This window comes from Phalacrocorax aristotelis, chromosome 1 (assembly GCF_949628215.1).
Source record: "Phalacrocorax aristotelis chromosome 1, bGulAri2.1, whole genome shotgun sequence".
NCBI lineage: Eukaryota > Metazoa > Chordata > Aves > Suliformes > Phalacrocoracidae > Phalacrocorax > Phalacrocorax aristotelis.
Window position 1 is genome coordinate 203,526,183 of NC_134276.1, and position 72,089 is coordinate 203,598,271.

Genomic DNA, 72,089 nt, shown 5'->3' on the forward strand with positions numbered 1-72,089 from the left:
CAAGCTGCTGAGTGAAGGGCTTCTTTGAGTTATAATACAGGTCATGGATGAACATAAAGTGGTCAGAGAATGAGGTACACACAATGACCAAAGCACCACAAAAAATGCTAACCCTTCCTCATGGCTACATGGAATGGAAAATTCAAGGGCTAAACATAATGAATGCTGTTCTGGAAACTGTTCTGAACCCAGAGCCTGGCACAAAATCTTTGTCCAAGAACACCCCAGTGGACATATAAAAAAATGGTTACAAATTTGTATGCCTTAATTTTCCCATTTATTAAATGAAAATAATGTTACCTACCTGGTGTATTTTATAGCCTTCATTCCTTTGATGTTCTAAGGGCTCTAAGATCTTAGGAGGGTAGACTGATATAGAAGTACAAAACATATTCTTTTTGATTACCATCTGATTGATCAAAATCTCTCATATATTTGTCTCCCTGAAATGAAGTGACTTTTCAAAACCACACAGCAGTGTTTGACTACCTGTGAAAAATAACCTGAAGACCCTTGTCCCAATTAAGCTGAAGACATGGGAAATTTATTCAGAATGCTGGTTAATATTTTACTTTAAAAAAAAATCTGTAAGGTTCTGTAAGATAATAAGCCCACAAAAAACCACAGAGTATAAATTCTTCAAATCTTTTTGGGCTTCTGCAGCAGGAGACAGAAAAATGTAAATTTCAGTTCTTGGGGAAATAACCCAATAAAAAAATCAGTGTGATGTCCATAAAAAGTCATTTACTACAGAACGTGTATGTAATCAACCTTCCACTAAAGAAAGATATGTTTTCAAAATCTAGCTGCATTGATGGCATTAGCAAAACCTTCCAACAATTTAGTGATAGGGACACTTTTCATTTCATTCTATAATGCAAGACTTCAGCTAATGGCATAACAGTGACTGATACTTGTAAAGCAAAAATGCAGTCCACTTTAATAAGAGAATATACCTTTCATCTTGTTCACTGGCTAGTCCATAGAAGGTAAGAATCAACTACTGCTCGTAGTGGTGCTTTTAATACTGAGAAACCCAGCCCTTGTGAACTTGATCAGATTAAATTTAACAGGCTTGATACTGATAGGATATAGAGTCACACTAATGTGACATACAGCAGTTTTATTCATTATTTGAAAATCTGTTATATCCGATATGTTAAAAAAATATGCTAATGGTACAGGTCTTTATTGATCTTGGTTTAATTGTTACAATTTAACCAAACTGGACATGGATCAGAAAAAAAGACATTTTGAAGTGCTGCCATAATGAAGACTTTTGCCTTTGTTGAATCAGAGCTCACATCTGATAATCCATTTTACTTAAACCAGAAGAGGGGAAAAATTCAGCTTAAATTTGCCTAATTCTGTAATCATTACATCTGTTTTATATAGCAATAACTACTACTTGTTTCAATATGTTTATGCCTATTTTATATCAATGTGACAGAGAATTAAACAAGGCTGATGTATTTTAGTTTGACTCTTCTTAACCTTCCCTATTCACACAGCTAAGTTGTATGTAATTAGTATGTATGAAAGGAATAAAAGTTTATGCTGCAGCAGTGCCCTTCAAAACTGGAGTATCTGTAACTTGTATGATTGCCACTAAGTGCCAGGTAGACTCGCACAGACCTGAGCTGTAGAAGACCAAAGCATTTCAATCTCACCGCTTCTGTTAAGTTCTAGCTGTTTTTCAGAAAATGTTATAGGAAGTCCAGGTTTTCCCTAGGCACATATAATCAAGAGCATTAAATCTATGCAGGAATTCACTATGATCTTCTAGATAACTCAACTGAAGATCAGAAATTTCATAGAAGATAAAATACAACATAGTCTTTTATACATTAATAAATTAGTAGTATTCACAGAAGTATTCGCAGGAGTATTGGAAGGTATTGGCTCCTTATGATGAATTTACAGACTCTAAAAACTTTCTCAAAAGATATACAGAAATATCTATATGGAGAAAGATTTCAGTGTGTATTACTTATACAGACTTGTCCCACCATCATGAGCTCCCCTTCTGAACCATAACCATTCTGAATCACTTCCACCTTAAGTCAACAATCAGAGGAAATAGTGACTACAGCAATTGCTCAAAGGTATTTACATTGTTTGTAGTGTCCTTCAAGGGGGCACTTCTGTTGCATGCTGCATTCTCTAGTCTGATGGGTCTTCCAGTCAGCTCACTTGAAGAAAAGTGTCATCAAAAAAAGTAAGCTATCTTCATTAAGAGGTTACTGCCTGTGCACAGTAAAAGGGGAACAGCTTATTCATGTACCACACTGTAGCCACCTTCCTTCACTGTTGGCATAACATTCAGGGTCTTCCGTAATCTCTGGTTATGATGATGGACCAACGTTTCTTGCGTTCTCAATAGCCTGCATTACCAGAGCACCAGTGCTGCATTATCTGAGCAAGCAGGTGGGGAAGCTTCTAACTTAACAGGTAGGAAATACTGAGTAGCTAGAACTAACACATCTCATGAATACATATAGGCTTTAAAGAGTTTCTTATTTAAAAAGAGAAGTTCAAATAAAATCTTATCTTGGTTGTTTCCAACCCTTTTATTAGGTTAGAGCATGCTCGGGCTTCCAGGAAACCCCAAATGTATGGCTGACCCTGCTTTATTTAGCACTTGACAGAGAGTGAGGAGAGAAACCCTGCAACCATTGGGTCCAAAGCTTCCAGGTTCCTTCACTCTTCCCATGGCTTCCAGTCTCCCAGTTCCCTTCATCCTGCTGGGGCCCCAAGCAGAGAATCCAAGTTGTGCACAGCAGCAGGTGTCTTGAAGCTGAGCTCCCTGCCTCAGTTTCACCATTTTCCAAGATTGTTTTTAACAAAACATTTGTATTTATCTTAAAACAATTATTAATAAATCCTTCCACATCAAATATTTACATTTCTACCTTTGTTTCTAACATAAAGAATTTTCCTCACACCCAAAAGTTTAGCACAAGGCAGATATTTCTGCTTTCAACCAGCTCTGTTTGTGATTTTGTAATATATTTATCGTTATAATATGCTGGTGAGACAGAAAAGTACAACCATCCTCATGTTACAAGGAAGGAATAGGCTTGCCAACTGGTAAAGAGGACTTCAAACAAGACACATTAAGGAACCGTGATAATAGCTTGCAGGTATGCAAGGGAGGTCAGGGTGGTTAAGTAGGTGAGACAAGGTGACAGGAGCGAGACCCCTTAGAAAGGATAAAATAAGTGTAAAGGGGCCTCCTCAAATGCCCATACATAGCCAGAGAAACAGGAGCAGCTAGAGCTCTGCATCTGGATACAGAGCTATGACATCACTGGAGTCACTGAGACATTATGAGATCAGTCATACCAGCTGAGATCTGGGATGCTTGGATGGATGGACAAACAGATCGGACAGAAAAAGGATCTCAAAGGAAATATTAAAACACTGCCCAGGCACTCAGGTAATGTCAGGAAAGCCAAAGCTCAGCTAGCTTGAAACTTGCAAAGGGCATCGGGGACAATAAGAGCTTCTACTGCTCCATTAGCATTAAAAGAATAAACAAAAATGGGCCTGCTGCTGAATGGGATGGGTGATTAGTGACAGTGGACAAAGATAAGGCTGAGGTACTCTATGCTTCCTTCAGCCTCAGACCTGACCAGCAAGGTCTCCTGAGCTGTTGTGCCGCAGAGGGGGGTAAAGGAGAACTATCTTCTCCTTGGAAGAGGACTCAGGCAAGTATCTCTTGAGAAATCTTGACTCATCCAATGTGATCAGATCACACATGCCCTATGAGGTGAGGCTGAGCTGATCATAATTAAGCATTGGAACAAATTGTCCAGAGATCCTGAAGAACCTCTGTCCTTGGAAATTTTCAAGATTTAACACAAAGCCCTGAGCGAAATGGTCTGAATTTCCTTATTGACCTGCTTTGAGCAGCAGGCCAGACTAGAGATCTTACAAGGTCTCTTCCAACCCAGACGGTTCTAGGAATTATCAGAGAGAGTTTAAGTGACTTGCCTAAGATCCAACAAGAAATGGTGGGAAAAGAAATGGGCTCAGGACTTGCCAAGACTTCAGCTCACCTATTTCCCTCCTGACGCATCTCCTTTCTCACCAGCTCAAAATAACATAATGTTTTTAGAGACTACACATACACCGTTGCTTCCAGGAATGTCCTCTAATTGCCAGGTCTGAATTTGGAACCATACCACATCCTGACTGCATCTGGAGTTCTCACATCACCTTTGTGAGACTGGAACTTCATCGCCATCCTCCTTGCTCTGACCCTGCCTTGTGCACCATATGAAATAATCTCGGGTACATCTCTTGGAAAGCTGATATGCTAGAAAAGATGCTTAACTGTATAACCAGCAGCCAGAACACCAGAGTACCACAGTGCGACTCAACACATAAATCAGGACACAACTCCTCTGTTGATTTCCTGATCTAGTGGAACTCCTGAGAACCTCCCCATAGCCATGACTCATAGGGAGGGTGAGGAAGATTACTCCAGCACCGTTTGCATAAACAAGGATGATTGACCATTTCTTCTACATATATATTTTCACTGTTGTCTTCTGGACCATTTATTTTCAATTTTTAGTTTCACTCCCACTCTTTTCCATTGCTCCATGCTAGTTAATTGACCCACCTTGTCCTCGGAATATTTCCCTTTGGGAGGAAAAGTTTGGACTTGTTGGTATTTCAGCATTAACTAGAACACTGTTTCTTGAGAGTCACAGAATCACAGGTTGGAAGGGACCTCAGGGATCATCTAGTCCAACCTTTCTAGGTTGAGCTACACAATCAGACATTCTCCCCTCAAATTTCCAGTGTTGCATTTGCATTCTCTCTGTAAAAGAAACCTTTGGGATTAACAAATATTGCACATTTATCAGTTAATTGTTATTTAAATCTTAAAAGTCTTCTAAATTTAAAACTTTTAATTAGAATCAAGTTGTCATCAAATGGCAGACCTTTGTGACAGTGTAAGTTAGGTGACTGGATAATACATAAACAGTAAAAAATACAAAGTGACAAATAAACACTCTTAACAGGAATATAGATTAATTTCCACTACTATCATCAGTTTATAAAAGAGAGAAAACATTACTATGTGAACCATAGGAGGAGGTATCTCCAGAAACAAATACATCATATATCTGCTGCTTCCCCAGCAAGAAGAAACTGCTGCCAGAAGCAGTAAAATGCGTGCTTTAGATAGAAAGACAAAATGAATGAGAAAATGAAAACATAACAAAGATATTGGTTCAATATCATAAAATTAACAGAGGCTATGGAAAGGTTCACATTTCATTTAACACCAAGGATTGTCACAAGCTAGCTATTCACCTCACTGGGTTCATTGGACAAGAAATTTCCCAAAACAGTTGTGGAATGTTTATTATTTGCTACCTGATCAGCTAAATGCTGGATTTCTTCCCCTGCCCCCCCCCCCAATTATCTCATTTCCATATTTAAAAAGTAATATTGCCAGAAAGTTGACTATTGTTAAATCCTAAGCAATAACTTCAGTGCTGTTTTGACACATAAATCCTACCTATAAAAATTAGCAATCTAAAAATCTCACTCCTGTTTCCACTAACTTTGAGATCTCAGGATCAGATTTACGGAGAGAGAAAAACGGCACCTTGCTAATGATCCCAGAGTAAGGACTAGCTATAAACAAGTGTGGATTTCAGGGGTATGTTTTAATTATTTGGTTCATTTCTTGAGACCACTGAGGAAGAAATGACACCATAAGCAGGAACTGAATTCAGGGAGCTTGGCAAACCAGGGGCAGAAGAGAAACTGGCAAGAAAACACCATGTGCAGGGTGCTAAGCTATAATTCGGTTCGCTGCAATTCATCAGATTGACAAACTCTCCAAATGTCACCAGAGTGAAAGAGGAAAGCCAGACCCGATAGGTATCTGTTGGGTAGGCACAATCCAAATCAAATAGCTCAAACTGGGATCCCACACTGATTCCTGATGCAGCACAAGCTGTTACATAGTATGCCTGCCATCTCTTTTCCTACTAGGCTCAGGCAGCTCTTCCTTCTACTTCTCAGCACCTCTTGTAGCACCTCATAATTTGAGGTGTTTTTTTAATTTATGCATCAGTCTGATCTGTATAGAAATTGATGCATAAAGTTCATCTCTGTCTCCTCTTCTGCCACAGTAGGCTCCAATCTCCAGTTTTCATTTATGTTTAATTACAAAGCACTAAATTAAAATTAGGACAAAGGTGAGTAAAGTATAATTTAATAGAAAAAAAAGACCTAAATCAAAAAATACCACTAATAGAAAACTCTGTATAATGGAGTAGGTGCCTATTTGTATGGCCCAAAGACTTTCTTGGTGCCTTTCCCTTTGCTTCTGTGCATGCCCACAGCCTGACTGCTTCGGTGCCTGCCTCTCTTCAGCCCATCAGCATCCACAGACAACATCCCTCTGCTTACATCCAGCAGGCATTTCTAGGCCATGCTTTGTGCACTCTAATGGGATTAAGCTCTTTGCAAAATGCAGCTGCAATCTTTTTCCACGTGGAGACTGAGAGCAGAAAACTGCCCACTCATTTAAACAGCAGCACCGCAGAAAGGGGCCGCGTGGATTCTCCCAGCCTGTGCCCTCCAGCAGAGCTCCCTGACCAGCTGGCCATGGGCAAGCCTAGGCTACATGCCAGCCTACTCAGGGTTGTCTATCATGGAGAGAACTGAAGACGGATTGGGTCTGAAAGAAAGTAGAAGAAACCTACGCCTCATCTGTAACCATAGGAATTGTGGGGCACTGCTCTAGGAGGGTGTCTGCTCCTCCAATGACTCTGCATTTCACATAAATCAGTCCACAGAGGTCTTGGGAAACAAAATGCCCTACGCACAGTGCAAATCTTGTGTAAGACCACTGTTAAAAAAAACAAAACAAAACTTTTTTTCAGAGATCATTTCTGTTTGAGACATCCAAAAGAACGATCTCCAGCTCCACAAGTGAGTGCATGCACACTTACTACTTCATCCCTTGCACAAGTATTCACCAAACATGCTGACTTTAATCCTGTTCAAGTCAATAAACTGCTAACATCCTGAATTTAAGGACCTGAGGTAGTTTTTGCTGGCTATGGGCTTAGGCTAATATTCTAAATCCATCTTTTTTTGCCTTCATTATTACATTTAGAAGCAACAAAATACAACTCCACACATAAATTTCCATGAGGATTTGCCCAGTTTCAAAGGTGTTGTCCTAGACAATTCTGGTTTACACCTCTGCGCAGGAGAAGCACAAGCCATGGTACAGTCCAGCAGCAGTTTGCATGCACCAGCACTGAGCGAGCAGAAATGATTCTGCATCTGTATGCAGGGTTTTCTCACCTACAGCTAGGATGACTTAGCAGAACAGCCCTGCATTCTTATGCAGTATCACAGCTTTGGCCACAGTTACAAATACCCTTGCTGACTTACTGAAACAGTCTTAATTTGTCCCCTAGTCAAACTATAATCTGTGATGAACCGTTATGAAAATGGACAATGCTTGGGGCTCTGTCCTAATCCCTTTATAATCTAAATATTCACACTCCTCAGGAACAGCAGGAGCAAGGTCTTTGCCTGATAAACCTTGCAGTTCTCTTTTAGAAAGGGTGCAAGTGAAAAATCACACATTTCTTTAAATGTGTAGTGTGATAAATTTTGTAGCCTTGTGATTTTTTTTTTGCCAGAAAACTCTGTTCAGTACAGTTTGCCCTTCATACCATTCTTTCAGAAAGCATAAATAAATTATTCCTTTTTTTCTCTCTTTAAAGAAACAGTATACAAGATCTTGTGCAAACTTAAGTCAGTGGCAGCTCAGAGTGCTCACTGGAGAAGCACTGCACATTACAGGATCACACCTAAGTAAAAAGTGTCTGAGCGTGTTAACACAACCCCAGAGAAAAGACAGTTCAAGGCTGAAGTTCATGTGAGGAGACTGGCTGATGTCATAAACTGTGAAATTGCAACTTCTCTAACTGATGGGTGTAGCAAAATGTTTACTGTCTGGCCCTCTACTGCTTTTTACGAATGTGTCGATTTACCTTGTTTTGCTTCAGGTATCCTGCAAAACCAGCATGAATTTACAAAAACTGAACAATCACTAAATACCCATAATCTTTTATGTTGTCTACATAGTGTAAACAGAAATTCTGGGCAATCAGTGTTTCTAGTAGGTTCCATGTTTTTTCTTTTCTTCCCAGGTAGGTAGAAATCAAATGAAGAGAAATATCACCTTCAGCTTGCTAGAATGAACATGGAGACCTGGATCATGAGAAAGTAATTTCCTGTCTTTCCAAACTGGACAACTGTCATTTTGTCCTCAGACATAACTGTGGCAGCATGGTTGAACTTTGCATGTTCTGCTAACTCAGTGGTGTAAAGGGTGTTGTCAACCTTGTATTTTCACCTGGACACATAACTGTACATCTCTTGTATTCAGATACATACTGTGTATTGTAAAATACAAAACAAAAATCGATCAGTTCAGCTTCAGGCCTCTCACGCCTCCACCATACAAAGCTCACTCATGCCCCACAGACACTGTGGTTGCTGTTGTTACTGTGTTAGTGCAGAGGCTCTGGTTTGAATCAGTCCTCACCACACCAGGTGATAAACACAGAACTAGAAATGATCTCAGCTCCAGAGGACTCACTATTTACTGTTTCACTCCAGAGCAGTAAAAACTGATTAAATACAAATGATATTCTAGACAAACAGCAGTAAAATCTTCATACCATGTCATAACATCGCAAATTCTCCATAGGCCAAACACTGCTGCAGAAACTATTTAGAAGTACTCCTGAATCCTGAAATATATTTATTGGAAATATTTCACTCTTCCTGTAAAAGCCAGATGCACTCATTATAGTAATCTCTACTTTATTTGCCCAAGCTGAGCCTCAGGGCACTGTAATGAAGTGGAGGAAATTTGGTTTGGAAGGCAAAGATAATACCTCACGTTTACTTGATTTAAAAGAAGAAACCCAGCTGTTTGGATGTCTGTGAACCTTGATGTGTGGGCAAAGAACAGGTGATTAAGTCCAATATTCATGTCAACTCCCTTCTTGCTCTGCATCCCAAACTCCACAGCCATCACTTAATCGGCTGTACAGGGTTCTTCCAGTTTCACATGAATTGTGCCCTGGACACACTCTGTATAGCTCAGACGTTATTAATACAAAGTTTATCGGCTCAGGTGCAGCGTTGCACAAACAAGGTTAAACAGCTTTCAGTGTCACTTCAGATCTGGAAGCATTTTAGCCATTTTTATATGATCTGGAACATGAAGAATAAGCTCTGCTGACCCAAGCCAGCTCCATTCACTGTATATCTGGACCATAGTACAAAACCAGGAAAATGCAGAAGTGGAACACCAGCACCTTTAACTTCATGGAGCCATGTTAGACTGAGCAAGCTCCTGTTCTGGAAAGTCTTTCTTGATCCAGGCTGGTGCTAGACAGATGCACTCAAATATCCATGCACAACACTTAGTTGCCATCCAGCTTATAAGGAATCTTAAGCATTGAAAAAATGCAGAGCAGATCCACCTGGATCCCTCTTTGCAGAGGGAGCCTCAGGACTCAGCCAAAGCAAGTGAACTGTGCTGGATCCACCGTGACCATGCAGAACCAGTCAGGCATCTCCGTAACACAGGAAACTTCAGGGTGTCCTGTGGCATTCATCCACCTGTGTAACAGCATTTTCAGGTTATTTCAGCTTCACATTACTCTGAACAATGAAGTGATTGAACTTTTGTTACTTTTTAAAGAACCTCAATACTGGTTATGCAATGCACGCGAAGAAATAAAAATTTACCTGCTGTGAAACAAAGCCACAATCATAATCTGAAATTCACCTCTTCCAAAAAATCAAGGCAAGAAGTCTCATAGCATGTCTAAAAAGCTAGTAATCCACCTCCCAGCAGATATGCATGCACTGATTTCCAAAGATAAGACCTCATGGCGAGACACAGCTCTTAAGAAGGTATAAAGAAAAACTGACTTGCTGTGACTCATGCTCAGAAGTACAGAGCCTGGCAAACATTTGAAGGTTAGCTGTGCTGAGCTGTGAATCTTCTGACCCAGGTCCTGCAGTCATATAGACACCTCTTGGTAGCTGGAGTTCAGAAAAGAGATGCTATGCCATGGACTGAACACGAACTTCTGTTGGCAGACCTTCGCGCCATATTTCTACAGAATATTAGGGGTTTTTACATATATAGACACCCACAGACAAAAGATCTAAGTATCAAATTACACATAATCTAGCGTAACTGCTCACCAGAAGAATCTGCCATCTCCTATAAACAGAATCTTGCAGTGGATTTAACCTTGCCCTGTATACTGCATAAATAAAGCAATTCCTCTTATTTTTCATACATATTAATTTCAGTTATTTATAGAGTCTGCATAACACATATTTTTAAAGAGTATTTTGAGTTATGATTTAATCAGACTTCTACACAAGCCTTTGGATAAACTACAGGGGAGAAATCCTAGGTTCGCTTCATTTACTGTATATGATTTAAAATGATGTGCCAGGGTTTTTTTGTTCACTTCTATACAAAATAATCTACCTCTCCATGATTCCTTGTGATTAAGATACTATTTAACAAGACTATTGATGGAAACTGTTTAGCAATGAGAATTAAATTATTGAGCCCACTAAAATCTACTTATATGATCTTAACCAATTATGCACTGATTAACTCTGGAGTCCCTGCCAGGTATCCAAGGTGAAAGAACAGTACAAGAACACAGAGGAAACACCGATGCTGCAGAATCGTGTAGGATGGGAAGCTTTAGGAAGGATAAAAGGAGATTTAGGAGACTTAGCCTTGAAAAAAAGTCTACAGGCTCCACTCTGTTTTCCTCAAAGCCTCACAGCGAAGAATTTTATGCACCAAGGTGGAAAGTGACAGATGTCTGATAAACTCCAGCAATACCAGCCTGGCTGTCAGGCACCAGGGGACTTGTTGCCAATCATTATAAGCTTAAACACCACCATAAGCTCCCGTTGCACCAAACCTAAAGCACAAAGGAATACAGCTAAAATTCTGGGGTTTTGGCAGCATATTTGAACAGAAAAACAGTATTCAGAGGTAATGCTGACATTTAATCTGTCAGTATGCCTTGGAATTATCACCAAGATAAAGGGAGCATGGGGGATTGGTTTGGGTTCAGAATTACTGACCAAAAGAATTGGAAACCCTTTAGGAGGAAAAATTCACCCTCTGTGCATAACCATGGCATGTGCAGAAATTTCAGTCACATAGATCATCAATGCAACTGTGATGGGACACTCATGGCTAGATGAAATAAATACCAAGTTTTGCAATAGCAATTGAAAAAGGGATGTAATGTAATATCCATCTTAACTTGGCTGTCCTTGCATACTTCCTAAGAGATCAACGTGAGGACACCTTTGCAGAATAGCTTTCCTCCAAATACAGCAGCAGACTACATTATACATTTTATATACATAAAAAGCTGACTGGACACTTCCGTTACGCAGAGTATCATTTATTCTCAGAAATCCCTGGGGAACAAAACATGCCCCCAGATTAATGTGACTTTATCAAAGCTACCATTAAAGCTTCGTTTATTAAACATATATAAAATAAATACCTCTAAAAATCCCTCATACACCAAAGGAAAACATTAGAAGGTAATTATTGAAGAACTCTGACTATATCAGTAGGCTAAATTGTTTCAGATATCATTTAGCTGAACTCACATTTAAACTTATTAACATTTCTTGGTGTGGTTCCATCTGAAGAGAGAAGTTAAGCCCCACGTATATTACAAATCCCAATCTCAATAAGGCAGATGAACAGTCTAAAGTCTCTTTCACAGATAACAGATGACACATACAGCACAGGAATCAAGTGTTCAAGGTTCCTAGGATTATTTCTCTTTTGCCATTTTAACTATACTCCCACCATCTACCGCTGCAAGAATTGTATTTAAATTTTTCCAAACTTAAAATATGTTATTTTCACCAGCAAACTGTGATTTAATATAGTTCTGTTTAGCATAATACCATTTTCTATTAATATTCTGAAGTGTCCTAACTTTACAATATTTCATTACAGATACAGCTTTAGATATCTTCATATGAGCTAAATTAAACCATTATTCAAGTTCTGGCACATCATAAGATACAAGAAAGAGCCAGCAGGAGGCAGAGAAAGATGCTGACAAAAATTCTGTTTGAGCAAATCATCATTAATTATTCTATTGAAGACCTGAAGATATATCAGCAGAGTTCTGTAGCGAAAATGTCTTTTTTTTAAAAAAAAAAAAACACCAGCAAAAGCCCTGTAGTATTTGTCCAACTTTTCTAATTTCTTGCAACAGTTAAGATAAAAGACTGATCTGATTGAATTATTTTATTTCTACTAATCTGCCTTATATTACAATAGACTTTCCAAATAAAAATTAGCATTTGTCGTTTGCGGCAGAGAAATTTCACCATGAAAAATACACAGATAAAGGATGTGGTAAGGGGGAAAAATTCAGATGTAAATGACAAAAGTTTTGGGACAAAACAAGGGAGATTCATATATGAAGAGAATTACAAATTATCACATAATCATGTTGTTGCATTGAATGGGACACTCCTTGAAATGAATCCTCAGAGGGAATTAAGGAAGAGTCAAATTCAGACAACTTCAGAAAAATAATTTTATATTTAAGGAGGATGTGGAAAAAAGTAGAGCAGCTTTCTAGACTAGCAGGTAAACAGCACTTTAAGATAAGTTTTGCTAATGGAAGAGAGCAGACTGAGTTGGCTATGCAGCAACAAACAGGACAAAGAGATAAGAAGGCAAAGAGCTACAGAGAGCCCGGAAAAAGAAAATGGAAATTTCAACTCTTTCTGCTGTGATGGGGAAGTAACGGCAAGAAGATAACTTCGTGTCCATGGGACTGAACAAGAGCAAGCGGAAAAATCTAAGACGAGGAAAGTTAGTTGCAATAACAGCAGTTACCATTGCTACTCCCAGATTTTGTTGCAAAAGGGCACAAAATCAGAGCTGGCAGAGGGAAGCATACAGGGAACTCCTGATAGACACATTCTCTTAATGTTTCCAACCACTTCACTGACTTCTTCCTGCTCCATGGGAGCCCTTTCCCTCCTGAGAAAAACTGATGGGAGTAGTTTCATATAGCTTGGTTAGCAGCTGTCACTGGAATCCTAGGGGTTTTTAGCACTAAGGAAATGGTTTAAGAGTAAGTTGTCACAATTAAACAAAAGACCTCGTGCTTCTCTCACATGAAATGCATAAAGCAAGAAGCATGCTGAAATCAACAGGGGCATGCAAGGGTAATTGAAAGAATGTGGCTCACCACGCAACTATGGATCAACCAGGACTGATATAGAATCAGGTCCAAAATATCTGGATCCTCATCTTCTTTGCAATTTTCTTAGATATTCATATTTCTATGAAAATCTGGCTGGTGAAGACTATCTTTTCTGAATCATCTTAATAGAGAATAATGAGTTCTACAATTTTGGGTTTAGATTTGTATATTATCAAATGTCAACCTAAGTGTTGATTCACCAATGGTTTTACAGAAAAGGCTAATTAAGCAGCTTTTTTAATGCAGTACCAATTGGTAGTATGGTCAATATTGTTATTAATAATGTTATATACACATGTTATTTAAAATATTATTTTCCGTACATCTAATTAGTAGGGAGCAAGAAAACCACCTTCCCCTCATGAAAGAGCCACGATTGTGCCAGAAACCGTATTTGCCACTTGCTCCAGAAGAAGTAGCGTTTCCTATCGTCATGGAACAATTCAAATAATAGCTAAATATGATTCAAAAACACCAAGTATTCCGACAGATTAGAAGGCCAATTACAATGAATACAAGAGAAAGCTTTCGGACGGCATACGTCTCTTCACATGTCATTTCAGATGGACGCCTAATTAAAAGAGGGCTAGAAGTACTGTCCTGTAGGAAAGCATCTCATTCCCCCACCGGGCCGGCTGGCTCCGAGCGGCGGCGGCGGCGGCTGCGGCACCCCGGAAGGCCGGGCCCGGTGACGGGACGCCCGACCGCCGCTCTCCGTGCGGCAGCTGTAGCTCCTTTCCACGCGCCCACCGGCGCTTTCTACTTTCCCCGAGCTCTCCGCCTCCTTCCCCTGCACGGGTGCCCGTCTCCTTCCTCCTCCTCACCGGGCAGCCCGAGCGCCCTGGCCCAAGCTCGGTACCGCGCGCTCAGCAGCGGCCGCCGCCGTCCTCTCCCGCATGGTGCGGCGGCGGGAGCGCTGCCGGCAGTACCCGCGTCCCCTGGGGGCTGGTCCCCTCAGCCGGCCCTTTCTCGCGGCTGGGCCCTCCCCGAGAGGCCCCTTCGCCCCGCGGGGCACGCAAGGCCACGGGCTGCGCGCCCGCCGGCCACCCGCCCCCCGCAGCCGTCCGCCATGAGCGCGGGCTCCTTCATCGCCTGAGGGCGCAGGGGCCTCCCCCCGCAGCCACCCTGCTCCCGGCAGCAGGCTGGGAGCGCTGGGCCGGCCCCCGCCGGGACTGAATCCGCCGCCCACCCTTTTCCGCAACCGCCTCCGACGGCCGCTGAGAATCGAAACCGGACGCTCCCCCCTCCCCAACCCCCGCATGCGCACACCACTCCGGCCACTCCCTCTCCGCGCGCCGTAACGCGCCACCAGCCAGTAGCGAGAGCGCGCGCACCGGCCGCGCGGTGACGTCACCGAGCCGGCCCCGCCCGGAATCCAATGAAAGAGAACGTGCAGAACGGGACTCTTCACCGCCCCCCGTGATGTTACAGCCACCTCCTCCCTTCTCCTGCACCGACCAGGCGGCAGGTCCAATCAGAGCCTGCGTGGCGCCTCGGCCCCGCCCACTGACCTCAGGGCGCCTCCTTCGGCGGCGGGGAGGTGCGGTCTATCAGCGCTGCAGGGAGCCGCGCGACGTCCCCGCCCGCCCGCCGGCCGTAATCCCCTTCGCCCCGCCCCCGGCCCCCCATTCTCTTCTCTCCCCCCCGCACGGAGCGCCTGGCGGCGGCGGCGCAGCCCAGACCTGTCCCTGCCGGTACGGCGGCGCCTCGGGCTCGGCGGCGACATGGAGTGCGCTGCGGCGGGGGCTGAGTTCAACATCCTCCTCGCCACCGACTCCTACAAGGTGGGCGCGGGTGCGGCGGGGGGGAGGGGGGGGTTCACCTCTGCGGGCGCCCTGGCGCCGCCGTCGCACCGGACCCGGCGGGCCGGGCCGTCCCCGCCGCCACCGGCTCCCTCTGCCCGCCCGCCCGCCCGGGGCTGGGAGCTCCCCCGCCCCCCCCCCCCACCCCCCGAGGCGTGAGGCGAGGTGCCCGGCCTCGGGGCGGCGCGAGCAGGGCCGGCGGAGGCCTGGCCGGGGGCTGCCCCCCTCAGCCACGGTGCGGTTGAAGGGCCGAGGGGCCGAACCCGCTCCCCCCGCGGCGCGCCCAGGGCCGCGCTGCCGGGGGAGGCGCCGGCGGCTGGGCGAGAAAAGAAAGTGAAAGCGGGTGGGGTGGGCGCCGGCGCCGTCCCGCCGGCCTGCGGGCGCGGATCGGGGCGGGCAGGGCGCGGGGGGCGGCCATGGCGGGCTCGTTGCGGCGGGGGCCGACTGCCGCCGCCGAGCATCCTCCGGCCCGCGGCCCCCGCCGGGCTGCCCGCCCTCCCGGCAGCCCTCCTGCCCTCGGCGGGGACGGGAGCGGGCGCACATGTTGCCTCGGTAGGAGGGTGGAAAGCGAGCACAGCAGTTCCTCTGGTTTTTTCCCCCGTGTCTCGTTTCTCCCGCTTCGCTCAACTCGGGCGGCGAAAGTGTGCCGGTTGCTGGCTGCCTGCAGTTTTGCATCTGGCTGTGGTGCAGAGCGCTCTGGGGAACCGGCTGACTCAAAACACGTATTTTCCAGTCTTCAGCTTAGTTTCTGGTCATCACGGTGTCAATGTGCTATAGGCAACGTGTTCATTCAGAGTGGGGAACACACTTCACAATCCTCCCTCCATTCCCTGAAATTACTTGAAAATAGTGTTGCTTGATAGCAATGGCTACGTACAGGCGCACAGTCCACACTCTGATCCGGTGATTTCTGATCCAGAAGCTCTTGACGTGCCTCACGATGTGAATATGCCCAGGCCGGAGTCCTACTTCTGTGCAGTGTTGCATTAATGTAAGCACGCCGTTTCTAGGCGCTGGGCAGACCCAGCGTGTGACTCCCCAAGTTTGGTTGTACAGATGTGCCCTGTGTCTCCTAGACTGCAAAACTAACTTCTTTCCTTCAGGAGCTGCTTTGCAATGTCAAAGAGGTTGTTGGTGCCCTAAACAAAATTACAGTAACAGTCCTGATTGTCATTATAAAGCATTTGTTATGTTACAGCTCTTTAAAAATTTTACTGCTGGGACGGGTTTGGGGGGGAGGGGAGGGTACTTCTAGACAGAAGAGTTGGAAAAGCAAATACAGTGTTAAGGCCAGGTCTTGTTACTGGCTAACCACCAAAGTACAAGCCTCAGTATGTGCTCCGATTGTGACTTGTGCTGTTGTACCTTTCCCAACTCCTCTGTAATATTATTATTATGTGATGATACACAAAGATGCTGCTCTTGTAAAGGAATTCTCAACATTTATTGTTGCTTTTTGTGGGAGGGTATGTTGGAAGACTGGAAGATGCTGACAAGCCTGAGAGCAGCTCAGTCAGAGCATCCTACCACTGCTGTTGAGGGCTCGCAAAACTGCTTTCATTAAGGGCTTAATCTAGCTGCAGCACTCTTTAACAGCTATGTGTGTTTGTTATCAAACTTACTCAGCTATGGAAGATTCACTTTTCTTCCATGTCTGAAACTAATCACATTAAGTATTGTAGGCCTGGGTTTAAATGGTATTTATTTTAAATCTAAGTTGCACTCTACTTTTCCTAAATTCGCTGAATCTGCTCTAAGATCAGTGGTAGTGAGGAGTACTGGGATGGCAGATGACCAGTTTGCTTCTCTTTTGTTTGCTGTTTAATAGGAAGGATGATTCGGTAGCATTCCAGGAGTGGTAGAAATCTTAAAGAGGTCAAGTAAAGGCCTGAGGGTTTTTTTTCCAGTTTAAAACTGAATTTGGATGAAGTTTTCTGTGGCAGCATTTTGTATTATATTAAAAACAGTTGAAATTGTCGTATTTGCTTTATTAGGCCTACTGAATTTGTCTGTCCTACTGTATGCTTTTTTCCACATCTTGGGAATTCCCAGTGTCTTTGAACAATCCTTAAACAAGTAGCTTCTTTATCTTGTTAGGTAATATGAGCAAACATCACTTATCTGTTCCCTGGATGATACTGTCCTTTCCTAATCAATGAAACACACTTAGTGAGAGCACTTTCGGTAACAATTACACTAAAATATCTGGTAGGTTGCAACATCAAGCTTTTTACAGGAGTTACCAAACACTCTTACTAGCAATTAAAACAAAAATGAGAATTGATCTTGTATGTTTTCCTGCTTTGTGGTTTGTTATGTTGTGGGTTTGGGATTTTTTTAGATATTTCTGCTGTACCCACAATTGTAGCACCTGTTTGTGTGCAGTACTGTATGTAACATTCAGACTCTGAGGAAAAACATCTATCAGTTCAGAAGCTTACTTGGTGATCCTATTGCAGTAGGTGCTGGTCCATGCAAACTAATGTTGGTGATGAAAGTCGTGTGGAAATAAACAGCTCAGGGGAAAAGAAATGTGCAGACCGTCCTAAACAGTACAACCCTAGCTTAGGCAGCTGTCCATGAGTAAAAAGTTCCGGTATCTCAGGGTCATATCTGTCACAACTCATTAGTTTGAGTGTTCCCTCCAGTGTCCCAGTTATGTGTTGCTACAGTTGCAATTTTGGGGTGGAGAGAAAACTGATTACTAGTTTAGTGCCTATAAAAATTCAGAAACAAAGTAATTTGGTAGGCAAAGACTTGTCTGTTGACAGTTAATCTAGCCTCCCCTCCCTCCAAACTATTTTCATGTCTCTCCGTGCATCATAGTACATTTCTTCTTAACTCATAGAAGCTTATCAAATACTCAGTTTCAAAATCTTAAAAGCACTTTTTGAAAAAAAAAAACACCAAAACCAAACAACTCAGTATCATGCTGATTTCCAGTATACTCAATATTTCTAAATAGGAGTAGTTCCCGATGGGTGAATTTCAGAGACTTGCCACACACTGGACCCAGTACTGAGCTTCAATTATGAACTGGGACTTACTGAGTTGTACAAGTGCTCCAGGATTTTGAGGCTGATCTTCAATTGTCCAGTTTATCTCTAACCCCTATAATAAGATAAATGTTTTTATATCAGTTAGGTTTTTTCTTCCTGTGTGCTTTGCATATTCTTAAGCTTCTCTAAATTCCGCAGCAGTAGAATTCCCCGCATGCTGGGTATTATATGCCATCACCTCAGAGTCTGGGTGTGAGCATACAGTATGGCATGTGTACATCTTGCTAATAAATAACAGCAGTATTTTTAATTCTTTGGATCGTAAGACTTTCAAGAAATTCATCAATGTGGTGTTATCTGCGGAACCTCTTTGTGTGAATGTCCAGTAAGGAAATGATGCTTTCAATAGTAAAGTTTTCTGCCAGTTACTCACTATTACTGAAAAAAGGGAAGCATTTGAAGTCAAAATCCTTCTTGCTAGAAAGCTGCAAGTGAGGGGATATCAGCAGGCTCCTTAAAGCTCACTCTTCATACTGCATGATGTCTTACTCTGGTGTCTATACCAAGGAGTTCTGGCAATGTTGCCCCAGTGCAACCGTGAGGGTTCTGTTCACTCATTGCACTTCCCAAGCGGAAGGGTCCATGCCCTTTAGCTCCTCCTTTGGCTGACATTGTTGGCACACCATGTTTCCATTTTCTTTCCCTTTGATTCCCAATGCTCTGTTTATCCTATGTTTGTTTGTTTCTGCACAGGCAGGAAACTTTCTGTGGTATATGTAGTCTGAAACTGTTGGGACAATGAGCTTGGCAGAGCTGTGCTGTTCATTTGGAAGAGACCAGTGACTGGCATATACCAGGCCAGGGTTGGATGGACCCTGAGCGGCAAGTGGTGAAAGGCTATCAAAACAAGGACTGAACCTTGTTCACTGAAGTAATAATAGCTTATTTTGCTTTTACCAATGAAATGTATTACTGTTGCTTGGAATGTTTCATAATTAAGCTGATAGCTATAATAAGCTGCCATGCAATTACCCCATAGGAGGAGCTGACTTGCTATCTAGACTGTAAATGAGGTCTGTTTCAGAATTCGGTTCCTTCTGGACGCTTCAAGGAAGCGTAAAAGATATGTTTCAACTTTGCTTGCCTTACATATTGAATTTTAAGTATTTGTCACTTTGAATGACATCCGAGTTTGAATGACTCTGCGTGGATGTAGGAGAGCACTTACTTCTGAAGCACTGCATATGACCGTGTGTTCATTCCAGGCTCTGACAGCCTTTATTTAGAAGGCTAGAGGTATGCAAGGAAGAAACATGAGTACTCTTTAGCTTATTGGTTTTGACTAGTACTTAATGACGACAAAATATTCTTTTCAGCAGCCCATGTATCTATATATATTTATTTAATTAAAATCTTGTGGTGGGAGTATGAATGTGTTCCCTTACCTCTTGTAATTCTGTCAGTGGAAAAGCGTTGGAAACTCCTGGCTCGGCACTCCTGGCTCGGCACTCCTTGTAAGAAGCAATCTTCACTCTGTCTAGTTTCGTTATCTTCCAAGTTCTGATTTGCAGTCAAATGGTCCTGTTACAAACCCCAAGTCATCATTGCTCTAAAGGAGCACTGCAACTGTACAGAATTCATCCAATTTTTAAATTAAAGTAACCCCTTCCACAATAATTGCAACTTTCATTGTTGAAAAGGTAAATGGGTTTTTTTGTTCATTAAGGAACAGGAAACTTGTAGTAGTACAGCTGACTATTCACAAACATCTAAACAGTAAACATAAGGCATTTTGTCATCTTTTTTTATTATAATCTTGGATGCAAACACATGCATGTTTTTAGTGGTAAAGAAATTTGCTTACCTTTTTTTAAACATTTTATTTTCTCCGAGCAATTTAGAATACATCTGGTTCTAGTGCGTATGCTTGACCTTGTTTTTAAAAAGAATGTGGATGTGGTCACTTACAGCACCTCTGCTGATAACGTGCAGCTTCTGTAGGAGAGCACATGCAAGAAGCTGAATTCCTTAGTTTTCTTAGTACTGACTGATCTCTTAAATTTTTTTGCTCACCTCTGGTCCTCTTATTTTTCCATACACATATAAGAGATGATGGATGAACGCGAATACAGAGACATGGAAAGCGGTACAAGATCAGTTTTCAGTCATAACCTGCAATAACTTATCCCTCTTACCTCATAAAAGCAGGTATCTTCCAGTAGTCTCACTTTAGTTCTAAAACACTATCTTAATCTGTATTTGTTTCAGTTATGCATTTTTAGTACAGGGTCTGGAGTCTCTCTAAGGCTACTTTCCTGTGGTATTTTGAAGTGCATGTAGACCCTAAATAGTAAGCTTGTAGTTTACTCTTAAATTGATTTTATTTTTTTTTAAACTCACTTCAAGTGTATTGCATTTTACCTGCTATTGTTGGATACCCTTTTTGTTGAATTCTTAAAGATTGATTCTTCAGAGGTTTTCTCTTTTGTTCAAATAAACTTATCATTTAACCACGCTGACTTTTATTTTGGTTTATAGTTCCACTTTTGTGTTGTGTATTCTTTTTGTGATTGCTTTGAAAGCTATAAAAGCATCCTTGTTGAATATAACCCACAAAGAACGACAACTGTGACTAGCAGTTGTTTTTTTCCTGAAGGGGGTCAGCACTACCGCATAACTGCTGTTAATTATGCCTCATCCCAGTGAGGTATATCTGATAAAGCATTCCCTTTGTTCCAAAGTACTGGTTCATCTCATTGTTCGTAACGGTGTTGTTTTCCATATAGGTTATTGGCAACCGTTGCTTTTAACTGCTCCATTGGCTAAACCTCATGAAGGTTTAGGTAAAGCAGTCTTTCAAATCATGGCCTCTTTCACAATGTTTTCAAGTACTATGTAATACTGTACCTAATGGGGAGCTTTGCAGAAGTCTCCCCAGTGTAAATGCAAGAAGCACCACTGCAGTAGAATCGTCTAACTCGGAAGTTGTGTATGGAGGTGAGGATTCCCCAGATAAATCTCTTCCAGTGTCAAGAAGTCATTCTGACGCTGCACCCCACAACCATAGCTCTCATTTTAACTCATCACATAAACCAGGCTATGGTCAATTTTCCCCTACAATGGAAACGGTACAGCTGACTTCGGTATACGAACAAGGCTTGCAGAGCAGTGACCAACCCATACCTTGGGCCCTCATTACTTGCTGCAGACCTGAGGTGCCCTAGCTGAGTGGCCCAGCTACTAGCTTCCAGGGCCATGTTTCTTCTGGTTTATCTTCCACCGACCCTCTGGTTCTTCACATTTGTGACTGTACAGTGCCATGGGTTCAGTAGCTGGGTTGTTCTGTACCCATTTGCACTAAAGATTTTTCAGAATAACCCCAGGAAATTCACATACCATCTTAGTTGAACTGGTATCATCACTTGTAGAGTTAGGGTACGAGCAAGATCCTGCTGGCTAGATATTTGGGGTTTTGTTTTCCTCGCTGTAGGCAGGGCTTAGAAGCGTCTTTCTGATGGCTTATGTTAGCACCCATCCAACCTTAGGTGAGCATGAGGAGAATTTGGCCACACTGACTTCTCTACTCATGTCAGACCTGGTTTTCTCATGTTTTCAAATGGTTGAGTTACATAGACTTAAAAAAAACCTTTTAAAATAATTTTATTGCAATCCCTTGTCCAACAAAGCTTGTAGATTATAAGATTATTTGGCTTTTATGCCAAAGGTTTTGTTATTTAGCCTGTAAAAATGCAGCCTTTACCTCAGTTATCCCTGTCTTGTGATGAATACCTGTTAATTCCTTTTTCTTAAATTTTAACTCTTAATGTTTGGTATGTCTTTTTGGATGGCTAATCTAAATGCATTTTGTGCTTCATGGTTTTTCTCAAGGGGTTGATTTGATTTAGTTAAGTAGATGTAGTCCTTGTGGAGGTATTCTTTGTTCAAAATATAGCTTGCTTTGGATTAAATTGAAAAAGGAGCTACTACAACTGGAATAAGTATGTTCTATTTCAGTCATAGTGCATAACCTTGTAGGTGGTTGTTCCAAGGCTACTTGTTATACTTTTTGTAGACAAAACCTACACTACAGCCTTTGAACTAGATATCAAAAGGCCTTTGAAGATATTTTGGGGGTTTGCTTTCTTGTAAGATCTGGGACTCTTAATCCCAGTAGGGGCGTTTCTTTGGGTTTTGGTGGGGTTTCTTTCTGTAGAGAAGGGATTTCCGATTGACTTTGTAGTCACTCCTACTTATCAGGAGCCCCTCTGTACAAGTCCTGCTTCTGCCATCCCCTGACTGAAAGCATAGATTTATCAATAGTGTCTTGATCCGTAAGTCGTATAAAATACATTTCAAATATTGTACATTGCCACCGGTTGTTCTTTCTACTCTTCTTTAGATTACAGAAAGATGCAAAACTTCATCTGACAGCAAGGAAAGTTGAGGCATTTTTTGAAGCATAGTTGTCATTGTCCAGGTGCCTTGCAGTGTTGTGGGGTGTGGGGTTTTTTTTGTTTGATTGGTAGGTTTGTTTGTTTTCAGTGGCATTCTTTGTCTCCTCTGCGAACTGTTCCTGTTCCCTAGAGCTTGATCCTTTTTCAGACTGCTTTTTATCACCAGGCATTTCACTACATGCCAAACCTTCTGACCATCACTATGGCGGATGGGTATTATTTCCCCATGTCCTAGTAGTCCAGAAATGCCAGCTGATGGTCAGAGCTGTCGCGCTGTTTTGTGGGCAAGTGCTCCTGCTAGGTGTGGTGCCCTGCCTGAGACCTGGGAAACAAAACAGGCGGCCAGATGAGGATGTAGGTCTTGTGCTTAACTTCTCATGTACGAATACACCATGCCTGGAGTAAGCAGTCCTTGGAAAGTGTCGTTCTTTAAGATTGCAATTGTGTCTTTAAATACTGAGTAGTCTGTGGGATGCCTTGCAGTCACCCAAAGGGTGTTTCAGCTTTATAGATAAAGCTAACAGCATTGTGGAATGTCAAAAGAAGCACAAGTTATTTAAAATCACAGATGTAAAGTTTATTTAGACGTAAATATCTTAATTGCAAGGGATGTGTATTTTTCACTGTTTAAATAGATTCTAATGCGTGAAGAATATAATTGACTTTTACGCATATAATTCGTGTAAAATTAGTTCATTACCTCTTTGAAGTACTTGAAGCAATTTAATTGATAAAATGACATTTCTAGCGTACACAATTTTTTTTATTTAGGTTTGAATCCCTAGAAATAACTATTTTCTGGACACTAGTCAGTATATATTTTCAGGTTAAGATCTAATCTAGTGTCAGAAAAATTAGCTAAAATGTGATTTAATGTTTGAGGAACTTGAGTGGATTGTTTTTTGGGTTGTTTTTTTTCTTCTTTAAAGTTGAAACTGCCAGCAAGGTAGTCTGGAGGAGATGTTTCCCTAGGTATGCTACATAAAGGATAATTCTGGCTGTTAACATTCCAGCTAATTTCAGCCCTCGAGTTCTGATTTGCAGCCAGAGCACCATGTTTTGTGATCATGTTTCAAAGCAGAGCTAGAATGGGAGGTCCCTAAAAAACGCCTGTATTTAAATGCAGTAGGAAAAGGTGGCACCAACTCAATGTGTGCACTGTACAGCTTAAGCTGCTTTGGGCCTGTATCCCATTTGATGGAGAGAAGCATTTAGCTGGAGGAGATGCCTTTGAACTGCAAAAGTCAAATATTCTTTCAAAGGTGCTAGCAGAAGATCACACAAATTTTCATTACAATATAGGTGTTGGTTTCAGCAACCTGCCTATAGTTAGTAAGTTGGAGAATTAGACTTTTTAAAGAAACCTGAGTAGGCAGTCTCACGCAGATGTAGTTTTCTTTGTTTTGCTTGAACTGTTGTGGTGAAAACAGCAGCTTAGGTTGGTTTGCTCTAGAGCTTGTCACAAGAAATTCAGATACTGGTTTGGGGAATTGTTCCTGGGATGTCTGCTAAGTACACTTGAAGCTGGTGGGCCCTGTGTTGAGTGTTTACCCTGAAATCATGAAGCTGTAGCATGCCAGTAGGATGAAGAACGGAAACAAACTTAAACAGAGTTCCCAGGTAATACAATCAAATCATAAAGAAGCACCAACTTAAAGTCCAGTCCTAGTCATAAAAAAAGGCAAATTTTTTTTGTACAGTTGTAACTTACATAAGTGGCAACAGGGTCAAGCAAATAGTTTCTCCCCTCTGTGCCCTACAGTGAACAACCATTTTAATTTTACGTGCTCATTTTCTTGGAGTCTGTTTAATACAATTTTTTGTAAGGGGGTGGTGTGTGTATGTGTTCGTATTCCCATTAGTTAGAAAGACATGTCAGAGCATATTTACTGCTCCACAGTAAAGTGGGGGAGGTTTAGGGGATTGTGTTGTGGTTTTTTAATTTTTGTTTGTGGGGTGGGTTTTTTGGGGGTTTTTTTTGGTTTTTTTTTTTTTCTTTAAACATGATGATACCCTGAAGAGAGTTTTCTGTGAGCTGGCAGTGTGATTTACTTTTTTGGAAGTTCTGCGTAGAACTGGGAAAGGACATGTTATAACTCGTGGAGGGAGACATTTATTAATAGCTAGAACTAAATCCAAAATCCAGGTTTTGTCTTTGGGTGTAACGTTGCTACTCTTAAGCATTCTGCTTCTGAGTGGCTGTGGAACTGGAACAGAATAGGTTTGTGCTCCATTAAATGCATGCATTGTAGTGCTTGAAGTAAAGGCAGAAAACTTGCTATGACAAGCTTGGGTTTTATTCGATTGGTCTTGAAAACTTCATACAAGTAAAGATAACGGAAAGATTTGACAAGTGACCTTTTTGTTATTTGAATGTTTCTTTGAAGCATTGGAATAACAACCATAACAGTGTTGTGCTGGTACAGGAGAACCAAACATTACAGTTGAGCAGTCCAGTTCATTGTCCAAACTGAGTGAAATACTAAATATAAATGGCATTTGAGAGGAAAAAGAAAATTGTATTTTTAAAATCCTTTAATATACAGTTTTAGCATTACAGGTAAGGGAAACCTTCAAATGTTTTATTTTGAAAGTGTCAGAGGTACATTTAAAGAACAGGACAATAAGGAAGAAGTGGTAAAACTATCCGTTTTCCAATTCCTTGTGATATTAGAAACAAAATTTTTAAGGTGACTTGGAGTAAGAAGTAACGGCAAGAAACTTATAATGAACTTGTGCTGTAACCTATAAATCTGGGGTTTTGAGAAAAATTGAGACATGATTTTCACACCTTTTTGAGTCTTCTGATATATGATCAGAACATACTTTACGTAGGAATAGTTTTTCCCTATGGAATGTATAGACTTGTTCACAGACTCTTCATCATAGTAAGAAAACTTTTGATAGCTTCACCTTTGGGAATGCCTTAAAATGATTTACGTATTCTGTAATTTAAACACTGACAGTATGAAAATTATGTCATTGTGTATTCTTTTTTGTCTAATATGGAATTCCAGATTTTGCATGGAGTTTGCTTTTTACACATTAGGAGATAAAATTTTGCAGGTTTAAGTGTTAATGTTTAGTGTGTTTTAAATGATACATAGTCAAAGTGAATTTCTGGGTGGATTTACCATCAGTAGCTAAAAAAAGCTGTTATGGTTGAATCCAGCATCACATTGTATATTCGTATGACCGGTTTCCATGCAATACACACAGGGTGCAACTTTTCATGCTTCCTTTATGCTGAATGTGAACTTTTTCAAAGATCAGAAGAAAGTCCACCTAGCAAACTTTGTGGGGAGGTACAAACCTCAGGTAGATTTTTAACAGCACTACTGACAGTAACAGGTTTGTAATCTGACGAGACACTTGGGTAAAGGCCATTGTCAGTGCCTTTTTGAGTCTGGATGGTTTTTATTTCAGCTATGAGATTACAGCCTTCAAAACTTCAAATACGAGCAGGTACCTCCACTTTGGTAGTGGTAGGCAACTTCGTGCTTCCTGTAGTTATTAGGCTTGGCCAGAGTGCACGAGGGTGAAAACTCACCCAGCATGCTGCTGCATGCTGCTCCTAAAATCCTAGCCAGTCTCTCCAAGTTAAGGCAAAGTCAGGGGAGTGCAAGACCTTACCATGAAGATTACTCTAGGGGGAAAAGGCTTGACACAGAAGCAAAGAATAAGGTAGGGAAAACAGTCTTTTGAGCTGAAAATTGAAGGTGGTTAAAAAGGGGAAATCCCCATAATACTGTGTAGAATGTGAATGGATAAATAATAATAGTCCAGAAGAGTTTGAAGTTATTCTAAGCTTTAACGTACAAATATGATTTCTCTTGTGCTTTGTAGTGATGTTTTAAGCTCTTACTGAAGTTTTTCTTAATGTAGGTTACACACTACAAGCAATATCCACCTAATACAAGCAAAGTATATTCCTACTTTGAATGTCGTGAAAAGAAGACCGAAAATTCCAAATTAAGGAAAGTGAAATATGAAGAAACTGTTTTTTATGGTTTGCAGTACATTCTGAATAAATACTTAAAAGGTAACTGTCTCAAGTTCCAGTAAAACTTTACCTGTAAATAAATGTCTTAATTTTTCTCAAGACTGGAGTCTTATAGTTGAAACAATTCCAGGTTATCTTGGTACAGTGTAGGTAGTGACATGCATAAGATCTTATTTATGTGATTCTGAAAATGAGATGTCCACCCTCGTAAAATGCTATTGACTTCTTAATTCAGACACCTGTCTATTATGTTTATTTATGCCAGTGTTTTATTAAAAATGAAGAGGTGTTCATATCGCAACTTCAGTGGGCAAAATTGAAATTAATGGAAATAGAGCAAGGCTGTGCATAGAATCATACGAAGACAGAAGATTCGAGGGAAAATACATTTTGCATTTTGAACATAAAGTTTAGTCTGTGTTTACTGGTTTATTTACTGTGTAAACTGATAGAGGTTTTAATTTCCCTAAAATTTTGGTTGCCACTTAGCTTAGATCATTGAATATGGCAGCTATGTATGAAAGTGTTTTCAATATTGACAATTTTAAGAGTAACATCTGAAAATTCCTTGGCGCTGTTTAAGATTTTGTTCGCTTTTTGCATTATGTGCAAATATCACCTGTTCTGACCTGAATGCAAATTGCCTTCTGCCAAGCTTTAGAAGGAAAAGTTTAGTCATATGGCTTTGTCTTTGTCTTGATCCAGAATCCATAAATATCTCTGCCAAAGATTGGAATTTCACTATAATAAAAATACTTAATAATCTTGTTTGTTTCCTCTTTAGCAATCCGAGGATTGTTATCTAATGTTTCCAGTAGACACTTGGTTCTACAGCAGTAGCAATGCTTATACAAATAATGTGGTTAGTCTGTCAGTTCCTATCACAAGGTGGTCAATCAAAGACTGGTTGTAAGGCCTATCCACAGAGATTTTCCCTGGAGCAGTGTATCTTAACCCTTGTCTTGTTGCACATGCCAGTTTGCACAATCATCACCTTCCTCTGGGAAAAGCACTGCTACTAAAACTCTTGATAGGTTTTTGACCATCGTAAGAGTAATAATCTCAAATTGTTCCTGAGTCATCTGCAAACCACAAGTGTATTTTATCTTGTTGGTTTCTTGAGCATCCTAATCTATATAATAAATGAAAGTAAAATTTGGTTTTAACATAGCTAGTATATTGCATTTGACACACTCTCCATGTCTTTGTTGGAGGCAAAGTGACTTTTCTCTGTCTGAACCTTTTTGTTATTTATTTTATAAACTGATGAATGTCATACGTTTCTAAGCTTTCATCTGTTTCTGAAACCACAGGTAAAGTGGTGACCAAAGAGAAAATCAAGGAAGCCAAAGAAGTATATAGGGAGCATTTTCAAGATGATGTCTTCAACGAAAAGGGATGGAACTATATTCTGGAGGTAAAAAATTTATGAAAATAGTATGAGATCATCATGAAGGATTTATGAATCAACTGTAGAATAAATACAGCAGTCTCTCCTTTTAACCATGGTAGTAAAGACTGGGTAAATTTAGCTTTTTATGTGTAGTGTACAGAAAGTAGCAGCTGTCAAAGAATAATCGTATAATTGTAATTCCTTAGAGAAAAGTAATTTTCATTCTTTCAGATGCCAAATACAGCTTTGAAGGTAATAGGGATTTATGGTTGCTGTCAGCCAGCTAAATAAGTGGGGCTTGTTGGGAAGTCTTCATATGTAATATAATGTTTAGTGGTTGCTTGCATCATTTACATTGCTTTCTGTAACTAATCATAACCATTTTCATTCTAATGCAGAAAGCATTGTACTTCTTGCATGTGTAAATAGTTCCAGAAAATACATGTTTTGTTCAATTGTTTCCTAAATTTTTCAGAGAGACAAGTTGAACTTTAGTATGAAATACAAAGCTTGAGCGCTTCTGACCAACAAACCCTTCCAAATTAAGTCTTTCCACAATTATCCTCTTTCCCTTTTGTTTAAAAAGGTGTCAGTCTTCAAGTAATTGCAAACATCTCTTAACTGTAAAAGCAGCAGATTCAGACTAATAGCATTCATCAGAGCTGTTCCAATCTCTGCAGATTAATTAAATGCTAAGTTTCATTGTGGGTTCTAATGAGTGGATATTTTTGACATTTGAAAACACAGTTTTTAGTTCTTTGCATTTATTTTTTCCCTGGATACCCTGACTGTATATATTTTACGGTGGCATCTATATGTGACTATATCTGGATGTCATCTTGCAACCAGGGTGGACCATAAGGTGTGCAAGAGAAAAGAAAATTTCAACTAAATGCTGCAAATAGCAGCAAGGTAAATAAAACCACTGTTCTGTAAGAGGGAGTTATGGAGAGGTTTGTAGAGGGCTTGCATACATTTCAAATAACTACAGATGTGAATTCAATCCATATTTGTGTTAAAGCTACATTATACATTGTGAACTGCTCTCATCTGTATTTAAAGTAATCTTGATCCCTCTTTGGCTAAACTGAATTAATACCCTTTTAATGCTGCATGTCTGCCTACGCTGAGTTTCAGTGTCGTTTAACTAATTCCGTTCAACTTTTGGTTTAGTCAAAAGAAGCCTTCCTGTATACACTGTTTATTCCTTTGACAGATTTTATTTTTAGATTAGTGCATATGTATAAACAAATATGATTGCCACTTCTTGATCTTGGATGTGGATGGCGCTCAAACTGGAAGTGTATGTACCCTCTGGGTCTTTGTATGCCCTTATATGCACACAGAGACCCTGCTTCTGCTCACTGAATTCCTGTGTATATTCACATACCTACCACTGTTTGCTCTCTGGCTCTGTTACCTAATGTTTAGTGTTAGGTAAAGTGGAGGGAGCAATGGCTGTATGAGCGAAGTGCCAAAATGAATTGGAAATGTACACACATGAATTTGTATCAAGAGTAAATGAATGACTAAATACTGCTAGGGCAAAGGGGTGGAAGAGAGGAATAGACTGCCTGAAGAATGAGGGGGTGGTATAAAGGCTGGAAGTTGGTAGGAATTGATGAGCGATAGAGATGTAAGCCCTGGATTGTACAAGCTGCTTTTACCTACAAATTTTGAAAAAGGTTATAATATAGTGCTACAGCATGACCATATTGCGTTTCTCTGTGGACAAAATTGACGCCTATGGTAACTTTGAGGTCTGTTTTGTTTTTCAATTAACTATACTTTTGTCTTCACTGAATCATTAATAAATTATTTTGAGCCTTTTTTGAAGGCTTCGTTGTCCTTTGTTAATATAGAACAGGTATCTCCAAGTCTGACAACTAAACCCTGTGTGGTATATAAACAGAGTTTCTTCAGCATATTACAGTTTCGAAGAAACTTTTAAACTGTAGTGTAGAAGAGAATTCTGGTGTGTTAGGTGTTTTGATGCTACTTATGAATCTGTGTAATTTCTCTTAATTGATGCATTTTTTTTTTGTTGCCTTGAAAGAATATGTCATGAGAAGCTTTCTGTCAAAAAATATTAATATACAAAACATTTTAAGTATTATCAGTTTAGCTCGCAGAGCTCTTTTAGAAAGTTACAATTACTCTTTTAGAGTTGCTGTTTGCAACTTACGCTTTTTCAAAAGGCATATTTCAGACAGTGTTTAGTCCTTCAGGGATGAAAGACTGAATTTGGCAAGAGAATGACACTTCAATATTAGATTTCATGTTTGCTGAATTATTGAGATGATAAAATATTCTTTAAAATAGAAATTAGAACAGGATCCATTTAATAAATTAACAAAGCGTACACCTATACTAAGCAAAACTAGAGGTTTTTTTGAAGGCCTAGATAATAGCTAAACTCTTTAGCTTACTTCCTATGAAAGCACTGAAGAAAATGGAGTAGCAAATATTTCTTGTTTTGTGGGTAGAACTGAGGTATTTTTATAGAATATTTAAGCCTTCCTGACTCAATTTGTGCAAGGAGTACAACTGATAACCATAATTTGGTTTGATAAAGAGGCTATTTTTTTAGGTTACAGGACTTTCCTTCTTTTTTGATAAATGTGGATTTTGGCAGGTGGGGGTGGGGGGTGGTGCTGGTGGGTGTGCAAACAAACCAAATTATTTTTAGGGTTGAAAGAAATGAAGAAGACAACAGCTTTATCAATAAGCTCATAGCCAGACTTTTATCCATAGTAGACAAATAAAAGAGAGGTAGGTCCTAATCTTTTCTGTTGTCTAACAGTATTACTGTTTCTTGCACAGAAATACGATGGCCATCTTCCTATAGAAATAAAGGCTGTTCCTGAGGGCTCTGTAATTCCCAGAGGAAACGTTCTTTTCACAGTAGAAAACACAGATCCAGAGTGCTACTGGCTCACAAATTGGATAGAGGTCAGTTTTGGAAAGTTAACATGTTTTTGCTAAGTAAATATTAATGCCCGTAAAGGCAGCATCCCTTATTGGTTTATGGGGAATCTCTGGGAGCTTTCGTTTTCCGCTTTAAGTAAGCCTGAATATTTATTTTTTTTTAGCGCTTTTACGCAGACCTTTACTCCCTACCTGGCAAAAGATTGTAATAATTTTACAGGAAATTCACACAGTACTTTTATCCACAAGGAAAGGAGGATGGGGGATGGGGGGAATTATTTGTCTGTAGCTTAGAAGTGATAACTCCTGAGATGGTCAATAGCTGGCCTACCTTATAAAGGTATTATAAAGGCTAATTATTTTAGCCCTAAAGCAAACTGATGGAGGCATCAGCACTTTCTGAATGGGCAATGAAAATAAATACTCTTTTGTGCCTGATTAAATGCAAACTGAGGATTTTTTAAATCCTAAGCAAACAGAGACCTAATAATGTGATGTGTTTTGTTTTAGACTATTCTTGTGCAGTCATGGTATCCAATCACAGTGGCTACAAACTCTAGAGAGCAGAAAAAGATTTTGGCCAAATATTTGCTAGAGACTTCTGGCAGCTTAGAAGGACTGGAGTATAAACTGCATGACTTTGGCTACAGAGGAGTTTCTTCACAAGAGGTAATACTATTTGTCTAATAATTTGAGAAGTTTAATTGTTCTTAACTATAAAGGATTGAAGCATGTATCTGTTAACAATTGTGTCCCTGTTCAGCAGTGAAATTGTGAATGCATAGAGCACTGTGTTTGGACTTATTGTGGAGGGGGGAGCTCTGGGGTGAGGGGGGGTATGTGTCTGAACTGTGAGCATTAGACTGGGAAAGCTTTTTTCTGTATGGAAGCTGGCTTTCCTGTGTAAATACATGAAGGGACTATTGGTGAAACGGAAACTGAGTCAGAGTTTTGCTGTTACAAACAAGTGCTAGGCGGTGACTAGATTTAGGCTTCTGTACTTGGCGTGGCAACTGAAAGCTGCATTTTTGTCAGACTGCAGGAATAGGAGCTTCAGCCCATTTAGTGAACTTCAAAGGAACAGACACTGTAGCAGGAATTGCGTTAATTAAAAAGTACTACGGTACAAAGGATCCGGTTCCAGGATATTCTGTTCCAGCTGCTGAACACAGGTAAGATACTGGGCTGTTAAAGCCTTTTTAAAAATAGCTTAACAAAACGTAATTTGTTCTTATCTATCTTTGTATCCAGAAATATTAAGCTATTTCACTTATATAGTATTAGCCATGACTGATCCAGCTGTTGAGGCTGAAGTTCAATACTGATGCCTCTGTATGTTCTAGGTGCACAATAGTGGCATGGTTGTTCTTAGCTATAAATATGTTTAAAATGTCTTTAACTGTAACCTTATCAGTGCCTAAGTAAATTTGGATGATTGTTTTTAGAATGGACTTAAAGGCTTACAGGTTAAAGTAGATATTGAGGATTCACATTATTAAGTTTAAATTTAGTTTTAAACATAAAATTGAAAATGAAAAACCATGTAAGTTGCAATTCTGGACTCTCCCAGATCATGTTCTCCCTCCAGAAGACGCAGTTGCTCTAAAGCTTCCCATCAGCATGACTAATTCAGCCAATGGTAAATCCTTGAACTATCACTAAGAATTGCAAATGCGTTATTGAGAATAAGGAACTGATCTCAAACAGACATTTGAGATGAAGAACTCTCACTTTTTATGTCCAAATCCTGTACAAGGTCAGGAGTGAATGCAAATCCTTGGATTTCACTTGCATGTCTGCATACTGAAACAAGCAGAATATAAGGAAGGGATGACTATTTTTTTTTTCTTATTGAGTATAAAATCTAGTGCTTTTAAGTAGTGAGTATTTTCACTTAGGATTGCAAGACAGATAATGGAAAGGTTTATGCGAATAGCCCTCAGAGGGTAGTGATCATCTTAAAGGAACACTGCTTCATATACCTTTCTGGACCATTGCTATAGTGCTGTTCTAGAACTCCTGCTTGAACAGTAGAAGTGACCAATTTTGTCTGTGTCATGGTTTTAACCCAGCTGGTAACTCAGCCCCACACAGCTGCTCACTCATTTTCCCCCAGGGTGGGATGGGGAAGAGAACCAGAATGGTAAAAGTGAGAAAACTCGTGAGTTGAGATAAAGACAGTTTAATAGGTAAAGCAAAAGCCGCACACACAAGCAAAGCAAAACAAGGAATTAATTCACTGCTTCCCGTGGGCAGGCAGGTGTTCAGCCATCTCCAGGAAAGCAGGGCTCCATCAAGCATAATGGTTACTTGGGAAGACAAGTACTATCACTCCAAACGTCCCCTCCTTCCTTCATCCTCCAGCTCTATATTGCTGAGCATGATGTCATATGGCATGGGATATCCCTTGGGTCAGTTGGGGTCAGCTGTCCTGGCTGTGTCCCCTCCCAGCTCCTTGTGTACCTTGTGCTGGTGGGGTGGGGTGAAAAGCAGAAAAGGCCTTGACTCTGTGTAAGCCCTGCTCAGCAGTAACTAACACATCCCTGTGTTATCAACACAGTTTTCAGCACAAATCCAAAACATAGCCCCATGCTAGCTACTGTGAGGAAAATTAACTCTACCTCAGCCAAAACCAGCACAGTCTGAAACAACTTCTCTTAGCTTAGCTTAATACTACAGTTAAGCCCAAAAATGATGGCCCAAGCAACTATAAAATTCTTTGTAATGAAAACAAACACATAGAATCAGAGATCAAGCATCTTTTGCACAGCATATTGAAGTGGTGGTATGAGAGCAGACAGCTTAAACTGTCCTAGTTAAAGTTTGCATCACCAAATGCAGACTGCAGTCACTCTTTCCAAGTTCATACACAAAAAGAGTTTCGTGCAAGAGACACAATTTTTTCCAGAATTGTTCTACAGTTCCACAATCTCCAACATGAGGTTGTGTTGTGAGTGTAGTGCTTGCCTCTGGCATGCCACCAGGGTTGTTCCTCAGGCTGCCCCAACTTCTTTGAAACAAATTTTGTTTTATCTCTTCACTAATATGATCTGGAGCTTGTCCACACAGTAGTTAATGCTAGCACTTTATGTAAAAATTCAGTTCCCCCTAGCTCTTACTGCACACCTACGCTTTGCCTGAGAGCATTTTCAGGTGTTCACACACAAGTTACTGAAGTCATTTATGTCAGCTGGTCAGTGTCAGCCACATAGAGGACAGCTACTGCAGGTCAGCTGGCATTCAATAACTTATTACCTCTCTTAGCACCTCTGTTTTATGTTCTTGCCTGTACCCTTGTACCAAGGGTAATGCCCTGCGGTTCCTCTAGAAGAATGTTTGTATGAGTGAGCATAATGGTTTTAAATCACTATTAAAAAAATATAAATTGTGTTTTCTTCTAAGATTTTTCTAATACATGCTGCTAGTTCTCTACTTCCTGCTTTGTAATCTGAAGTTGCCAGAGCAGATGTTCTGTTCTTGCATCTGTAGTTCCCTAACTGTCTGAATTTCAGATTTAACAGAAACAAATGTAAAAAAAAAAAAAGTCACACTTACTTATGAAAGAAGTTTCATATGTCAAGTGTTTGAGTTGCCAAAGATAAATCCAGGGTGCTGTTTATTTAGTATATAGTATATTTACTATCCATGCAACAAAGAGCTGATAAGCATGTAGTTTATGCTGTCTTGTAATTATATTGCCTATTGTTATCTTGAACTGTTTCTGGTAGGAAATACAGAATGTGTGATTTAACATATAAATGCTGCTCTAATATGGATTTTTCCATTGACTTTACAGTACCATAACAGCTTGGGGGAAAGATCATGAAAAAGATGCTTTTGAACACATAGTGACACAGTTTTCTTCAGTGCCTGTATCTGTGGTTAGTGACAGCTACGACATTTACAATGCTTGTGAAAAAATATGGGGTGATGACTTAAGGCATATAATTGAAGCCCGAAGTCCAGAGGCACCACTTATTATTAGACCAGATTCTGGGAATCCCCTTGACACTGTTTTAAAGGTAATCCTTTCTTGAAGTCATTTGTACACAAGATTGGGAAGGGCAATTGTTTGTTTTGCAATGATTGGCTAACAAACATAGGAAACATAATGCTCTAACTTGGTATGCATAATATATAGTTGACGCTGGATAATTTGGGCCTATGAAAAATGTAAACATTTACCTCATCTGAATATAGATAGGGAAGCTTTTTCAGTCTGAATAGTTTAATCTTTTTCATCAAACCCATTCTTGCAGCTTTTACAACTGTTACCAGTTTTGCTTATCTAATGATGCTGGAATGATTATATAAAGATAAACTTTCATCAGTTAATAACAAATAAAATGGGAAACAACTTGAGTATTAATAAATACCAGGCCAATAAGACTTCTTTACACCAAGTTTAGGCATCTTGATATCCTGTATTAATGTAATTCGCTCTCTTATACTACAAATACAAGTTTAGCGCACTCTCCCTTTTCTAAGATGTGCATTTAAGTCAGTGGCACATGACCTTCAAGCTGAAAAATGCTTCTTCCCTCGTAGCGCTGTAGAGAGCATAATGATCATTGCAGTTGTATAACAAAAGCTGTTGATACCTCTCAATTTGAGTAATTGGCAGCACTGTTTTAATAAGAAATTAGGGGAGATTTTAGTTATGTTTGTACTTGATCAAATTAGATCCTTACAGCTTTAACCCTTTTCTTTGGGACAAGTGACATATCACAAATAGGAACTTCAAAAAGACTTTATTAGAGCTGATAAGAAACAACTCCTAATTGCAGTGTTTCATTTTAATTATTGGTGGCTAACAAAACCGCAGAAAACCTCTTAAGGGAGGTCAAAAGAATGACAGAATCTTCACTTGACACATATAATAGCAAAAACTCACAGCGACCAAAGAGAAAGGAGGGAAGCATGGTTCTGATCAGTTCTCAGGTACAAGTTCATAAAGGCCATATGGTCTGTGACTGCTTTAATCTAATGGCTTCCACCACAATGGCTGGCATGCTTTTTGTTTGTGTGCTTATGTGGATAGACTTAGAGCATGATATGTGGGTATATTTATGGATTTTTCTTTTTTTTTTTTGAGAGAGCAAAAGAGCAAGACTCAGATGTGGAAATTGTGTTTCTGTATTGGAACAGCACGTTTTTTATTTTTATTTTGAACTGTCTCACTTCTCTTTTCAATAGGTCTTGGAGATCTTAGGGAAGAAGTTTCCCATTACAGAGAACTCAAAAGGCTACAAGTTGCTGCCACCATATCTCAGAGTTATTCAAGGGGATGGTGTGGATATCAACACACTGCAAGAGGTAGGAGATCCTGTTCATGTGTCAGGGTGACACTGGCAATGTTGATATTTAATCTGGACTCTGTTATGACTAGTCAGATGTTGCAGCAGAGGCTGCTGACCCCACCCTGCCCTTCATTCCAGACACTGGCAGCAATATCCTAATGCATAAAACAAATTCATTAAAACTCCACAGGGAATTATTAAGATGCATAAAAAAACCTAAAAGGCATTTCCTAATTCCCCTGTTGTAACCGATCTCCTCCCACTGTCTCTCCTTTTGTTTGCTTTCATCCTGCTTGTCAAGTCTAATTCAAATCAAAATCTGGCAGTGTTTGGTCCTTCCATTGATATCTGAGGGACACTGCATGATTGCTGTGCTATAGCAATAGTAGTAATTAACTGGTTTGGCTCATTAGTTATGTACCATCTGAAGTGTGCTTGCACTCAAATATTGGAGGTGTAGTTTTGAAGGAGGCTTTTTAAAACCAAGGATAAGGGAGGCTAGTTCATTGATTTGGCAACTGGTGGAATAGGATTGTTGAAAGGTCAGAAAATATGTATAACAGACTAGATTGTAGTCTGAGTCAAAAGTGCAGTTTCATTGAGACAAAAATTAGTTATTTAGTAAATGTTGCATGCTTGAAACTAGTTACAAATTCACCACTATTGACCAGATGGAGATACTAGGTAATAAAATGTGGTTACAAAGGTACAGACTGCAGTAATTACAGATGATGAGGGGCATGTAGAAGGAGGAGGACTTGCCTTCATCAGGTTTTGTTCTTGATCATTCATCTTCAGCTCTATTAGAGTTCAAAAACAAAGTAAGTTGGATAAATTTAAGATAAATTTTACTTGATTTTATTGATGCTTGTCTTAGCTTTCTAGATTGACACATCCTTCGATTCTCTTAACAGTTGACTTTTGTTCCTCAAAATTAGGAGTGAGAGACACATCACGCTTGTTTTTTAGTCTGAAACTGTCTGCATATCTAACGTGGTCACATAATGTGAACTTCAATGGCAGAACTCAAATTTGTGACTCAATCCACAGAGAGCAGTTAATATTGAGATTGTTACCTGATATGCCAGCTGTAGCTTATCACGCACTACAGTTTTGTTCCTCCTCCAGTAGCCTTTAAAGGAAATCTTATTTTACTTTATTTTTTTGTCCCATGTGGCTTTTTGAGAATATACAACTGTGCTAATGTGCTTAACACGGGTGTGAGAGGTTCATAGCTGGAAGGAAAGCCTAATCACTAGATACTAGGGGAAGATACTTTTTTTTATTATTTAAATAAACTTCTGCTTGTTCTCAATAACTGTTTAACAGGACTGATGCCTGTGTTAGGCAAAGTATGTTGTGGTCGAGATTTTCATGGGTAATGACAAGGAAAACTGGACTATTCTTTCTTGTAAGGAATTCAAAGGTTGCTTTCTGTAAGTTATACTGGACAAAATTCAAGGATGCTCATACAGCATCGATTGTAATCAAAATATTAAAACTAGTATTTAAAAACTTTACATTACAGGAAAAAATGCACTGCTCTCCAAGTTCTAAATAGAACAGGAAAATAATCCCAGCAGCTAATGGGAGATAAGAGGCAGAAAAAGCAATTCTTTGTTCAGATGATCTGCCTGTTTACATGTTTTCCTCATCAAATTGTAACTGATTATGAGGAAAAGCCGACCTGTAATATGTAGTAGAAGAGAGTTGAAGATCCAGTTCCACAAGACGTACAGAGCAGACATAACTCACTGCTTCCTAGGGGCCACCTTCTCATCCCTTCCTGGCTCTAATCCTGCTGCGCACCTCATGTCAGCTTTGGTCATTGAATCGTTGGACATTAAACTAATTTAGCCTATACATGTAGCAGCAAACTAACTCAGCCAAAAGTGATCGATTTTGTGGTTTAGTGAATTAAATTGGCCCAGAGAAGGAGCCAGTACTCACCAGCGCAATATGGGAGAGAAAATAAACTGTTGTTTTGAGCTGGGAGAAGCAGGCAGGAAGGAAAGAGACACTTTTCATTTGACATTAGCAAGTTGTGCTGGAGCAAAAAGACCATGATCTTGCAGCCTAATTTTAGTCATCTTTAAATTTCATGGATCTCTTTATCCTCTTATGTCAGCAAAACCAAGGTTACTATGCTGACTTTTGGAAGACTAGGTAATAGCTTGCCACTTAAAAAACAAAACAAAAACAAAAAAAACCCTCAACTAAACAAACAAACAAAAAATGCCCCAAAACCAACCCAACCCTGAAGTATAACTCATCCTTTTCAAAAAGGAGTTTACATGAACCAATATGAATGTATTGTTGCGGCCGTCTTTTTTTCCCCCTCTTATAGCCTATGCAAGTGATTATTCTAATTACTCCATATCAGTCTTATAATCTAGGCATGATTTAATGTTGCGGATCAGATGAAAGGTAATGGGTACAATAGGAAAATCTAGAATGAGTAATGACCAATCAGTCTCATTTAACTGTCCGAACTAGCTGAATCAACAATATAGGAAAAAAAAACTCAGAGTATAAACTGGATTCTAAAACTCTTTGTTTTAATAGGGGATGCTGGTAGAACAGGTAAGGAACCTTTTCTGACTTTCTTCTAGCATTTTCACTTAAAATCATTCCAATCTGCTAACTCCACAATATATTACACTTTCAAAGGATTTTCTTTGAACATTCAATTTCCAGATGTCTTTAAATTTTTATACAAAGTAAATCCTCTAATCTGTAGTCAGAGTTGAAATATTAATCATGCTCATAGTGGTCAGAGGAAGTTGGTCAAAACCTTGACACCTGGACTGTTCTCCCCGTATAGGTTTGAAAGTGTGAGGCAAGAAATTCTTCGGTATTGTTTTCCTTTGGGGGAGGCTTCAGTTGTTCCAGATCTCTCCTTTATTCTTCCCTATTACTGCTACTGTTTGCCATCTCTTTCCCATAGCTAACGAAGATGTTATTTGGGCCCCTGCTGAGGGTCACTGATAGTCAGAGCTGCCTTTCAACTTAGTCTTGATCTCCCTTCCCTTCCACCCCTCACCAGCCAAAGATCAGTCTGGGTAAAGAAATATTTTGGGAGAGAGTGGAAAGGTGGAAGTCAGTTCTTCACCCAGGGGAACTGAGGTTTCTGGCACACCCAGGGTAAGTGAGAGTGAACAAACCATCTGTAAATGAGAGCAGGAACACTAGCTGAAAGGGGGTTCACATTTCTTCTCACCCAGGCAAGAAGGTTAAGGGGCCATGGCTCAGCTATGCTATACTTGTAGCATCTGTTAACCTACAAGTATCAGTAAACATGAAGTCTAAGTATTGTGTGCCTAGGCAGGATGTTGTTTATGCAGGGAAGTTTGTGCCACATCTTCCAGGCATGTTCAAGCAAGTTCAGTGTCAGACCTGATCTACATAAAACTGGGTGAGGAAAGGAGGAGAATACATTGGCTCAGGCTTGGCCAACAGTTCGCCTGGCTTCAGGCTTGGTCAGCATCTTGACAACTTGACCAGAGTCCTGGTGGAGTTTACCTGCATTTGCCTTTTCAAAAGACAGTGTAGATAAGCCTTATCCATGCCCAGTCAGGTCTGGTTTTTTACAGTACTATTGGACTTTATGCCTAGGGAGAGGGTATACAAAATCCCTTTTCTTACCCTTCCTTTGTCATCTTTAGTTACTTCTGAGATGCTTAAGGGAGGATTTCATTCATTTCAATCCTTTCTTCTCCCTGGGTATCCCTTTTAAATGCTTCCAGGAGAACCTAATCACCTGAAAACATGGGTTACTTTTGTGCGTGGTCACTGTCTGAAAGGATATGATGGTTACTGCTGAAATCCACAGGATTGTCACCTATCAAGGGGGTATTTTTTCAGAATGCAGAGCTTCCAAAGCATTCCCTTATAGGAAAGTCATGGTGGTAGGACCTGAGATTCATTTAGCTTGGCTTCTTGGATGAGGCTGAATAAGCTGGTACCATTAGCATGATGGAAACTCACTGATGAGATCTCTGCTGGGGAAATCTCTGCTAAAAATGGAGTGGGAAGGTGTTCAGAGCATAGCCTCAGAATGTTACGGCTCTGCAGTCTGCCTCTCTTGTTGGCTGGCCTCTGTCAGCCGTTCAGACTTTGAGAGTATCTGTGAAGAGACAGTCTGCATGTGACTAAATGGATAAATGAAATACTATTATACTCTTTTGTTTACATTAGTTAGCCATTTGCCACTGCCTGAAATTGAAATTGTCTCTTTATTTTGTTTGTTTTATTCGTATGAAACTTTAATTTTGCCTTAGCTGTCCCTTAAAGTGGCTTGACATCGGTAGCTCCTGAAACGGTCCTGTTCAGTGTTACTCTGGCATTGCATTTTGATGCAGGAGGCTGAGAGTGCAGAAAAGACTACCAGATATCTGACAATGTTGATTTTTTTTAAAGTCTGCGCTGTTCCCCATAGATTATTTCCTTCCACTCTGCTTCTAACATTCCTTTTTTTCTGAATGGATGCAATTTTGCTATTTTACCCACCGTGAGACTTTCTCACCTACTTTTGCTAGTAAAATGGTTGGGAGATCAGAATTCAAGCACTCTCTTTTTGGGGCTGTAACCATCATTTCGGGCTGTCATAAATGTTTCAGGTAAGGGAAACAAATCTTGGCCATTTATGAGCATGACTAAACTAGCACCCATTACTTCAGGCTAGAGGATGTCATGTTTGTCTGGACAGAATGAAGGAAGAGGGTGGAAATTATATAGTAAGTTTTAACTTGTCTGTTGATAGCAGTGCAGTCCACATTGATCTGTATCTGCCTGAGAAAGTGGCAAAGCAAACTTTTTGAGCAGCTTTATGGATTTCCATTTCCTGTCTTTGAAATTGTTAATCTAATTTTAGTCAATGTGATTTTCAGGAAAACTGCTCTGTTGAAGTCATTGGTCAAAGTGGGTAATAACTTTCTGGAGTTGATGAGCAAGATGACTGCTTTGTTTCAGGATACATGCTATGCTCTGAGGTCTTCCATAATTCTGACAAATTGAAAAGCGCCGAAATACTCCCATGAAGTCTATTGTCTTCAGAGCTCTGATGGTCTGGGCATTGCATTGCTGTGCTACCCTAGTTTGGAAAATATATATGCTGGCATGATAATAGTTTTACAGCAAAAACTTTCTATAATTATGCCATGCTGGAATCACAAATAAAAATGCAAACAGCATGCCAAGTATTGGCAGAATTGTTATGTACATCTCCTGGAAACTGAATGTTAGTTGGTTTAATTGTCTGTAAAAGCATCTTGTTGAAGTAGTGTAATATTTTTATTGAAAAATGGCATGGCCTAAAAGTATTGCTCCATCATAATTTTCCTTTTCTTATTAGATTGTGGAGGGAATGAAGAAGAATAAATGGAGTATTGAGAATATTGCCTTTGGATCTGGTGGAGCTTTGTTGCAGAAACTAACCAGAGATCTCTTAAACTGTTCCTTCAAATGTAGTTACGTGGTGACCAACGGTCTCGGGGTATGTCTTTGTACAGCTTCTACCATTGTGTTTTCAATAGAGGCCTACCCACTTGAAAACATGTTTGATATCTCCCGTTACATTACCACCATTTGCATTAGTATACAAGCCCCACAAAGCCCTTTCCTTTTAAAAAAACACTCTTCATTTTAGGTAAATGTCTTCAAGGATCCGGTTGCCGATCCGAACAAAAGGTCAAAGAAAGGCAGACTGTCGTTGCATAGGACACCTACTGGAGATTATGTGACACTTGAAGAAGGCAAAGGAGATCTTGAAGAGTATGGACAGGTATGAATTTTCAAAATGTATTACATCATTCTTTATGCAAAAATAGACTGAGAAAAAGCAGGTTATAACTTAATTTCAGAATTTATTTTTTATTGTCTTCAGCTCCTGTCTTATTACCTGAGAAGTGTCCCCAGTGCCAAATTTGGTGACACCAGAATGTTAGGATGCCAGTAGAATGTCTGGGCTTTACAATTAGAGATCTGTGGCTTTTTTTATCTTCAGAAACAAGAGAACATTGCTGCTTTTTGCCAAAACTGATGTCTCAGTGTTGCAGAATATATGCTACCCAGGTAGTATGGGCTGTATTGCCCAATTTGAGTAGTGACCTGAGTTGGAGTCAGGAGAGGGACAGATGTAACTAAAACTTGTTTCTACTTCCCCACTGAGATTTTTAAATAGTTCCTTCAGGTGTTAGTGCTCTTTACATGGAGTAGATGCCCAGTTTTTGAAGATGTAAATTTAAAGCAGGAATTCACAATCCCTGTTAATTATTTACAATTGCAAAATGAAATGCTATTTCAGTAAAATAAGCATAAACTTTATGCTAATTTCAGGCTTTCGGTTGGATATCTCTTATGTTTTCAGTGTGCAATCAATGCAATGTTGAGTCTCTTCCTGAATTAAAAGGATTGAAAATAAGTTATCAACTTGCATTTCAGCCTTTAGAAGCTAGAAGGTTCTTGGGATTTCTGGTGTACAGAAGCATGTTTCTGTGCTGGTAGGCAGAGGGGTTCTACTGGGCATACCGTTCTGTGCAACAGCATAAAACTGAGATCTCTCCGAGAAATTTCAAGACAGAAAACAGAGTTATATACACTGTAGATAATGTGCTCTGGATGCAAACAAAAATGGCTTGTAATATATAGTTCCTTCATTTTTGACAGGTGAAATAATTCATTAAGAAATTTTCTGTTCTGGGATATTAGAGAAGGTTATTTGTGTGGTATAGGTTCTGGGGCTTCCTGGGAAATGTACTCTTTTGTGGGCCCATTTCCCTAAAGCCAGGTCCTTGCAATAGGTCATCGGGCACAGTGACTGCTCAACATTGCTTTTGTGCTAACTGTACTGTACAAAGTGGTGCTTATTGCTCTTTCAGTGTGCCATATCACAAAGTGCTTGCAAACACCGTTTTACAAAATGTATGTGCAAAAGTCACTGCGAAGATAGATTTTATTTATTAATTTATTTTCATGGTTCCTCTACAGGAAATAGACTTCATTTGAACCTCTGTAATTGAATTGTATTTAATTGGTCAAGCTTCTCCTTTCTTACTAGCTGCTCTAGCAGCTTATATTTGGCATTTGTGTTTCTGGTTTAGGCCAGATGTGGATAACTCACTTTAGGGACTGCTCAGCACAAAGCATTTGTCTGTACACAGGATGGCCTAAATCCATTAGAGAAAGGTGTCAAAAGAAGCTGTAAAGATTTAGTGCGTTGACAGTCTAAAGCTCTAGTCCTACCAGGCTTGATTTGGGTGCTCGATTTTTGAGTTTGTGTAACCTATGTTGTTTCTTCATTTGCCAAATCACTCTTGCTAAAACAGTGGTGTCTCTTGCAGGATCTCCTTCACACTGTATTTAAGAATGGAAAGGTAACGAAGTCATACTCATTTGATGAAGTCAGACAAAATGCCAGGCTGAAGAACAGTGAACTAGAAGTGGCATCTCATTAAGTTTCATTCCATGTCTGTGTATGTGTGTGTAACAAGTACGTACTGCATAGCTACTGGGTTTATTGTACAGATTTGTGTGTTTGTGTTTTATGACATTATAGCCAAATTATTTGTTGGTTTATGGACATACTGCCCTATCTTTTGCCAGTCTTTAGAAAAGATGAAATCAGGAAATGGTACTCTACATTGTAAAACATATTTAATGCTAAAGTGTGCTTTTTAGGGCCCTTTGCCAATAGTGATTCAATCTGGTATTGATCTTTTCACAAATGAGACAGAGCTGAGAAACTTTTTTATATATAACAGAATATCACAAAATGGATTTACATAAAATTATCATGATTGCTTTATGTTTATATTTAACTTGTATTTTTGTACAAACAAGATTGTGTAAAATATATTTAAAGTTTCAATAATTAAGTCTTTCCAACTTTTCATGATTTTTATGAGCACAGACTTTCAAGAAAATATTTGGTGGGGGGGAAATCCATTGCCTTTTGTCCATTAATCAGCAAATAAAACATGGCCTTAAAGTTTGTTGTGACATTGTACCATTTGACAACTAAATCAGGACTCGTATCTCCCTAAGATCCCATAGAATTGCTGACCTCACCGTTTCTTGTAGTTGTCTGTATTAGTAAATCTGCATTAAAGAAAATTACTGTTCTTACTAGAAGGTTTAGGTACTACAGACCTTGCTGGCACTGTAAGGTATGTAAATGAAATGCCAAATTCGAAAGGATTCTCTACTGCAACTTAACTTGCCAAGTCTATCCAACTTGGCATATGCACCTCAATATTTTAAGAGTAAAGTTTTTAAGAGATCTCCTCTTCCACTATAGAATATATGTGTAAAATACTGAAATATGGAAGCGGTGTATTTTAAAGTAATTACACTTCTGGGTTTATTTTTCATATACTGTAAGTGACATGACTTTAAAGCAAAATACTGGACTGGGTAGTGCACTTTTTTACTTTTTTGTATTTTTTTCATTGATTTGCCTTTTGTCAGACTGGATGTTAAATTGTAAAAATGTTTAACTATTTTTGTTAACAACTTCAATAAAACTTTATGCTAGCCAAACTCGTACATGAATGGCAGGCCTGTTTCCCCTTCTCGCCCCGTCTCACTGGGGTGAGGAGGGGCTTTTATTTTGCAGAGGGTAACTGTAAAACAATATGTTTGAGAGAGACTTTTGAACTGTCTGCACTTGACTGTATTTGCTCTCTGCATATGCTTGGTTTGAATATCTGCTGGAATACAAAACTGTTGTGGATTTTATTTGAGAAGCTATGTGGTAACCTCTGAAATGTTTGGTAGTACTGTAGGATGGCTCTCGCTAGAAAAGTACCTCCCTTACTTAAAAACGAAAAACAACAGCAAAAGCAAATGGCTCCTGTATTATGCTGGTGATCGACTATCAGCCAATGGCTTAATATACTGCTGTAATTAATGCTTCTGATTAGTAAATGATGTTGCAGGAAAATGTTAGGGGTCCTCTAAAATAATTTAAGCCTACAAAATTTTATAAAACATGCTTTTAAAGGAAGACTGAAAAGCCATACTTCATTTTTCTTGCTCTCTCGCCAAAAAGGCCCACATCAAAGCACCCATAATATTTCCAGGGTTTGTGGTTAAGACATTTATGCCCAGTCTCAATAGTTCTTGTTAATAAAAATTTGTTTTCCACTTGTAGTGTATGTAAGTATACATTTAAGTGATGTATTGTTTCAAAAATAGTGCTTTAGTAATATTCCAAATGCTGACCTTTCACACTGAGGAACTGCCTTCCCTTTGCTATTAATGATATTGTTTGTATTTGGCCAGGAAAGATTTTAAATCTGGACCTAGGATCAGTAGCAGGTAAATAGTGCAGAGCCTATTTCACTCCTCCACATGTGTACTAGGGAATTTTATGATGTATGGTTTAAAAACAATAAAGTAAATGCTGCTTTCATTCTGTACCAATAAAAATTTTGATAACTATTGACTACCCATAACTGATATTTTTGTACTTGAGAACTGAGGATATACTGTGGAAGCACTGTTTTCTTGTGTACCATGAGAATAACATTAGTAATTGTTCAATATTGTCCAAAACTTTTAGCTTATTAGTTGGAGACTTGAAGCAAATTGTCTACTTGTGCGTGTCACTTTCAGAAAGCTGTCACGTCACTCATTTTATTAAATGTTAATATCTTTAAAAGGGGGAAAAAAAAAGAATAACAAGAAAAACACCTGGTGCTATTCAGATCTGAATACATGTGTCTCTGTGTTTGGCGGTTTGACATTCTGGCCATCAAGGAGTTGACAGAAATTACTGCAGTGCTTGAACCATACAATATCCTAATTCTTCCACTTGAAAGCAAACAGCATGTTTACGTTTGCTTTAAATTACTAGATTTGTAGTCATCGATATATTTTAATTATCCCCATTTCATAATATAATACAGTATTTGTATTTAAAAATAGGAATTGGGAGTTTTGTGTTAATACTCTTATTTGTAACCATATTTAGCATAAGAAATGGATTTTATAAGACACTTTTTTTTTCCTTGAGCTGCATGACTATGAAAAGATGCTTTTTTTGGTACTTTGAAAGATCTGAGGAGAGAACAGAAGAGAACTGTTTGGTTTGCCAAAATCAAAACAAAGCTTAAACAGTTTTTTCTTATAGGTTTTTACATTCCTTCTTAACCTGTTTAGTGAAGAATAACTATTCCTCACTTAAATCCTCTGTTGAAGCAATTTTAATGTACTTGGCATCAAATACCAGTATGTAATACACATGGAAATAAAGTTTAGTTCTGGCAGTGAAAATAATAGCCATTTGACTGTGTCTTAAGTTGTGATGTTGGGCATCAGATTTCATTCCTGTGCTCTTTGTTGCCAAGCACAGACTGGAGCATAGCTGCGCTGTCATTACAGTCCGCTGTAGGAGAGCTGCTCAGTTGGCTTGCACGCTGCTTGTGGTTAAATGAGTGAATTTACAGTCAGTTCAGTTCTAGAGAAGAGGATGTTTTTTAGGGTGTGAGCACGTCTGTGCTTCAGCACTTGCATGTTTGTGTTTTAAAATTAAGCACTTGTAATTGAATTTGGTATAAGGAATCATCCTCTATTTATATTTCACATAATCCTTTCTCAAATAAAGATTCGCTATTTAAATTTTATCTCTAAAGCTACTAAAAAGGCTTGTTTAGAAGCAAATTTACCAAAGATGTTGCAGCCTTCAGTTCACTTCAGTATCTCAAAAAATGTCAGCTCTTCAACAGAGAGAACGTCTTGTGTCCCTTTGGACAGGATTTTCATAACTTGAAGAAATTACACTTTTAACTCCTACATACCTTTAAATTGCAGCGGGTATCTTCTAAACACAGGTGCTGTTAGATGGGTGTAAAAGGCACCTAGTGTAAAGATTATTTACCATATGCTGGACCCTTCAAGTCATACTGTAATGTAAAAAGGGCTCCTGTAGCCTACCATAAATGGCCTTTTTAGCACTTGATTTTAAAGTCTCTGTTACGTTATCTTTACCAAGAACATGCACAGCCAAAGTGGTAGGCAGGCTGCTTCCTCCTCCTTTCCATGCTGGTAGCCGCCAGCTACAATATTTCAGCTTTTCTCACTCTAATCAGCTTTTGTGCAAGTTAAAGTTATTAATGGTGAGCGTGCAGTGGTAGGCTCCTAGGTCATCACGCAAAGCAGTCTGCAGGGAAATTCCAGGCCTCAGATGGTGCAGGAGAAGGCAAGGGACTCACAAATGTGTCTCTTCCTCTGTCCTCTAATTCTGCTGTAATTAATGAAATAGTATCTGTGCTGAGCTGGTCAAGGCAGGAACTGTGAGGATGCATTTGAGCCATGGTACTTGCATCTCTACCTGGTAACCTATGGGGGGTTTTTTGTCCATGAGAGCCCCGTGAGGGTCCTGTGGGTGTGTACCTTCTGTGTGATATTTGTAAACACTTGAGTGAAAGATGTTCCTCCTGTCTTAAACCTGGTGGATAGAGGGACCTCGTGTGGAGAGCTGCATGCCTTCAAATAATCTGGTGATCAGAAGTAAGGAAATATTGAGATTAAAGATGCTCTGTAAAGTCACCCTTACTAAAATCACAGTTGTTAACCATGGATGTTACTTATATTAATTTTTTTCCATTTTACTAATAGCCCAACTGACTTGTTAATGATTTTAAAACACCCTTCACAGTTACCTGAAGATGTTTGTTTTCAATTCATGGTAAGGGATGAAAAACACTTAGCAATAGAGCATTTCTAAAAAGTATTTTCCTGTGGCACGGTATTTTGTTGAAAGGTACTCTGATTTCTGCTGAAACACAGTCCAGCAGTTCAAAGGATATGAGAGTGAAGTCAGCTGGATTTTTTTTAAGTAACATATTTTGTTCAATATGATTTCCCTATCAGTCTTTATCTGAGTACTCCTAACTGCTTTTTGAATAGACTTTCTAGAATTTTCAATTTATGGTGAAGTTTTCTGGAATCAGAAGCGCAGTCCTCTCCCCTGCCTCTGGCTGGAGCAGAGAGGTCTCTTAAGGTTGAATAGGGAGCCATCGTGCCTCCAGCAATACTTTTACTTCCCTCTTATACAACTTTTCTGAGTAGAAGGGCAAGTTTGTTGTTTGTTTACCATTGAGCCAAAAAATCAGAAAATTTGGGTTGTATAACTCCTTTTTTCCCAGCAATTTAGATTGTATCTAAATCAATTCAAGCTGTTTCTAGATCACTAAATATATTTACCCAAGCATACTCTAATTTATTAGTATGTATAACTATTTACATTTTCATATGCTTCAATGATTAATATTGGCCTGGGAGATTTGAAGATCTCGTTCTTGGTGGTTGTTCCTATGCCTGTGTCAAGTAAACATATTGTATGAAGCCAGATAAGTATAAATTATTGAAAATGGCTTCAGAATTTTCAATAATTACATTATTTAAGAAATTCAAATGGGTAGTTAAAGAATGCATGGAAGACGTGAGGGCTGGGCATTTTTCCTTCTTTGATGCTAGTTTGGTTATTATTTAAAGCTTTCACATCAGCTCTTTTATACGAAAGGAGATGAGGAAACTTATTTTATAATGGCTGAGTATTCGTATCACCAAAAGATTAATAAAAGTAATAGAAGTAATACACTCCCCCATCAGGTGAACAGTATGGACCCTCAACCTTTTATCTTCTAAGGAAAAGTGAAGAACATCGGTCTCAAACTTCCTTCCCTTTCCCAAAAAAGGGAGAAGAAAAAAGCTGTTTTATCAGATCATTTGGGATGAAGTTTCCTCAGCTTTCTGAGTGTAAAGAACAAGGCTGGCATGCTCTTCACTTTTAAGGAAGTTTTCCCTAGTCCAAAAGATGCTACCTTATTTTAAGCATAAGGAATTGTGGCTCATTGTTGGATGTGTCAGAAGGATGACATACCCCAGCAATTTAAGAGGATAATCTCTGGGCGAAATGGCTTTGGGTAGAGATATATCTGTAAGTCACAGAAAGGTCAGAGCATGACAACTAGTCTCTCTCGGGTGAGGGTGCCTCCCTATGATTTCTGTCTCAGCTGAGCAGGTTCAAGTCCATCCTATAATCTGTGAAAACACTGAGGCTGTTCAACCAAAAGAGAGTGTTGCCGTGTCCCTGTGATAACAAAGCAGTGGTCTGTTCATGTCCCCCAGTCTAACCTTAATCCATTTTTCAAGGCTTGTAGCTACTTGTTAAGCCAAATGCCAGTGACAAACTTCATTAAAGCTACTGTTCTTCACACACACTGTGGTTTTTGCAGTCTCACCTCCAGCACTGTTGCCTGAAGACCATTATTTACTTCTATTGCAACTATAAATCTCCAGAAGATAAAAAGGAAGGTTTCACCTCTGTATGAGGTTTTGCAATCTTTACACCTTCAGACAAAAGCAAACAGCTTCTCACAGTAAAACCAAAAGAGAAAGCTGTCCCTTTGCTGCCTTTTGTGTCTTGATTTGTGACCATGAAAATGGTAATAGACGCATGGGAGCTGGCAAAACTGAGAGACTTTGTTCTCTTAAAAACTGGTTTCGTTATAAATGCCATCTACTGAAATGTACACATATAATCTTTCTAGCTGAATGCTCAAACACTTTAACTTGATTTCTGCAGGTGCTTCTTGACTCAGCAGTCTCATCCAGATTCCACATGTATTACACTCGGATAATCCCATCAGGCAGAGAGGCTGCACTGGCACACAGCATAGCAAGAGTACTCAAGTATATAGACCACAGTGCTGGGTCGTGTGTCTGCTGAGAAAGTACAGTGCTATATGAAACAACATAGCATGCTGCCATCCTGAACCCTGGAGTTAAAAAGCATTTTTGGTGGGTTTGGTCAGCCTAATTCAGTTCCAGCTCTGCTTATAGCTATGGAGACTATTCCCATGGCTGTTTTGTTGTAAAAAAGGCATGTACTTGTTCTATCCCTGGTCTGTCTTTTACAGCCTGTACTAGATTAAGCAAGACATGGATGGAGTTTCATTAGTTTCTTCCATGTTACAATGGGGTCCTGCCCAAAGGGTTTTTGAAACAAGAACCCATATGGTTGTTGAATATGTGGTGTGCTGTAAACCAGCATGAGAAGAGGGAGTGACTTTGCAGGTTGTGGTATGATTGTAAATAACAATTCCTTCCCAAGTCAATTGATTAGACACAAATGCTGTCACTGAGATGGTTTTTATAACACTGCAGCAAAGGTGAGGGTATTGAGGTGCATGTTGGCGAAGGCTGCCTCTTGTTCTTCTCCAACTGACTTTCTTTATCCGTTACTCTCTTAAAACACATGGAATTTGGAAAACACCACTCTCGCCAAGCAGCCATGTGTAATTTTCCTACAATGGGGTAAAGCTCTGTGTTACAGTCTCTTTTCTGGCCTAACATTTCAATTGCTTAGGGCATGTTTCTTTGTTTTTACTGGTGTTGAGCTTTGTATTGACACTTTTATGAAGCTATTCTTTTATAACCCCAAGATTTTGTATTTAAGTGGTAGTAGATGAATCATAACACATCATTTAATATATGAAGTTAGGATTATTTTTTTCCTGTATACATCAGTTTATGTTGAATTTCATCTCCCATTTTAATTTGCAGTCTCTGTGTTTCATAAGGTCCTTTTGCAATTCTTTGCAGCCAGCTCCCGTCTATTACCCTGAGTAACTCAGCACCTCCAGCAAACTATCACCTACTTACCCATCCTTGCTTAATAACATATTGAGCCGCATGAGTTCCAGCGGAGATCACTAAATGGAGTTTCACACTGTGAAAGCTGAGTATTTTTCCTACTTCGTTTTCTATCCTTTGATCGATGTTGTATCCATGTGAGGACCTCCTCTCATGTCTCAAAACTTCTTAGCTTCCTTCAAGACTTGATTAGAAACCTTGCTGAATGCCTTTTTGAAATTAAAGTAGGTTATATTAAAAGGGTCTCCCTTTTCCACACACCCATTGACTCCTTCAAAGGACTTCAAAGGAAGTTACTTTCTCTTGCACGTGTCATGCAGTGTCTTTCTTAGGAGCTTAAATTCATTCCTACCATGGTAATTTCAAAGTTAACTTTCTCCACCTTCAGCATCCAGCCCCTCGGTTTTTCTATGCCTTTGTCCACAAGATCAAAAGTCTTTTGAAAATTTGGAAAACCTGACCCCAGACAACTTGGGGAATTTGTGAAACAGATCCTTGTTCTGCTGTCTTCGCCATGTTGCAATACAGTTCTCGGTGGGGAACAGAACCATACTGACAAGACCGACTTGTGGGAGGCTTGTCACCTGGTGATGCTTCTCAGGGACTCCATGAGCAGAAGGCTGGATGTTGTAAGACAGCCTCACCAGTCACTTCACAAGCAATCTTTGATTTCATAGAAATGAAATCTGATCTGGACTAGAGGCAGAGAGAACCTAGTTTGCATGGTACTCATTCTTGGACTCCAAAAAGTTACTGTATTTAACAAGGGACTCTGGGCTAAACCAGACTCCAGAGTACATGGGAAACTAAGGCTAGAAAATGCATGTAGCCCTGTTGATTATTTTGCCTAAATATCTGTCTTATGCTAGCTGAGTAAGACATGAGTAAGCCATCTGTTTTAGACCCCTCATGCAAAGCTCTGTGGACGTGTCTCATGTCCTGAAAAAATAGGTATATAAACCTGGTCATCTCTATACTTGAAATGAGGGTATATTGAAACTACTGAGGTGCCTCTGGCATATTTGCTGGGCATGAAGTGATCACTGGCAAGTAGTCTTTTACATATACTGACTGTACAGGGATCACATAAATATAAGTATATATACATATATATTTTACACACACAAACATGTAACCTATCTATATATTAATAGACCGCTGTATATAGCTGTGTATATATTTTATCTATAGAAGGAAATGTCCATAAAGACTAAAGTGAACTTTCACGGGCTATGATCTTTCACAAATTCTGCGTACAGGGAATCTTGCCCTATTTCTTCATGAGAGCTCCATTTTATATGTGAAAGGGTTGTGTAAGCAGCCTTTTCAGCTACCACCTGACTGGCAGCTTATGCTGAAATGATCATCTATGATTACTCCTAAATCTGTCTCTGAATTATTGCTTGCCAAGACAGTCTGTGCGTCTGTCTCTGGTGTTGTGTAAGTTGGTATTTAGGTACCTGCCAGTGGATGTCATGGGACTGTGACCAGGCAAGTCAGGTTTGCATAACAGTAACCTGTCTTAACCCCTCTTTATTACCCTCCAGTTTACCTGTCTTCCACAGACTTTATCAGCAGAAATTTTATGTTACTGGCTAGTTCACTGATGAACAAACTGAACTGGGGCAAAAAGACCCCAGCCCTTCAGCATCACTGCTAAACATGGTCACAGTTATTGGTGACTCCCAATGATCAATATTTTGAGATCAGTAAAAGAACCAGTTTTTAATCCATGTAGTTAATTATCCAGTAATACCATATTGCACAAGTTTTTAGGAGCAAACACAGTGCTGTACTGTCTTGGAGGAATTAACATTGCGTTATGATGGTTTTCTTTATTCAGTAGGCCTACAATCCCATCATTAAAAAGACACCAGCCCTATTTAGTTCACTTTGTCACTACTAGCTGGTAAAGTGCTCTGAACTGAAAGGTTATAGATTATCTGCTTCTCCATTTAGGGTCTCCTTCTCCCTTTAGCTTTGAGCAGGAAGTGCTGCCAGCCAAATCCTGGTTTCTACTGCAATTCCTAATGATGAAAGGAAATACCTTTAAGTAAGGAATGTTGCTGGGGATATTGGGCTGGACAAAACACAGCCCAATGGGGGAGGATTGAGACTTGTGTGTTAGCTAGGTAAAGTCACACAAGAAGTGGGGACCATCGCCATGGAGACTCTCCTGCCTGACACAGTCCAGACCTGGCAGCCCATCTGTCCCTGGGCAATTGTCTGTGTCAGACAAAACTTGCTGAGCCACCAGACCGGGGCTCCAGCTGAGCTGCAATGGGACTCCTGGGCCATGGGCTGGGGGTGAGGGGAGGTCCCAGCTGAGGCAGGTCAGGGCACTTAGAGGCACTCAGCACCTGAACAGAACCAGAAGAGGATCATGCAGCTTGCAGCTATATTTATATGAAATTAAAACCCACATACTTTGGTGATAAAGAAGGTGGAAGATAGCTGTGGTGGACCTAAATCTAGTTGATGATCTGCCCCCAGCATGCTGCTACAGCAACATTTAAAAGCTTCTGAAATTAATATAAATGTAGTGTTCACCCATGTTCATGTGCCAAAAGTCACCACAAAACAGTGAGCAATGCTGATGAGGTAGGAAAAGACAGTAAAGAAACAACATCTTTAAGGGAGAGCACAACTCCTTGAGATAAATATGACCCAGGGAAAGCCAGTGATACCCACTCTCTGGTGGGAAGGGCAGCCTGCCCCCAGCCCCTGTTATGCCAGTGACAGTCATACACACAAGAGGGCCCAGACGGTTTTTAGTCAGCACTGGTTTCTTTAAGGTAATGTGCACATGGTCACAGAAGAATAAGTCTGGGGTCTGCTTGCCTTTCAAAGAAAGCCAGCAATGCCATCAATCCAAGCTTAGGAATTTTGTCTGAAGGGGATGCAGGGCTCTGGGATGTTGGGATGCTGTGGGCACTTGGGTGGGATAGCCACTGTCAGTAATGGGACCACCCAGCAGGTGAGGTCATGTGCTGCATCTGACTGACACTGGGCTTTCCTACAGAATAGGTCTCCTCAAGGCTCTGGAGAAGAAAGTCCTGGCCTTTCCTAAGCTTGCAGGTGCCAGGTAACTGCACAGACATCATGTCTTCTGTGAAGGGAGGAGCTCAAAGACCGATCTGCTTCAGCCAGGACTTAGCAACACACAGTGGCTCAATAGCCCTCTCTAGGAGAGGAACCTGTGTTTTTTTTAGAGGAGCACAGACATAAAATGTGCTGGATTTTGGGCTTATCTATAGTGCAACAGAGATAATGCACCATAATACACCTCCCAGAGCCTGTTCTGGTTGCCTCTCTGGGTTCTTCCATCCCTGCTTACTCGCTGGGAGCCAGGAGTTTTCATCTTCTACAGAAACACACTCCCACTGCGGCCTCAACATGCAGTGCCCTGGGGACTGTGAGACCCCCCGTGGTGTAGCAGAGGGCTCTGCCTGGTGTGATTTCCACCTGTGCAGGATAGCCACTGGTATGGAGCAACCCCACAGTCTCCTTCTTCCTCCTCTACCCTCTGGTGGAGCTGCCACACTGTCCTCCCAGCCCCCTGGGCCAGTGGCCCTGGGCAGCAGCATCCAAAGCTGGGGACAGAGAGGCCACTGTGGCATTAGCATTTCCAGGGTGAACATATGGGGCTCATGGCAGGCTGAAATTTAAACTGCTCAGTTAGATACAACCCAAGTCTGGATCAGAGAAGTATAATACCAAGAAGAAGGTGGGGAGTAACTGGTCAGCAAACCAACCGAGGATGAAAATGAAACTCCCCTCAAATGCCCAGCATACCCCAGGGGAAAAAAAGATTTTGTATGAAGTGCATTTTCCTCTTCCACATTGCTCCTGCTTGGTTAGGTGTGAGCAGGGATGGGCAATCACTGTTTAGCATGCAAAGTGCTTCCCACCAGGCCAAGCTGTCCATGTGAGATGCATTTGTGTTTCAAAACTGACTTCCAGGTCAGCCTAGCTGCAAGCTGGGGGACAGCAAAGTCATACAGACCAAAGGAGTCTGTAGGGACATGGCTGCTCTGAGGACACCAGATCCCTCTGCGTGCATCTAAGTAAAGCCAGAGGGACAGGCACTGCTGTGGGCATCCCGTTAAGCACTGGCGAGGGCTGTATAGCTTTTACGAGTGCCCTTACAGCTTCCAAAATCTTGGCTGTAACTTACTAAAATGCACTTTGCCTTTACTATATCACACCTGTCCAAGCAGAGGTGGGAGGGTGGAACTGAACTGGAGCTGGCTGAGCACACAGAGCACACTGCTTCCCTGAAGATGCCAAGCCAAAGCCAAGAGGCATGTCCAGGCTGTCCTGGACCCTGCAGCAAGCCCTCTCCAGCAGCAGTTGCTGCCTGGATGCTGGTCTCGGGAGCGGCCTTTCTGTCCACACAGCCCAGCGACGTGCACAAGTGAGGAGCAGCCCCTGTAACAACTCCACTCCGAGCTCCATGTAAGTCCTGACGGTGAGTGAGCAGCCTCAGGTCAAAACTACATCAGGTCTTCTAGGCAGCATCAGACTTCTGGTCAAAACCACTGCAGCCGCCTTGTGTCTGTATGGGTATTATTTCCCCTGGGGATACATCTGCCATCTCAGGACAGGGTGTGAGGTTTTTCTCTGCTGTTGGTGCAGGCTCAGGACATGACACCCCTGGGTGATAGGCAGGTGTTGGCAGAGCCAGGGGCCCACATGAGATGCATTGCAGCCCTACCTCGTTCATTGGTGCTTCCTTCTGAATAAGATCCTCTATAACAGGCTCAGTGTCAGCTTGGTGCCAGTCAGGAAACGGCAGCAGACAACACCAGAAAGGAAAAATTACTTTGAAAGTGGAAGAATCCAGGATTTTTTGATGCCTTCGTCTGCTGGGTGAATAACAACCTAGCCGGCCACAGTTTTTGTAACTAGACTCTTCTCCGTATTTTTAGCAACTGATCTATGAGATCATTTTGCTATTTTCAGTTGTTTGTGACTTGGGACTTTTCTGCTGAGAACATGCTGAGTGGGAAGGAGCACATAACCTGAGCTTCCAGTGAGGGGCTGAGCAGACCCTACATACCCAGTAAATGACACTCAAGTTCTGAGCAGCTTACCTCCCTGGAGCATCAGCAATCCAGGGCATCACAACAGTTTTGGAAATGCCCTCCAAGAAATAGGAGAATAAGCATGTACCCAGGAGAAGTCCAAACAGTCTTCATTAAACTGACTTGACTGCTTCCTTAAGCAGGCAGAGCCTGTCTGTAAACCTGGATGTCACCTCCTGTGCCCCATTCACAAGGAAATACCATCTTGCTTAAAGCAAGAACTATAATTCCCACACACGCCTTCCGCTGACGCCGTGGTTTCAGTGTGAAGTGTCTCATGGCTGATCATGTATGCTGTGTATCCTACACCATTCCCAGCATTAATACAGTGTTTGCTGCAAACACCTATGTCAGCTGGGCACCGTTAGCAGGCACTGCCCTCCGACAGGGGCAGCTTGACCCACTCCCTCTGGCCTGCTCCTCTCCTGCTCACGCTGCTGCATTACACACAAGTTGCCTTACATTACCTCTTAAAGTACAAAAAGACCCTGACCCCTCATAAATAAACAAAGAAGCAATAATTAATTGACTGAGCAGTAAACCACAGCTATACTATCACATCAAGCCTGCAGAATTACCTGCAGGATTCCCCTAACACCGCCCGCAATGTACTAAAACTACGGCTTCCTTTGTCTATGCTAGAATCTAACATTCATTAAACAGAGACAACCTCCTGCAACAAGGGCAAGGCTCAGAAGAGATCAGTTACTTGGGCTGTCTGTAAGTGGTGTGGCCCCGGCAGCTCAGGGGCTGGGACGTGGGGCTGCCAGGTGGGTGAGCGCTGCTGACCTTTAGGATCATGCCAGAAGAGCAGGGTTTCCAGCCAGGATGAAATCCTGGCTCTGGAAAACTGAGAGTAAATTGGGGGTCAAGAGAGCTCGATTTCATCTGAGCAGACCCCCAAGTTCAAGGTAAGCTTTGGGATTTTTGCACATTGGGAGCCTTGGCAGGGCTCTGCCGACCAAAGCACAGCCATCAAGCTGGTGACCCTGTGCAGAGCTGTGGGACACTGGACCTCCTCGCAGCCTGACAGCCAATGACAACCTCTGCAAGCCAGTGAGCTTGAGGTGCCTCAGCCTTGGGGCTTCAGCGTGTCCACAGCTTCACCAGCTGTGAAACCAGTTTCCACAGGTTCACCAGCTCAGCCTCAGAAGTTTTAAGCTACTTAATGACTTTTTCTATGGTGCTTCAAATGTATAAAGTGCTTGTAGAAGTACAAAATGGCACTTTTACTACCAAAAGGGGAATGTTTATCTATTTTTATTTCCTTTTGAGTTAGAAGAGTGTGGAAGAAAATATGAGCATACTTTCTCCAAGAAAACAAACTGACCTTTGAGTGTTATGAAAGTCTTTATACAATAACTTGGGCAAAGAGAACTGGAATTCCTCCTGTGAAGCATATTTTTCCTTAAAAAATGCCAGTTTGCTAAAACCAGAACAGTTCACAGAAAAGCTCGATTTCAGTGAATTTGTCCATTTGATAGCTGGTTAGAGAAGTTCTGGAAATGCTGAAATGCTGAGTTTGTAAGCATAACTCTTCAAACATGAAGTTTATCTACTGTTGGGAGTTAAAAAAATAGAATTACAATTTAAAAAATAGAAAAAATATAGAATTGAGATAAAAATTAAGTATTTTTGCATTTAATATTTAAAGCCAAAATGTTTAAACTGACCTAATCCAAAACACTTTGTAATCATCAGTTCACAATAGCTTTGAAATTTGGATTTCTGGGGAGCGGAAAGCTCACCCCCTCCTGGGAGGAGACTGCTAAGCAGCCCGGGCAGGAAAGCTACAGGGTAGGTGGGGACAGGCGAGGTGAGGCTTCATACCTGTGCTTTAGAATAAACTCACAACCTTGTGCAATGACATCACTTTCCTGCCAGGTATTTCTTCCAAAATGGGCTCAAATAACTCCCTGACCAGTGGCTATGACCGTGGCCATGCAAAGCATGAACTCTGTGTTTGGACAGGCTAGCGTGCAGCCATTACCTCCTCTGAAGAGCTGCACACAAAATACACTGATGCAAAAATAATGTTAGTTAGCAATCGGAAAGCCCCTTCTGCCTCATGGCTATTTCTTCCCAGCAGCTCGGAGGTGGGACACAGCCACCGCATGGTTTGCCTGAACCTACGTGCAACACAGGGAGGGCTGGGGTGACGTTGAGTTGCCCCTTTGTACTTGTTTTACTGAATCTGCCCATGTTTGATGGGTTTGGTTTCAGTTTTCAGAATAGCGCAGGTTCATAGTAACAGGTTCTCTGCATTTCTGGTTCTCGTCTTCTTCACCAAAGGCAGTGCAAGATGTCTAATGAAAAAAAGAACAAACATTAAGCTAAAGGCACATGTTGGTCTTACTAACCAATACTAACTAACCTTAGGAGGCTTATTACTGTTTTGCTGCTGCTTTTTACCCCCCAACGGAAGTACTCTGGGCTGGAACTACTGTGAGATGTGGTTAGAGGAAGATAAAGGAACAGTCAAGATCCTGCCCTCTGTTAAAGGTATTTTTGTCCAGGAAATACGTTGGCAATAATTGACGGGTGGGGGAAACCAAAGGAAATAATTAAAAATAGGTGAGTAAACTGTCTTTCTTTTTCCCTTCCCCCACTCCCCCCTTTGCTTACTGTACCAGAGAAAGCACACAAAACCAATTACATTGATTCTAATTTCGGAAAAAGTGGGATTTTTAAGGCCAAAACAAAATAAAAAAAAAAAAGACGACTTCATCCTGGAATAACACTCTCCAAAGCCTGCACTGGCAAGGTACTAATACTCTTCCCATCTGGGTGAAATGATGCTGCCTTTGGCCTTAAGCCCCACAGCACACCAAAGGCATGAAACTATGGCTCATTGCATTTATCTTTTATTGTGGCTTAGGGCCAAAAAGGCAACAATGACTTATATTTGCTCAGCACATTTCATAATCCACTGGGGTTGCAACCAAGCAGGTTGTGTGCAGCTGTGCCCTTCTCATTCAAATTCCTAAGTACCAAATTAATGTTCTGGTTTGTGGTTGTTAGAGATGACATTAAGTGGCCTGTCTTTCCTCCTCGTTGCTTGTTAATGCATCCTGCTGCAAGTCCTCTTGAGAGCTGCTGCTGTTGATTTTTCTCCTCCTAGGAATAAACAACATTTTAATGCCAGGCAGCGTATAATCAATGCAAACTTGTGCTGCTCACGTCCCCAGCTGGAGAAAGAGATATATCTGTTTGAAACCCAGAAAGACAAAACCATTCCCCCTCTCAGTTGATCATCTCTGAACTGCTCTCCCTGGCGGCTGGGCATGAGGCTCCTTCATCTGGAATTAATCACAAAATCACAGAATCACAGGTTAGAAGGGACCTCAGGGATCATCCAGTCCAACCTTTCTAGGAAGAGCACAGTCTAGACAAGATGGCCCAGCACCCCGTCCAGATGACTCTTGAAGGTGTCCAACGTGGCCGAGTCAACCACTTCCCTGGGGAGATTATTCCAACGGTGACTGTCCTTACTGTAAAAAATTTCCTTCTCATGCCCAATTGGAATCTCCCCAAGAGCAACTTGTGCCCGTTCCCCCTTGTCCTCTCCATGGGACTCCCTGTAAAAAGGGAGTCTCCATCTTCTTTGTAGCTACCCCTTAAGTACTGGTACATGGTGATGAGATCCCCTCTGAGCCTCCTTTTCTCAAGGCTGAACAAACCCAGTTCTCCCAGCCTAAATGGGAGAACGTCTGCTCTTAATGTCTGCTCTTCAAAAAAATCATTTATCACTTATTATTTTGCCTCCTTGCTGTCTAGCCTAACAGTTTCCTGAATAGGCAGGAATAAGGTGGCATACTGGGGCTTTTTTAAGTTTGCAGAGCTATATGTGATTAACAATAGCCAAGAATCAAAAGTATTATGCTTAAACACATCTAATAAATAAACAGATAAATAGATAAATAAATAAATAGATAAATAAATAAAGAGAAGGAAGTCTGAAGCCTTTTTTTCATCTGAAACAGATAATTCAAGGGTCATAAAAAATTAGATGCCATAAAAAATGTAAGTCCCTGAAGCTTTTGGAGTAAATCCAGTCCGAATCCAAAGAGCGTCAAGCAAGGATGCCTTTAGTAAACATTTAATTAACCAGTCACTGGATCACGCGCTTCCTAATTCTCTTCTAGTAGACATTTTACCTGGGAATTAGTTTGTCTATGCACTGATCTCACACCAAAGCTCAGCGTCCTCCTCCTGCAGGGCAATACTGCTGATGGACACTTGCCAACAGTCTCCGTAGCCACTGGCACAGTCACACTGGCATGGCACCCAGAGCTTAGCTCAGAGAGTCACCCAAAACCATGGTGCTCAGGCAGGTGTCTGTACCTATGCCCAGGGCTTGAGGGGTGGCTGGGGATCCAACGTCCCCTGCAGCAGGCAGAGGGACACATCCTCCCACTGAGACCTGGGGTGATGCAGCAGTTTCCCTCGTGACCTGGGGTTTTGTTGGCGATGGGGAGTCTTTGTCTCCCAGCTCCTGCTGGCACTGTCATTGGGAGCTGCAGGGGCAGGATTCAGCTCGGCTGTTGGAGGCTTACCCTCCAGCAGCCACAAAGCTCCCAAGGCAGCCAGTGGGGTGGTGAGAGGGGTGAAACCTGGGCCGTGGGCACTCCATCTGGGGCCGGGGTCCCCGGTCACCCGCAGTGCGCTGGCAGGATCCCAGAGAAGCAGAGCAGCCTGAATAATGTAATTTTTCAGCCCAAAATAATGCCATTGAAGCTAAGTCAATGTCAACTTGTGTTCTATGTGTTTATAGGTTGTCCTGCCCACCTCTGGTGTGGAAGAAATAATAACAGTTGTACATTAGGTTGACATGGTCCCTTCAGGCTCACACTTAGCTGTGCTAGGTGGGAAGCCCAGCCCAGCTCCTGTGCAGCAGCCACCACAGCACCCGGCCTGGGAGACAAGCCTCACCTCAGCTCTGCAGAGCATCGCCTGCCTCCTGGGATGTCTAGTACAGTCCTACATCCAGCCCTTGCTACAGTCCCGCTTCAAATAGCAATAGTAAGTAACTGTATTTTATTTACCTTGGGTTTGCTTTCTATAAAAACATGGTAAGAAAGTTTATTTCAGCAACTGAACTGGAGGAATCCATTAAATAACTATCCCTGTTCAGCTTTCTGACCTCTTCCGTTGTTAGATGGAATTGGTTTCTTTCAGGACTGTCTTTATTTTGACTATTTATTTAGAATATATGGTTTTGCAACCAAACTAGTATAAAAAATGCTGCCTTTACTCCAGCTTTGAGACTGATTTGTTTTAGGTTTCTGAGACAGAAACCAGTGCTGGACTTGCAGAGGGTGCTCAGCTGCAGCTCTATGGCACTGGCAGAGTGTATCACACCTAGTTTTGCCTCTTGACCATAATGCCATCTGAGCACGGGCTGTGCCCCTTCCCTGCCTGCTTGCTTTTTTGGGGCACTTTCTCTCAGCAGGCCTATGGGGCCTTCTACAGGGAAATACTTTGTAACCTCTACTAATCATAAAAGAAATAAGGTAGAAACCCACATACGAACCCTCCAGTTAGGATCTAGAAATGCATCTTGCCAAGAGCCAGAGTTGAAATCTCCTGGAGCAAAAGACTGGGTTTGTCGTTCTCAAAGGACAACAAAATATGAGGATGTCCCCACCAGTGCAATCCTGAGTCTGTGCTGCTCCTCTGCAGCGAAGTCTTCATGCTCAGTGGTGGCATTGATTCCTGAAGACCTGCTGGAGTAATCCCATGCACACACCACCACATACATATCTTTTGACATAAGACAACTGAATGCCTTCACAGCTGGATTGAGCAGTACGTTGGAGCTAGGTTGCTTGACTTGGCACTGTGGGAGAAGCCAGTATCAATCAATCTCAGTGTTTGTAGCTCCAGCCTCAGTAATGTGAAGGACAATCTCATTCTGTGAGCACTTTCCCCACATCCCATCATGGCCCAAGCAGGTTTCTTACCTGCCTCCTCACTCCTGTGCTGGGGCACTTGTGGACAGAAGGGTAGGGGAGAGTATCTTCCTCCCTCTGTGTCCCCAGGCTAGGTAACTGGTCCCCAGCTGACAGTCAGCTAGTGAGGACACTGCCATCACTCTCCTTACCATGGGGTTCCCTTGAAGAGTGTGTGGCAGCACAAATGACGGCACAGCAAGTGCATTAGACGGTCCCTGCATCATGCATGTCACCATGTCATTCATCACTGCTGCTGCACTGCAACCACTGGTCTCCCACTGACTGTGTTTCTTTTAAATGAAAGTAGGTGGATTTTAAAGCCCCAGAAGAGTGATTTCATGCAGCAGAAGGTTGATGTGTGGCTCAGTCTTGCTGGGCAGCTTCATACTGTTGAGGCTAAGCTGCCTTAGATAGTTGTTAGTTAGAAATGTGTGGATGTGCTACACGTGTCCACCAACCCAGGTAGCTGCTGGCTATGACCTACACTGTCTGCAAGAGGATGCAAGCAAATTTGCCATGGCTGGACTGAGTGGCAGGATGCACACTTTTGGTGGGCACAGTCGCAGGGAGGGGTTTCATGAAGCTCCCAGTGCTGGCAGTGAGCTGCCAGGACAAGGCCAGGAGTTGTGGCAGCCTCCTGCAAAACAAGCCAGTACAGGTTGGCGACTGCCTATAAATCCAATGAGGCCACTGTGGCACCTGTGGGCTTAATGTGGGAGGGCAGGTATGGCTGGGAGGGATTAAAGGAGAGGAGAAGGTGATACCATGTAAACAAACGGGAACAAATAGGATTTTTTTCAAGGAAAGACCTACTTTTTAAACAAGAATGGGAAACCCTGGGGGAGGTAGGGATGCTGCTGCTGCTTCATCCTTTGCTTCCATAAGCAAGGCAGAGAACTGCAAAGCAGTTGCCAAACAAACCCCAGGGAGTGTGAGCCCAAGGTATGCAGCAGCTACAGAGACACCGTCTCAGCCCCAAGGCTTTGTTCTCCTGGGCCTGAAAACCCCCAGGGTGGCTGTGCCTAACTCTGGTCTCATATAAATCACTATAAATCAGACATAGGTTCTGTTGAGTCAATGGACGCACATTACTGCCATTGTACCTCATTGTTCAGTCTCTCGTAAGCCATTTCCCAAGTAATCCCCAACTCTGTGGTGCAGGTCTCCTTTTCCACACATTTTAAAGAGGCTTAACCTGAGCCTGTTAATATGTCAACTAAGTTGAAACATTTGCAGGTAAAATGTAGAGCTCAGGCTGATAATGACAACTGGAAACATTACTAGAGCAAAGCATAGCATCTGGAAACGAAACAGCTGGGGATGCACACAAAGCTGTTGAGCTGGTTGATGGGAGCATTGATTTTCCTCTACAGTCAATTGCTGCCACACAACTTCACAAATACTCTGTGCTCCCACTTTGTTCAAAACTTTAAAATGGCCTGCAGTGCTGGAGAAAGGGTTGATGAAACAATAGCTCTTTTTGTCTTTTCTTTTCTCAGCAACTCATGGAGAGGGAAAAAAAGAAACAAACATGTATCTGCCAAGATGAGGTTTGTCCTTTTTGCTAGGGGGCTGAGCAGAGAGCGTAGCATCTTTCTCAGAGGAATCATGACAACTGCAGTGAAAATTACAGCTGAGCCAACTCTGGTGCCAGGAAATCCTAAGTTTTCCTACATGAAACGACCAGAGAAGATTTTTTTGGTCACTGGAGACTACTACCCTCTTCCCCAAAGGCAGCACAGGAGTTAAGAGTGCAAGCAGCTGCCCTCAAGTGACAGGATTATAAATGTCTCTCTCAAGGGCAATGGAAATGAAACTGCCTCAAGTGCTATTGGAAAATCCCTCCTTGTTTCTTACTGGGTTCAACCAGACAGAATTAAATCACTGTTTTTTCCTTACTCAGGACTGTGCATATTGTAGATAAAGGAAGATAAATGTAGAACGGTCCACCTGTGGCAGCTTGCGTGCTTGATTCTCTGTGCACAGAAACTGTAGAAAACCACCTTCCAGAGTGAGGCAACAACAGGAATCAGGCCCTATTTTTGTTGAACTTACTTTTTTTCTTTCAGACAGGGAAGATCCAACATCAACATTGCTGTCATAGCAGCTCCACACAGAAATAAGTGATTTCCTGTCTAAGCATGTTCCATCATTCAGCATTTTATTTTTGTGCTAAACCACAACCAGTCATGTCACCCCACCCTGTGCTGGGGCACTCTACCCCATCCCCTACCACTGGAAAGGCACTGGGCAAAAAGTGCCTCATGGAGGCAAAAAGTGCCATAAAACACCCACTCAGTACTTACGCCAAATGCCTTTCCCAGAAACGTGCTGCCGAGACAGAGTTTTCTGGACTTTCAGAGTAGCCGAGGGCTCTTCTTGCAGCATGTGACCCTTCTTCCCAGAGCTGTCAACCTAAATGGGGATGAGAAATCCAACCCTCAGCACAACCTTCAGTCCGGACTTGCTCCATGACCCAGAAGATAATGAAACTCTCTATTGGCCTCTGCAAATAATGGAGAAAAAAATCCAAACATTGGCAAGCTTTTTATTGCTTTTCCTTTCCTTAGTAGTAATTCTTATAAGACAAAAGCGCTAGCTTGCATCCTAAAAAAAGTTGGATCTGCTTGGGTGCCGTGCTGATGATGTCCTCGAGAGGACTATCAGCAAGGGCATTTGGGTGTTTTACACTAACACAGAAATACAGAAAATGCACTGCCAACTGACTGCAAAATTCATGGACACCCCGCTGCTCCCTTGCAAGCTTTTGCACAAGCTCTGGCTCAAACCAATGTGCCCTTCCACCGGCTGGAGCAGGAGGCAGCAGCTGGGTGCAATGTGACCTCCTCTGCCCAAAGAGTACTCACAGCAGCGTGAGGCAGTTCTGGGGGCTCTGCTGCCTCCAGCCCTGGCTCCACACAGGCTCCTGGACAATCTTCTGCATTGTCAGAGTGTCTGAGATGAGTCCCATGTTGAGGAGTGATTTTCTTAATATGGCAGTTGAAAAAAACACATTTTATTCACACAGAGCTGGAAGATTTTGTTGGATCCAAAATTATATGTTCTGTGTCTGACTGGGTTTGAATTTATTCTCATTATTAAATAAGGCAAATTTCAGAATAAAACAGGGTTTCAAAATTTTAAATTTTAAAATTTTAAAACTACAGCATTTTAATTGAAAACATGTAAACATAAGATCTTGTTCCTATGAATGTATATTTTATAGATATGTAACTTATTAATCAAAATATTTCACATATTTTTCTTCTCTGTATATATCATACCATTACCTTCATCCAAAAGATACATTCTGAATTAGACACAATTTTTGGTCAACACAAGAGGTTTGGGAAGAATAAGCCATCTATCAGAAAGAAAAAAAAAAAAAAGACCCAAATCCCAAACACTTTTCTAGTTCTGAGATTTTGCTTCCATTCACTTTTGCAGTTACCAGTAGAGCTGTTGGCTCTTCTGAATGCACCTTGAGTGAAATTTAATCCAGTCTTCAGGTCAATTGAATGTCAGCATTGCCTTGATGAAGAGATCCAACTTGAGAGGTACGTGATCTCTAGACTTGTGCTGTTTTATTGCATGGGCCTGAATACGACCTTTAAATTGCTCCTTCAATTCATCTGAGACTTCGTATGTTATCTTTGGGACATTAAGCACGGCAGGATGAGTTCTCCAGGGAAATTCTGCAGTGTTGCCAGCCCTCTGATGGCTGGTCCCACAGGACGCAATGTACTTCTATCTCCAGCTTCTGGAGTCATATGATTATGTGAGGATCTCAGCTTTCACGACAATGAAAAGTAGGTTTCTAACTATTGAGACTGCAGAGAAAAGCTGGCAAATGTCACCTCCTAAAGGTAAAGGATCAGAAGACAAATAAAAAGGAATCTCAGCTGTACAAAGAGCCTGATTTTTAAGCTAACGGCACAGCTTAAAAGCAGCATGGCTTTGAGGACCAGCTATTAACTTTTGAATACTTGGAATAAGAAATAATACCATTAAATTCTTGAAGAGAGAAAAAATTGCTCCTTGCTTTTTCCTTCTTCTCTCCCTGCCCTTCTTCATTCTTTGCTAAAGCTCTAGCTTATTGCTTATGCTCCTTGATGCTTCTCCATCCAGAGATGCCATTGGAGGAGGATGCTTTTAACCAGTCAGATGGAGTGTGAGTACTGGTAATTTTCCAGGGTTACAAAATGTTTTCCTTGCATCTGCTACAGCTAACGGCAGCAGTCACTGAACACGTGCCTCTGGAAAAACACAAGCAGGCTGGCTGCCAAGTATGCAGAGCTCTTCGGACAGAGGCATGTCAGGGTCTTGTGAGCGTGAAAGGACATTGCCATGTCTGAGCTGGCAAGGCAGCGCTCCAGGCTGGCCTCGGGCACGTGACAGCCCATGACTGCATTCCCAGCCAGGAGGGCTGGGGCTGAGCCAGGCACTGCCCGCAGCTCTGTACTGCGAGCTGCTGGGCTTCACGTCGAAGCGAGCTTTGTGCGAGGACTATCAGCTTGCCGTCAGAAGAGCACATTTATTTTTAATGGAACAGTTTAAGTAGAAGTAAAGTGATCAGCATGGAATAAACAATCTCAACTAATGGCTTGCTGACATTCAATCACAGTTCAGCAGGGACATCTCCAGCACCCCCTGAATCTTGTGCCAAGCCATTAAACCCCTCTCACTTGGCAATGGGCATTTGCCGAAAAGCTGAAAAGAAAGCTACCAAGGAATTAGTCTACTGTGACCACGTGAAGAGAAGTGTCACCAGTATGGCGTGGGGAATTTTAAATTTATGCTGCCTACGTATGTCCATACTAGATCAGATCTGGAGCCTGTCTGACCCTATAGTCTGTTCTCCAGCAGTGCCCTAAACCAGGGGAAAGATATCTAAAACTATGGAATTGTTACTCCCAGCCTCAAATGAATTGTGACATATGGGATCTGGTGAGGGAACCCATTCACCAGAGGCGCTGTAGCAAAAAAGGAGATCTTCTGTACAACTCAGTGACTCCCATGGCTGTCACAATGTCTCATCCAGGGAAAAGCTCGGGGGAAAGGATGAATCCATGTAACTTAGATCATAATTTTTCATAGAATCATAGAGTGGTTTGGGTTGGAGGGGACCTTTAAAGATAGTCCAATCCTTCTGCCTAAGGCAGGGACATCTTTCACTAAATCAGGTCGCTCAAAGCCCTGTCCAACCTGACTTTGAACACTGGGCAACCTGTTCCAGTGTTTCACCACCCTCATCATAAAAATTTCTTCTTTGTATCCAGTTTTGGTAGTATCTGTCCAGGTGAGAATCTCAGCTTATGTATACAGAGAAAAGTGGAGTATTTCCACAGGAATGCACACCTCTATATATGACTGCTCGCATTTGGGTTGATTTATACCTTTATGCTTTTGCACTGAAGCCAGATTCTTCAACTAAAGCTATCTATTTCCATGGGAGATGCTCAATGGCATCCATTTTTTAGGATATGAATTCCAGGGAGTTATTCATGTTTTATACCAACTTAATGAAAGAAATCGAACGAAGCTCCATCTTATAAAAGGTTTTGTCAAAGCACTTAGGCCATAAATTCTGCCTTCCATTAACAATATGCATTTTAATCAGGTGCTTGAAATTTATGGCTTAATGTAGATTATGTGTGTATACATTATGTGCCAAGCCTACATATACCTGTTTGAGGAAGCTCCAAAAAACCCCAAACCCTCTTTCTTGGATGTTAATAGGAAAGCATGGAGAAGGTAGAATTTTTAGGCGCTTTTTATAGCCCAGAATTTGGCCCATGGTCAGAGCAGAGGGGAATGAAGGGAGGAAATAACAGTGGATTTATGCCTTTGGAGAACCAGCCAAGCTGGGACAGTCTCACAGTTTGCTGCCCGTGGCCCTCAGAGGTTGTTCCAGCTTTATGTTTCACTAATATGCACTACCAAAATGCTGCCTGGGGCTGACAGATTACCAGCAAGACTGATTAAACCAACGACTGGAAAAATCCCCAGGAAGCATTTCCAGCGCTGCAACACGAGCTGTATTAGTTCCTAGAACTGATTCTTGGTTTTGTTGTTTTAAATTATATATTCATACACACATACACGCACAGCAGCACATGACTGTGAGATGACAGCACAACGGGTACCTCTTATATCACAACAGAGCCAGAGACTTTAAAGCGGTGTACACAGGTAAGGCATGTGCTACTGGCTGTGTTCTACTGACACGCAGATATCTGCTGAAGGACACATTGCAATGACAGTGGCACCAGCATGTATAAATGACCCCAGAGCAACTACATAATTAGGCAACCTAGACTTTCTTTCTAAGCTTTCTGTTCTTCAATTTTTTTCTCCAAGTGAAGTGTTCATTTGTGAATATGATGAATGGCTCACGAAATGGCTTGTACAGCAGGACACTTCCAATAAAATGGGTTTGGAGCAGACAAGGCAGCATTATTATTCCCCTGCCTGTCTGGCTTCTTGCCAGCCTCCTGCTGCCTGCTGTCTCCCATCACAGGAGGCTGGAAAAATTCCTCCGGGATTGATTAACGTGAGAGATATCCTGTGAAAAATGGAGGCGGTATGAAGAAGGGAGGTGATGGCTGAAGGGAGATATCAGGTTTGCAAGGACTGACACAAGCAGTTAAGTGCCTGGAGAGGTGAGAGAGCAATGAAAGTCACAGCAACAGGGAATGAGAAGGAAATCCCAGGCAACTTCTCTATCTATGGGTCCTCCAGCCCTCCCACAAAAATGATGATTTTATATGAGAAAATTCAAGAGTGGCAAGGAGAGAGACACATGGACATGCTCCCAAAGAACTCCCATGCACAGTTCAGGAGTGAGAATGATCCACAGACCATTCCCACCAGGTCACACAGCCACCATGGCTTGGAGGCTGAGGTTTTATGAGCAAAGAGTCAGATAACACCATGCCAGCTGGCCTCCGTGTCCAGGAAGGTCCCCGTTACTTTTAATTTACTGCAGCTGAAGCACCTTGAAAAACTAAGGTTTTCTTCTGGTTTTTTTTAGACTACATTTTACTCTGCATTTATACTGCCACTCACCACATTGATAAGGCTCTGGAAAGATAAGAAAACTTTTTAAAAATTAAACTGGAAAAATTCTTAAAGAAAATCTTAAACCTCATTTTTAAAAATTTTTCTGTGATGGCCAGTTTTTTTACAGCCCAAGTATTTGACCTGACTTCTCAGGTAGCCTATAGGAGATCCTTTTCATCTGTTTCCTCTGTGATATTGTTTTCCTAGGATAATTTGGTGACATTGCAACATCTTTCTCAACTGGTATTCTCATTTGCTCCATATTCGGCCAAATAGTCCTCCTGTTGAAGCCCACAGTGTGGCTGGCAGGTATTGGCAGTGGCCAAATTTATTCCCTGACTCTGGATGCAGCAAGAAAAGTCTATGGGCCACCATGTGCCTACTTGGTTTTTTTCTGCTAAATGTCAAGGGCTGAAGCAGCCTTGGAGGAAAGGTGTTAAACATGTAGCTACTAAATTACAGTGCTAAGAGTATAGTTTGCTTTTTCTACATGAAGTTGGACTTGGCCAAACTCCTGGCTTTCATCAAAAAGAGAGCTCACCCTTGCATTTGGAAGGACTAAGGATTTATGAACTATTTATTTTCATTGAGTAGCATTTGCATTTAATGACATTAAATTGTACTGTGTAAATGAGTACTGTGTCCAGTTCTGGGCTCCCCAGTTTAAGAAGGACAGGGAACTGCTTGCGCGAGTCCAGCAGAGAGCTACCAAGATGATCAGGGGACTGGAGCATCTCCCTTATGAGGAAAGGCTGAGAGACTTGAGTTTGTTCAGCCTGGACAAGAAAAGACTGAGCGGGGTCTTATCAATGCTTATAAATATCTGAAGGGCGGGTGTCAAGAGGATGGGGCTGGACTCTTTTCAGTGGTGCCCAATGACAGGACAAGGGGCAATGGGCACAAGTTGGAATACAAGAAATTCCACCTGAATATGAGGGAAAACTTCTTTCCTGTGAGGGTGGCAGAGCAGTGGCACAGGCTGCCCAGGGAGGCTGTGGGGTCCCTTCCCTGGAGACATTCAAACCCCACCTGGACGCGTTCCTGTGCCCCCGCTCTGGGTGTGCCTGCCCATGCAAGGGGGTTGGACAAGATGATGTCCAGAGGTCCCTTCCAACTCCTACCATTCTGTGATTAAGAAAGGTTTTTTCATTTACATAGGCTGCTTGAGATGTGTTTGGTTTCTGTTTTGTTTTCTAGAAAATTTAATCCATTCAGATGATAACTGAATTAACTACATAGCAACACTTTAATTTTATTAAGCCCTCTATTTCAGTTTTCACTCTAGTTCTCATTGCAGTTTACATTTTATTTAATCCATGTGTATTTTGGCAATTTGTGATTTGAAAGATACAATCTACCTAGTGCATTTCATTGCTTCTAAATTCTTAACAGATTCTTTAAGAATATCTATTGTGTCTCATTTGGCAGACAAATAACACCTGCTTGGCCATCTGTATTTGTGTACAGTTATTCTAACCAAGTACACAAGACTTCCTTTCTCACCATTTAGAATCAGAAATATTTGTGCTGTTGAATAGATTAATTTTTATTTTGTGGCCTGATGTCCATGACCCGGATTTGAGTTATAAACCTGTCATGTGTCAGGACTCATTATCCACTGATTGCATAAGCTATTGTTACCAGGATAAATTTAGAATTCATCTGAAAATCACAATTAATCATTTGACCAGCTCTACAAATAAGGTCAGCCAACATCTCCTGTCTTTAAGTTCATGTATATTAAGTTTGCTATCAGAGTATCTGCCGAGTTTCAGTTGCCTTTATTTGTTTTATAATCAGAAATATCTCATTTCAGATTCAAATTGCTTTGTCTAGTTAGCTCACTAACTCAAGCGCGTTGGCATGTCTTTTAAAGACTAACATATTCTGAATATGTGCATAGACAATAAAGTAGTAAGATCTGAAATAATTACTATTTATATCCTTCCGTTGTTTTCTCAAAAAACAGTATTTTATACTTAGATATTGTTTTCAAGATGATTAAACTGACTTCTAAAATGTTTTTCCTAAAAATGTTTTTGTTTTTTCAAGTCCAATAATGCTGCAGGACAATTTCCATCTGGTAGTAATAGTCCTGTTTATTCTGGAACATCTTGGTTTATATTATGCCTCTGTGTCACAAAATCTATTGAAATCATGCAAAACACCGATCTCTCTGCCAAAGTCAATAAAACTACTACTTGTTGAAGAAAACAGTAAACAACAGAACTTCATAATAGTGTCATTAACACATCCTTTGTCAACAGTTGGGAAATTTGGAACATTCAAGAAAAATAAAGAAGAAAAAAAGTAATGTATTCAGCTCAGTTGTAGAATTAATTATACATAAACTTCTAATGAGATTTGGTTAGAAATGCAAACAATTTTTATAGCAGCATAGCAGCAGTAGTTCAGCATGTAGAGCTGAGACTGCATGGACACATTTTAGAGCTTCTTTAATGCTCAGTATGCTACAACAGGCCCTTTGAAACTGGTACATAGCTCTGAGTTGATCTTGAGTCTAGTCCAGGATGGTACAGTATATTTGTGAGCTCCCAAGGGATTTCATCCTACCCTGCATTTTCTGCTGGGAGCCAAATTCTCCTGCTCTTTGTGGTTCAGAAAACTCCTAGGATGTTGCTGTGAAAGGGGATTATCTTCCTTTTTGTTGCAGTGGGACACCTGATGTCTTTTGTGTGGGACAGCTCTTTTTTTGGGGATCTTTTATCATTTAGCCTTTGCTTAAGGAGAAATCCCTGAGGTAGCTGAGAGAATGATATTTTGCACCCCGCAGCTGCTTGTTCCTGTCCCCAGACTACCTCTGGTTTTGTGCCAGCACAATCTTCTTCGCATCCATTTGGTACAAAAAATAGCCTATTCACGGATTTGTTTTTCATCCTGTCTGCTCAAATGTGTGACAATATAAACTTCTGCCGAGAACAGTGCAGCCATGGATGAAGTATGTTTGTTTAACTGGCAGTGTCAACCAAGCAGCACATAAAGCACTAGAAAACACAGCAGTGGACTGAAGTTCTGCTGGACAGGTATTGCCTGAAAGTGGCATGATATGGTCAAAACT

The 72,089-nt window shown here is 41.2% G+C and overlaps 1 protein-coding gene across 2 annotated transcripts; it reads left to right on the forward strand.

Moving 5' to 3' along the window:
• Window positions 1–14,895: 14,895 nt before the first annotated feature.
• On the forward strand, window positions 14,896–45,687 carry NAMPT (nicotinamide phosphoribosyltransferase). Of its 2 annotated transcripts, XM_075081379.1 has the most exons (12): window positions 14,904–15,151; window positions 26,508–26,664; window positions 27,939–28,042; window positions 30,842–30,970; window positions 31,457–31,615; window positions 31,982–32,118; window positions 34,743–34,968; window positions 36,143–36,262; window positions 38,812–38,829; window positions 41,600–41,740; window positions 41,894–42,028; window positions 43,587–45,687. In XM_075081379.1, exons 1-12 carry the CDS (start codon window positions 15,092–15,094, stop codon window positions 43,698–43,700), a joined length of 1,500 nt encoding a protein of 499 aa, XP_074937480.1. In that variant the 5' UTR covers window positions 14,904–15,091; the 3' UTR covers window positions 43,701–45,687. The 2 variants fall into 2 exon arrangements, with proteins under 2 accessions (XP_074937479.1, XP_074937480.1); XM_075081378.1 differs by lacking the exon at window positions 38,812–38,829 and having other exon boundaries at window positions 14,896–15,151.
• Window positions 45,688–72,089: the final 26,402 nt, after the last annotated feature.

Excerpts from the sequence above, each read along its gene's own strand:
- NAMPT (XM_075081379.1), top strand. The coding sequence starts at position 15,092 with ATGGAGTGCGCTGCGGCGGGGGCTGAGTTCAACATCCTCCTCGCCACC. Across the intron at positions 15,152-26,507 it reads TCGCCACCGACTCCTACAAG|GTTACACACTACAAGCAATA; the intron begins GTGGGCGCGGGT and ends TTCTTAATGTAG. Across the intron at positions 32,119-34,742 it reads GTTCCAGCTGCTGAACACAG|TACCATAACAGCTTGGGGGA; the intron begins GTAAGATACTGG and ends TTGACTTTACAG.